The sequence below is a fragment of the Rhinatrema bivittatum genome, chromosome 13, assembly GCF_901001135.1.
Source record: "Rhinatrema bivittatum chromosome 13, aRhiBiv1.1, whole genome shotgun sequence".
In the NCBI taxonomy this organism is placed as follows: Eukaryota; Metazoa; Chordata; class Amphibia; order Gymnophiona; family Rhinatrematidae; genus Rhinatrema; species Rhinatrema bivittatum.
Window position 1 is genome coordinate 775870 of NC_042627.1, and position 72089 is coordinate 847958.

The window sequence follows — 72089 nt, forward strand, 5'->3', positions numbered from 1 at the left end:
ATACCTCTGTGGCTAGCTTTGGAGAATTATCCTTGTTTTATCAGGTCAGGGAACAGAGGTTTAAATACTACAGAGATTATTATTATGGGAAGTTAAGTCCTTCCAGTCTGGCCAAGGTCCATCCAGTTTCATGTACCAATTCTTATAATCTTAGCCAAAATGAGGTTAACCTCATCTCTCTACCCAGGCAACACATTTGATCGTAAGTAAAAAAAAAAAATAAATAAATACTTAAACAGGAAATATATTCAAGGTTCATTTTATTTTCTTTTTAAATTAAAGCAAGCATGCATTGGTGACAAAATATAATTCAGTAGATTGGCATTCAACATATTTAAGCAATCTATACCCCCATCTTGCCCCTTCAAATGATAATAAAAGACAAAAAAAAATGGCAGAAATCATCTGTTCACAACATGGCAAAGGCATTAGTTGCATAGTTACCAGCAGTACCCTGAAAAACGTTTTGCTGGTTCTCTGCATGTCTCCCTGAAGTGCACATGCAGTGTCTGCATCTGGAGGAATCAGGAAGGCTTCAGCTAGATCACTTGTTTTGTTGGCTATTTTAAAAGTTTCACAGTCCCAACAGTCCATTAGCATTGGATAATTTCTGCTCTGCATCGATGGGAAGCGTCTTGTAAAATCAGACACTAACTTTAGTGCATTCTTGCCAACTTTGTAAAGAAAGCTCTTCATGTTTCATTTACCTGGGAATTTACTATTGCTTAATGCAGCAAAAGGAGAAAATCAGTGCAAAAAATGAACCAACCCTGAGTAAATATAATGGTTTATTTGTGCAATGTTTGCTCAGCCTTTTCTGTGCTGGCAGGAAACGAGGACCTGGGATGTTGCTGTAGGGAGCATATGGAGGACTCGGTGCCAGGGGAAGCCCGAACCAGCCATAAATTCTGTGGGACCAAAGCTGAATTCTGTGAGTTGAATGTGACAAAGTGCAGATGAAAATCAACAAACACTGAATTGCTTTAAATAAAAAATAGCTCCTATTTTGCATGGTAACTTTTTGCTTTGTCCTGTTAGTATATCTTCCTTTCTTTTTTTGTCTACACTTTTGCTACTAATTCTATTGCAATACTAACTTGAAAACTCTTGGGCCCCTGGCTCTTATTTGCATGCATTGTGGAGAATTAATGAATGTTAAGGGCTGAAGTGTCCTACTATATTGGAAAGCAAATTCTGAGAGATCTGAGACTGCAACAGAAAGCAGGTAAGGTGTGTCACTGCAGTGAGTTCTCAGTACACATGGGGATTTCCCTTCAATATGTGGGGAAATGCTCTCACCCTGGCAGGATCACAAGACCAGCATTACACAAAGAAATGCAGGAAAAATCCTTTTCATGCTTTACAACTCACTATCATCTTAGGAATGGCAACGAAGTACTTGAAAGGTGTTGCTAATGAAGCAGATGCAGGGTGAGGAGGACAGTAGAAATGGGAAGAGAGGCTGCGTGTCTAAGAGCTGGATCCATTGGGAGATTAAGATGTAAAAGAAATCCATGCTAGAAAAAGAAACGGGAAGCCCTGAGGTCTTTCTTTAACAGCGTTTTTGTGCTGAGCATGTAATATGCAGTCCTTATGATAACAATGCACGTGTGCTACCCTCTTTAACAGATCCCCTTTAATAATGTATCTTTAGCTATGTCCTCAATTAGAAAACAATGTGTTGATGTGTAACCTATAGATAGACCTGAAAATGGAGCAATGATGTCAGGATTCCCAGGAGGAGCAGTGATTCCTGAGAGGAAGAGTGAAATTACCTACCCAGCTGCTGGCCCTCAGGCCGAGCTATCAGTCACTGTGTCGGGATTGCTCTCTATAGTACCGTAGCTTTCATGGTTCTCAACCAGGTGCCTTGGCTGTACCTCTTTGAAGCCCCGGTTCTTGTAGTGCCGGACACCATAGATCACTGCTATTATCACAGCTGCAAGCAGAGCTGTCACTGCAATGGTGATGCCTGCTACTGCACCTCCACTGGGCCCCCTTGAGAATTCTGGGTTGAGAAGCATGGATAGTTTCTCTTCATCCGTGGCATTTGCTAACTTCCAAAGGTTGGTGCCTTGCAGCTTCACCCAGGCTTTGCTGCCTTCAGCTCGCACCAGCACAGCCTGTGAAGTGCTGGAGTTGAAGGATGGAGTCCAGAGGAATGGTGGGAGGTTGATGGGAGGGAGACGTTGGGCAAATAATGTCCCTGCCTGCAAGCAGTACAGGACCTGGCAGCCATCACTTATGTAAGCTTTATGCTGGCTATATCCCGTTGGGCACTTCATGGGGTAGTCAGTGGGGTTCTGGTAAAAGAAATCCTGCAGGAGTCCTGGACTCTGTCCCTTTAGCAATCCGGTCAGGGGATTGCCAGATTCACAACTGAAGAAGCCTCCAAATGGCACAGAGAACTGGAACCCCATCTCATAGTCATCACTCACACATACTTTTAGATTCTCAAAGAGTGATAGTGGGTAGAAGTAGGAGGGACAGGCATTGGTGCCTGTAAGAGGGTTCACCTCACCGACGCTGTAAAGTCCGCCAAAGAGGAAGCCAGAATTCTGAGGCACTGGTGCCAAAGCTGCACACCAGTAGGCGTTGAAATGCACCTTGCTGGAGTAGTAGTTGATACCACATTCCGTGTGACAGCATTTAGCAACCAGCCAACATCTATGGCATGATTTATGGCATTCAGTTTTTGGTTTGGTCACTGACCGCTCCTCACCATGCATCAGGATAGGGATATAGTTGGGTGGGCAGGAGAAGTCACCTGTTAGTGGGTTCTTGGTGCGGTATGATTGGCAGAGCTCCTCAGTGTCCTCCCCAAATAACCCTTGGCATTCCTGGTAGATGCCTCCAAAAGTGAAGTTGGTGTTAGCATCCTGGCATGACCCATCATCCACATTTGCCTGAAAGTTGAAGTTTCGTGAATTGATGTTGACACAGCCTGGGTGTGTGTTGACGGCATAATACAGGCGGATGGCACGCTCCAATGTAGCTGCCACTCGTTTCACTGTGGGCTCGGGCAAATCTGATAGAGTTTCTACGTTTATGAAGAAGGGAAGAGGAAGACCAAACTTGTCAATGGACACCAGTCGGTTTGAGATACCCTCCTGCCACTTTTGGAGGGTGATGCCTGGATAGAAGGGTATACTACCATGGCTCTCAATCTTAGAATCCACTGTGTTCTCCATGTAGCTCTTGGCGACATCGTCCAGAACCTGGGTGCCACCACCAATGCCAACATTAATTTTGCTGAAGAAAGTAGCAGATGCTGCGGCAGTGACAGCTGCTTTGAGACTGATATGGTCCAGCATGAAGGTCTTTTTGATCTGATCCTCCTGCACCAAACTAGCCCCAGCTTCCAAGCTCGTCAGAACATGAGTCCCATAATTCAGGACAAGAAGTTCTGCCACATATTCTGCTTCCCTGCTCTGGTTGTTCTCCAGTTTATTGCCAATGTCGATTAGTTGTTTCTTGAAAGCTGAGTCAAAAGCAAAGTTGGGGGCAGCCTTAACAGAATAGATGTGATGGCGCACCTGCACGCGTGTGGTCACTGTCTGGTCGTAGACATTGTGCATTTTGGTCTCTTGACTGCTGCTGGAGAACTTTCCATTGACCAGCGAGAGGAAGGAAGCCTCAGCATTTATGGAGCGGGAGAAGCCATCGGTGTAGTTGAGCCAGCTTTCAATGAGCTCCGAGTTTATCTCCACGCTGCTTTGTTTGCGGGCAATGACATAGATGTCATTGGGGATGATGTAGTCCCCGTCTTCGGTGGTTCGACACAGGGAGTAGTTTACGCTCATCACAGTCCCCATCTCCACGTTGCGCAGGTTGTCCCAGCCACCTCCAGGCAGTACCTCCAGCACGTTTGCCCCCAGTGCCTTCTTACAGTCCTGGAAACCATAGCCCTGCACCTCAGAGGCAGCAGAATACAGAATCAGCAGAGCCACGAGCAGGAGTGGCATGGCTGAGTGAGTGCGTGGGGAAGGGAAGAGGCACACGGCAGCTCAGTAAAGGACCTTCTTCCCCTGGTTGCCTTCTGTGCCTTTTCTTTCTTTTGTATCTGCCTGGTTCCTGCCTTTCCTTTCCTTTCTGTCTGTACCGACCGACTTGGCTCTGTATCAGTGACTGAGCTTTGAGGAAGTAAAAGGCATGCAAATTAGCGGGAAAGAAAGGGGCACTTTGCCAGACTGCCACTGTCCTATCAGATTCTGCCATTGCTAGAATGGAAATTCCAAGGCACGGGGGAGGGATGGTGGTCAGAATAGGAGGAGGCGTGGAGTGGAGTCATCAACCCAACCTTTCACAAACTAATCCATAAGAGAAAACAAGGAAGCAGAACACAACTTCTTTTAATGAGTCTGCCCCAAACAGCAGGATCTGCTGATCAGTTTCACTGAGGAGACTGCAGAACAGCCCCCAAAACTTCCCCTTTTATGTTTAAAAAATGTGCGTGTGTGTGTCAGAGTTAGCGAGAAAGACAAAGGGTGCATGTATGTGCAGGTAAGATAAAGGGTGTGGGCATGTAAGAGACTGTGTGTGTGCGGTATGTAATGTAAACATGTGTGCATGTAAGGCAAAGGCTCTGTGTGTGTGCATACACGTATGTGTATGTATGTGTGCATGTGAGGCAAAGGCTCTGTGTGTGTGTGTGTGCATACACGTATGTGTATGTATGTTAGGGGAAGGTGTGTGCATGTAAGGCAAAGGCTCTGTGTGTGTGCATACACGTATGTGTATGTATGTGTGCATGTGAGGCAAAGGCTCTGTGTGTGTGTGTGTGCATACACGTATGTGTATGTATGTTAGGGGAAAGGTGTGTGCATGTGAGGCAAAGGCTCTGTGTGTGTGCATACACATATATGTATGTATGTGTGTGCATGTGAGGCAAAGGCTCTGTGTGTGTGTGTGTGCATACACGTATGTGTATGTATGTTAGGGGAAGGTGTGTGTATGTGCGCGTGTGCATGTAAGGCAAAGGCTCTGTGTGTGTGTGTATACGTGTGTGTATGTATGTTAGGGGAAGGTGTGTGTATGTATATAAAAATAGGCGCTGTGTGTGTGTGTATATATATACACACACTGTGTACACACTCTGTGTATGTGTATATATATACACACACACACAAGAAACAAGCTGTCTGGGCTGTCTATGTGTGTGTGTGTGTGTGTGTATATATATATATATATATATATATATATATAAGAAACAGTGTGTGTATGTGTGTGTAAATAAGAAACAGGCTTGTGTGTGTGTCTGTCTATATATAAGAAACAGTGTGTGTATGTGTGTGTAAATAAGAAACAGGCTTGTGTATGTGTGTATATATGAAATAGGCTGTGGGATTATGTATGTATATATATATTTAAGAAACAGGCTTGTGTGTGTCTATATATAAGAAACAGTGTGTGTATGGGTGTGTAAATAAGAAACAGGCTCTGTGTGTGGATCCATGAAAGCTGAAAACAACTAATTTGTGATTTTACGATTCTGTGAGTTTTCTGATTTGGTTTTAAATATGTGAAAGTCAGTGGTTTCTGAAATGCATTTACATATGAGTAAAAATGCTGGCTCCAAGGAAGGAGGATGCATGTTGAGTGGGAGGCCCAGCTCTGGATATTCAGTGTAACACATCCAGAGAGGTGCTCTGCAACATATACCCTTCTAACTTTAGCCAGGTGGTGCCGAATATCAGTGGGAATTGTTTGTTTCCACTCAGAGTAGAGAGGAATTTGTATATTTTCACTGATCCTGCGCAAGAGAATATAGCAGAGAAAGTGCAGCCTGTTTTAGAGCAGCAGACAGGTTGGTGTGAATGCTGGGACATCCCAATACGCACACAAAAAGGGAGTGAATTAGCAGAAGTTTGAAACTTGTAACCAGAAAAGCCAGCCTTCAAGGCTTCAACCTTGGCTACTGTCCATTCACACATCTTTCATAGACATTCATACTCCAATCATCTTTACAAAATCTGTCTAAAGTGGAGAGCATAATCACATTTATTACCTCATGCTTGAATTCAATATAGTCGAGTAGCATGCAGGACTTTCCCAAGGAAATGTAAATATCAGTAAGCGGTGGATATATTCATAGGTAGATGTGATTGTTGGGGCAGGGAGAGGGGGCTGATAAAGAAGTACATATTTTTCCAAAATTAAAGGCATCCTGTCCTAAGGATAGAGGCTAAAATCACAAAAAATATTTCAAGAATCATACATTCTCTCTAACATGCACATGTCGGTATAGAAAAGCAAAATAAATAAATAAAATATCTGTGCCTATAAGGCAAAGGCTATGTGTGTATAGAGGGCTAATGCTGTGTCTGCAGTGTGTGCATGTATGTAAGAGAGAGGCTGTGTCTGCAGTGTGTGCATGTATGTAAGAGAGGCTGTGTCTGCAGTGTGTGCATGTATGTAAAAGAGAGGCTGTGTCTGCAGTGTGTGCATGTATGTAAAAGAGAGGCTGTGTCTGCAGTGTGTGCATGTATGTAAGAGAGAGGCTGTGTCTGCAGTGTGTACATGTATGTAAGAGAGGCTGTGTCTGCAGTGTGTCCATGTATGTGAGAGGCTGTGTCTGCAGTGTGTCCATGTATGTGAGAGGCTGTGTCTGCAGTGTGTGCATGTATGTAAGAGAGAGGCTGTGTCTGCAGTGTGTGCATGTATGTAAGAGAGAGGCTGTGTCTGTAGTGTGTGCATGTATGTAAGAGAGAGGCTGTGTCTGCAGTGTGTGCATGTATGTAAGAGAGGCTGTGTCTGCAGTGTGTACATGTATGTAAGAGAGGCTGTGTCTGCAGTGTGTACATGTATGTGAGAGGCTGTGTCTGTAGTGTGTGCATGTATGTAAGAGAGAGGCTGTGTCTGTAGTGTGTGCATGTATGTAAGAGAGAGGCTGTGTCTGCAGTGTGTACATGTATGTGAGAGGCTGTGTCTGCAGTGTGTGCATGTATGTAAGAGAGGCTGTGTCTGCAGTGTGTGCATGTATGTGAGAGAGGCTGTGTCTGCAGTGTGTACATGTATGTGAGAGAGGCTGTGTCTGCAGTGTGTACATGTATGTGAGAGAGGCTGTGTCTGCAGTGTGTGCATGTGTGTGAGAGAGAGGCTGTGTCTGCAGTGTGTGCATGTATGTAAGAGAGAGGCTGTGTCTGCAGTGTGTACATGTATGTGAGAGAGGCTGTGTCTGCAGTGTGTGCATGTATGTTAGAGAGAGGCTGTGTCTGCAGTGTGTGCATGTATGTGAGAGAGGCTGTGTCTGCAGTGTGTGCATGTATGTAAGAGAGAGGCTGTGTCTGCAGTGTGTACATGTATGTAAGAGAGAGGCTGTGTGAGCGAGTGGAGGAGTAGGCTAGTGGTTAGAGCAGGGGGCTATGAACCTGGAGACCAGTGTATGAGTCCTGCTGTCCCTCCTTGTGACCTTGGGCAGTCACTTTACCCTCCATTGCCTCAGGTACAAACTTAGATCCTAAACCCTATGAGGACTTCCTTTTCTTCCACCAATCCCATGAAGGAAGGGTCCTGAGGTCAAACAATGGGAAATACCTACAGTACCTGAATGTAATCCACTTTGAAGTGCTGGGGAAAAAAAAGTGGAATATAAATATTCCAAGCCTTTGTGTGTGTGACCTTTGGAGTTACTTGCCCATAAACCAAGATTTGAATCTCTCTCCCTGCCAACTGCATGAATTTGTGCCCACAGCTTCGTGCATGCGTAGAAATTATCTGGATAGGAAAGGGCCTCGCTGCAGAGGCTCTGGAAGCAGAGCTAAACTTTAGTTGGTGTATAAATATATATCGAGAGCTTTCTGACTAAAGTTTTGGTTGTAAAAATAGCTCCTAAAATTATTTGCATGATGTTCTGCAAGTAAGTTTATGTGGGTAATTTCAGCCACTCATGTATCCAGGTAAGTCCTGCTGAATATTCAGGACATTATATGCATAACTTTACACAGATGACTTACCCCACTTCCTGGCTTTTTGAATATTGACCTCTGGGTGTTGTTTATGTAAGACGAGTGCATCCCAGAGCTGGCCAGTTCCCTGCATCCAGCAATAGGCTCCTGTTTTGGCGGGAATTTCCCACACTCCCAGTGAAACCCCAGTGAGCAGAGTTTTAAAGAAGCTTTAGAAATCGGGCTGACAGAGTCCCTCCTCTCTCCTGCAGAGACCTGGGCGGTGTCCCTGCCTCCTTTCCCATTCTGAATGGACGCCTTGGGGATGAGGTGGGACACAGCATAGACCCCCTTAGTGCTGCAAATGGAGCAAAGCTGTTGCTAGATTTGTGGACTTTTTGATCCCAATAGAGATTTTAGAAAGGTAAATGCAACAGAAAGATAACTTAGCCATTTAAATGAGTTTAGCTACAAATCCGGAGACTTTTTCACATTTCTGTAATCTCATAAGAACATAAGACTTGCCATATTGGGTCAGACCAAAGGTCCATCAAGCCCAGTGTCTGAACAGATTGGAAGCTTAACCCGAGCCCTGCACCTCTGGGCTTTCTGAGGACTTCCTTTTCTTCCACCAATCCCATGAAGGAAGGGTCCTGAGGGCAAACAATGGGAAATCGCTAGGAGGAGGGAGAACTCCAAGAAGGGAGGGGCTTTTGAGTGAGAAGGTGGAGCCAGGAGTGTCATGGAGGAGGAAGGAACAGCATAACATAAGATGTGCCATTCTGGGTCACACCAAGGGCCATCAAGCAAAGTGTCTTGTTTCCAAGTCACAAATACTTGGCAAGTACCCAAACATTAAATCGATCCCATGCCGGCAACAAGCACTGGCTATTCCCTATTGATTAATAGCAGTTTAGGGATTTTTCCTGCAGGAACTTATCCAAACCTTTTTTAAACCCAGCTATACTAACTGCCTTAACCACATCCTCTGGCAATGAATTCCAGAGCTTATTTGTGCATTGAGTGAAATAATTTTCTCCGATTTATTTTAAATTTGCTACTTGCTAACTTCATTGAGTGCCTCCTAGTCCTTGTATTATCTGAAAAAGTAAATAACTGATTCTCATATACCCATTCCAGTCCTTTCATGATTTTGTAGAGCTCTATCATATCCCTCCTCAGCCATCTCTCTCCAAGCTCAGCAGCCCTAACCTTTTTAGCCTTTCCTCATAAGGGAGCAGTTCCATGTCCTTTATAAATTCAGTCACTCTTCTCTGCACTTTCTCCAGTGCACCTAGGTCTTTTTTGAGATGCGGCGACCAGAATTGCAGGCAGTATTTAAGGTGCAGTCTCACCGTAGAGCGATACAGAAGCATTATGACATCCTCTGTTTTATTTGCCATTCCCTTCCTAATAATTCCAAACATTTCGTTTGTTTTTCTGACGGCCACAGCACACTGAGCCGACGATTTTAATGGAATATCCATTATCCACTGTGATGCCCAGATCTTTATCCTGGGTGGTAACTCCTAATATAGTAACATAGAAATGACAGCAGAAAAGGACAAAATGGTCCATTCAGTCTGCCCAGCAAGCTTCCTAATGTAGTGACTGCCACTCTGTGCACTTGTCCCCTAGCTTTATGATAAAAATTGCTGAGGCAGAAGCAGTCCTGTACTTTTTCACTTATGTCTGCATATCAGAACCCCAGACCATAAAAGTCTGGACACTCTTGGTTGTTGTCTGAATCCAATTCACTTTTTCCCCTGCCATCGTAGTGGGGCACAATGTTGCACCTGCATTAAAAGTATCAACACTTGGACTTCCGGCGATGATGTGTAGGAGGCGGAAGTGAAGGGAGAAAGCTCCGTGGCCCCGCTCCCACGAAACTGTAAATTTCGCCGTTCCTACCACTCGTTTCTGATGCCCCTACCTGGTGCCGGCTGCCGGAGGTGCTGCTGAGTCCCCGCCATTGCGAGAAATCCCGCGGGTAATGCGCAGGGCGGGTTACCCACTGCAAATCGGAGCGCCGACCCCATCGACCGCGTGCAGCCAAAATGGCCGTGGCAGCTCAGACAGGGGAGCCCTTGCTGGCCTCTGTCACGGAGGAGGCCCTGCAGAAAATTTCACAGAGAGTGACAGAGGCACTGGATGGACGTCTCTACAAGCCGCAGACTGCGATGGAGGACATCAAATTGGCGGTGGAAGGCCATGCCCAAGAGGTTAGACACCGAGGAAGGCATCATCTCTGATCTTGGGGACCTCTTAGCGACTTCAGAACGCCACGTGGCAGACCTTCAGGACCAGCAGCGCGAGCTCCTTGCCAAAATGGAGGAGCAGGAGGATAGAGACTGCCGGAATAACCTTAAGATCGTGGGCCTCCCTGAGGAGCTGAGGGACGGAGAGCTGAAGGACCTGGTAGAGCTATGGCTCCCACAGCAGGTGGGCCTCATCTTAACTGGCGAAAAGCTCCAATGTGAACAGGTGCATCGTGTGGGCCCGGCTCATGATGGCCTGGGGCGGCCGAGGCCTGTAATGGCTCGGATTCTCAACTGGGATCACAAGACACAATTGCTACAGGCGTACCGTCAGAAAAAGGAGGTGGAATATAAAGGTCACTGGCTGCTGCTGTTTAATGACTTCCCGGCCAGCACCGCAGCGCAGAGGAAGATAATGGCCCCCGCTTGTACAGCACTCCATAAGCGGGGCATCCAGTTTGCCTTGCTATACCCGGCGAAACTACGGGTCCAACACGACAACAAAACTATCTTCTTCACCTCAGAGGAGGCGGATGGCTTCTTGGCGACCCTTCCAAGGCTGGAAGGGGAGTGAAGAATATAGCCCTTCTGGGCGATGGTTCCTAGTTTACTACTTTACCAGTTTCCTCAGTTTCTGCAGTTGTGGGTACCTAGCCAAGAGTGACACCACCTTTCCACGCATACTGGTGTGGATTTGCCATATTCATGTACGAGCTGAGGAGGCCAGTACACGACACCCTTTTGGTACTTTGGCAAGGGTCCACTGGGGGCAGAAGGGTATGCTCCTGAGCGGCGCTCGGCCCTTGTTTAATGTTGGCCTCTCGCGCGCCTACCTCAGGAAGTTTTATGAGCAGGCCAGGAGGTCGCTGTCAGGGGGGGGCTTGCCTTTATTTACCCCGCATTTGCCCAGTATTCGAAATTCTGTCGGGCCATGGATGTTGCTTCCTGGGGCCTGCCCGCATGGGCTACCTGAGACTTTAGGGCAGTGGTCATGCCTGATCTAGAACCAAACATAGTGACGGATGAGGAGTGGGGCCAGAGGAGGGGGACTCTGGTTCCCAGAGAGCAGGACTGGATCTGCTCTGAGCCTCATGGAGCATTGGGGGGTGATCCTGTTGAGGGTACGATGTGTGTGGTTGCTTGGTGTGTTGTTGTGTGTGATAGTGGGGGGGGGGGTTGGGGGGAGGACCATTTCGGGTTGGTCTCAGGAGTTTTCAGTAATGCAAGGGGCACTGTATGTCATCTACCCCCCAGGGCCTAGGCTGGGAGGCCAAGGGGAGATTGTGGTTTGTGTAGCGCAGGGCCTTGATAGGTTCCGGTTCATGTCTCTAATGTTGCTCCTATATCATGGCCAACAATACAAGTGCAAGACTGAAGTAAGATCCTGGGAAAGTTTTCAAATTGGTTATTTATTTAATATTTTCATTGCGGCTACTCCTTGTTTTAGATACAGTCCTTAGATGAATCCCCCTAAGGACTGTATCTAAAACAAGGAGTAGCCGCAATGAAAATATTAAATAAATAACCAATTTGAAAACTTTCCCAGGATCTTACTTCATTCTTGCACTTGTATTGTTGGTCATAATTGAGAGTGCAAGGTCTACTTCGGTGTGTGTCGGATCAATTTCCTATATCATGGCACATGTTAAAATTATTACCATGAATGTGGATGGCATCCATTCCCCGGTAAAGCGGTCTAAATTATACACCATGTTTAAACGCATGAAAGCACAGGTGAGTAAAGAGATGGCGGAAACGCTGTTTCATGGGCTTCCTTGGCCTCGCCTTACACAAAAGCAGCTGGCTATAACAAATCAACCTATTACTAATCAGGAAATGTATGCCATTATTCAAAAACTTAAGCTAGGTAAAGCGGCTGGGTAGGATGGGTTTGCGTCCGAGTATTATAAAATTCTAGGTCTTGGAGATCCCACCCCCCTGCAATCCTACTCTGGGGACGTATTACAAACTAATACCCTACCAGCGGTTTCTAACCAATCTGTTATTGTGGTTCCCCCTAAACCGGGTAAGGGTCCACTGGAGGTGGGGTCCTATCACCCTATCTCGTTGCTTAATGTGGATATTAAAATCCTAGCCTCAGTCCTAGCTGCCAGGTTGTCCACTATCCTACCGTGCCTTATTCATGAGGATCAGTCTGGGTTCGTAATGGGACGTCGAGGGGTGCGGAATGTACCCCGATTGTGGGTGGCTCTGAGTTATCAGGCAGAAGCACTGATCCTAAGCCTAGACGCCGAGAATGCTTTCGATTCTCTCTCATGAGAGTATATGTTTTGGGTGCTACAGCAGGATGGTTTTTCAGGTGTCTATCTGCAATGGTTATGCACCCTTTACAGCAATCCCAGTGCTACCATTTTACTCAACGGAATGCCTACGAGGGCTTTTCCCATTCATTGTGGAGTCTGCCAGGGCTGCCCCCTTTCCCCCTTGCTGTTTGTCCTAGCCCTGGAGCCCCTGGCCATCTGCCTCTGACGGGAACGGGGTATTAGTGGAATTAGTGTGGATGGACACCCTCTCAAAATGGCTCTGTTCGCAGATGACCTTTTACTATTTGTTGGGCGGCCCAGAACTAGCGTGCCTGCTATTATCATTTTGTTTGACCACTTCCATATGAATGCTGGCCTCAAAATAAATTATGCTAAGTCGGAGGGCTTGGGTTTAAACACGCACCTTCCAGACACGTGGGCCCGGGTAAATTAAAGTATCTAGGAGTTTGGATCCCGCGGGACTTGAAGCTATTATTTATTTATAACTTTATAACTTATATACCTTAAATATTATATACCTTAAATATCTCTCCCTGTATTGCTAAATTCGTAATGGGACATCAAGTGTTATTTGTGCATTGCCATGAGTGATTTTTAATCAGTAAAACGATTGATAAATGCAAGCTGAAATTTATTTCACAGAGCTGGAATGAAACTCCTCTCTCTTTGCTGGTGGAAGGAGGAGCGGGGATTTGCCAGGGCTGCACTTTATTTGACACAGCCTGAAGGGGCTGCTTCCCGTCTAACATCCTTATATTGAAACTGGGCCCAGAGCCAAAGGCTGAGGCTGCAAGAACCGGGCTCTGACTCACGCAGGCATCTGACATCTGCAACCCCTCGTGACTCCATTCTGTAGTTCCTATTGCCCTCTCATAACCTTTCTCTTCCTGCACAGTTCAACCAGTGCCCCTCCCTCCTCTTCCTCTTTCAGAATATACCCCTCTATCTGTGCACTCACCCCCTCCTCTTCCAGAATATACCCCTCTGTCTGTGCACCTCACATCCCCTCCTCTTCCAGAATATACCCCTCTGTCTGTGCACCTCACACCCCCTCCTCTTCCAGAATATACCCCTCTGTCTGTGCACCTCACATCCCCTCCTCTTCCAGAATATACCCCTCTGTGTACCTCACACCCCCTCCTCTTCTAGAATATACCCCTCTGTCTGTGCACCTCACACCCCCTCCTCTTCCAGAATATACCCCTCTGTGTACCTCACACCCCCTCCTCTTCCAGAATATACCCCTCTGTCTGTGCCCCTCCCACCCCATCCTCTTTCAGAATATACCCCTCTGTCTGTGCCCCTCCCACCCCATCCTCTTCCAGAATATACCCCTCTGTCTGTGTACCTCACATCCCCTCCTCTTTCAGAATATACCCCTCTGTCTGTGCGCTCACCCCCTCCTCTTCCAGAATATACCCCTCTGTCTGTGCCCCTCCCATCCCCTCCTCTTCCAGAATATACCCCTCTGTCTGTGCCCCTCCCACCCCATCCTCTTTCAGAATATACCCCTCTGTCTGTGTACCTCACACCCCCTCCTCTTCAGAATATACCCCTCTGTCTGTGCCCCTCCCACCCCATCCTCTTCCAGAATATACCCCTCTGTCTGTGCCCCTCCCACCCCATCCTCTTCCAGAATATACCCCTCTGTCTGTGTACCTCACATCCCCTCCTCTTCCAGAATATACCCCTCTGTCTGTGCGCTCACCCCCTCCTCTTCCTCTTTCAGAATATACCCCTCTGTCTGTGCCCCTCCCACCCCATCCTCTTCCAGAATATACCCCTCTGTCTGTGTACCTCACATCCCCTCCTCTTTCAGAATATACCCCTCTGTCTGTGCGCTCACCCCCTCCTCTTCCAGAATATACCCCTCTGTCTGTGCCCCTCCCATCCCCTCCTCTTCCAGAATATACCCCTCTGTCTGTGCCCCTCCCACCCCATCCTCTTTCAGAATATACCCCTCTGTCTGTGTACCTCACACCCCCTCCTCTTCAGAATATACCCCTCTGTCTGTGCCCCTCCCACCCCATCCTCTTCCAGAATATACCCCTCTGTCTGTGCCCCTCCCACCCCATCCTCTTCCAGAATATACCCCTCTGTCTGTGTACCTCACATCCCCTCCTCTTCCAGAATATACCCCTCTGTCTGTGCGCTCACCCCCTCCTCTTCCTCTTTCAGAATATACCCCTCTGTCTGTGCGCTCACCCCCTCCTCTTCCAGAATATACCCATCTGTCTGTGCCCCTCCCTCCTCTTCCTCTTACAGAATACACCACTCTGCCAGTGCACCTCACACCAGCCCACATTCTGGAATTGGCAATGTAAACATAGAAACATAGAAATGATGGCAGAAGAAGACCAAATGGCCCATCAAGTCTGCCCAGCAAGCTACGCACTTATCCTTTTTTTTTTTGGCTTCCAGTACCCTCCAGCCCTAATTCCCCTCCACCCAATTTAGAGAGCAGCTTTGAATCTGCATCCAAGTGACAGCCAAACAATTGCCAGTGGTGCTAAATTTCAATAGGCATCAGAGAATTATTGCCCTTTAGCCTCTGTTCTCTTCAGACACAGGAAGAACTTGATCAAAAGTATGCAAAGCACCTGCAAGCTGGCTCTTGTGATCACAGGCCATGCAGTGGCTATGCCCTTTGTAAGTATTTCCCTGCATGTAGGAGGAGGGGGCATGGCCACAGAGGGGCTTGTGATCGCACATGCAGGAATATTTTCTCATTGATGGTTTTCTGCTGGCATTTTTCCTGGTTTCTCACTGTGAGTGGATTTTCTTCGAGTGCATGTGTGATGAGGTCCATATTCAAAAGCATTTAGCTACATAACTCAGAAGTTATCCTGCTAAATAATATTTGGGAACTTATTCAGCTAAACTAAAGCTGGATAGTAAGTTATCCATCTAGAGTTTAGCCTCATAAGTTAGGGGTGTTCCCAGGCTGAAATGGGAGGAAAGAGTTATCTGCCTAACTTTCATATTCAGAGTTAGACAGATCACTTAACAGCTAATTTTGTTCAGCCCATAGACCTGTGCTAAAATTAGTCAGGTATACTTATCCAGCTAACTTTAAGAAAGCCAGATATATTCAGCGGCAGGGCTACACCTCTGGATATATAGGCTAAGTTAGCCACATAAGTTTAACCTGCTAACTAGCCTACAGCAGCGAATATGGACCGTGGAGTTTTTATCCAACTTGCATCTAGTTCCAGCTGGATGAAGAAGTAATCAGGGGAGCTCTGGATGCTGCAGTACTGTAGCAGGCTGCAAGGTTGCATTTCTGTGGCTTGCATTTAGTTCTGGTTGAAGAAATAATTAAGGGAGCTCAGGATGGTGTAGTATTTTAGCAATTGCTTGGCTGCATTTCTGTGGCTTGCATTTAGTTTTGGCTGTATGAAGAACATAAGAACACGCCATACTGGGTCAGACCAAGGGTCCATCAAGCCCAGCATCCTGCTTCCAACAGTGGCCAATCCAGGCCATAAGAACCTGGCCAAGAAGTAACTCAGGGAGCTCAGGATGCTGTATTATTTTAGCAGGCTGCATGGTTGCATTTCTGTGGCTTGTATTTAGTTCTGGCCGGATGGAGAAGTAACTCAGGGAGCTGCATGGTTGCATTTCTGTGGCTTGTATTTAGTTCTGGCCGGATGGAGAAGTAACTCAGGGAGCTGCATGGTTACATTCTGTGGTTCGATTAGCTGGGAAAATGGATTGCAGTTAATTTCCCTTTTGTGTGGTTTACTTTATGGACCTGATATTGAAACTCATCCAACTAAATGGCGGCTGCTGAGTATCTGGCTACGATCAGCAGCCACGACTTAGCCGGATAAGTAGATATCCAGATACGTTATGAGCGGTCAGTGAGTAGATTGGGTGGTGCTACTTAACTGGATAAGTATAGGAAATCCTAACTTATGCAGCTGTATGAATATCAATAGTTATCCGATGAAGAGAACTGGATAAGTTAGACCTGCCATACAGTAGGTCTAACTTAGGGGGTTATGGGATGTTTCGCATGTGATAGCAAAAAAAGGGGCGGAGTCAGGGCAGCGTCTGCCCCGGAAGAGGAGGAGTCGGGGCGAACACCCCGAGGACATCGCGGATAGCGAAAAGGTAAGAACCCTTTTGGCTGCCCATTTCGCGCCCAATAGCATCGCCTTTTATGATGGCGCTTTCGCAGGCCCGCCCCCCCTACCCCCCCGTTAGCACGTGATTCAGGGAGCCCTGCGACATTGGTAAATCTAGGCCTTAGTTGGATATATTAAGCAGCGCTGCTGTACTGCTGAATATCCCATGTAAGATAGCCGGATAAGTTTTATCTTACACAGACATTTTGTTTTAAATATTGACCTGTAAATGTTTAAAGAATCCATTGTGGCATCACTTGCTGTGTTTTCCTGTAAAGGTAAGTTACTGGGTGTTCTGATCACTGCTGACTGCTCCCCTCTGGCCTGGTATTTTGTGCGTATGAGGTTTGCCGCTGGTGTTGCGTTCAGGCTTGGGGCATAATTCTGATTGCGTTTGTTTTCCTGTAAAGGTAAGTTATTGGGTGCTCTGATCACTGCTGACTGCTCCCCTCTGGCCTGGTATTTTGTGCATATGAGGTTTGCTGCTGGTGTTGCGTTCAGGCTTGGGGCATAATTCTGATTGCGTTTGTTTTCCTGTAAAGGTAAGTTATTGGGTGTTCTGATCACTGCTGACTGCTCCCCTCTGGCCTGGTATTTTGTGCGTATGATGTTTGCCGCTGGTGTTGCGTTCAGGCTTGGGGCATAATTCTGATTGCGTTTGTTTTCCTGTAAAGGTAAGTTATTGGGTGTTCTGATCACTGCTGACTGCTCCCCTCTGGCCTGGTATTTGTGCGTATGAGGTTTGCCGCTGGTGTTGCGTTCAGTCTTGGGGCAGAATTGTGACTGCGTTCGTGCTGCAGGCTTGATTAGAAGATCTCAGGGCTGAGAGGATGTGCAATGCGGGAATGGATTCCACACTCCTCTGATGATTTCTCCAACTACTTCTTTTGGTTTCTTTTCTGGTTAGGGGAGTGGAGGGGAACTCTCTTGCCCTTCCCCCAAACCCTCTGATTGCTGGGAAAGGGTTGGGAGCCTACGTGTGCCCAACTCTTAAATCCAGTTCTTCCTTCATGTGGTTTTATGATTGCGTTTATTATCTAAACATCATTGAATTCATTATTAACATCAGGCACATGATCTGAGGCAGGGAAATCCTGGGCTGTGTTTTATCAGCTACTTCCTCATTTCCAAGGTCCCTTGGTTACAAAAACAAGTGACGGGTTAGCTCAGTATTAAAGAACATTTCCTAGGGCTGTAAAGCTCAGGGGTTAACAGGAAATCCCTATGCTAATTCTAGCCGTTTTGTGTTAAAATCTCTGCTTCATAGGGTTTTGCTGTTATGTGACTAATTCTTTATTTTCTAAGGACAGGGTTTCTGTTTTTAAGCTTGGTTTATTTTTTTTTTACTGGCTGTTGTGAGAGGCCAGAGGGCTACAAAAGCATTTGTACCATTCCCTAGGGCAGGGCCCTGCATCTGTAGGGTCCTTTCTTGTTGGTGGTAGATGGCCCCAGGAGACGTTCCCGTGAGAAGAGCACCACACAGCTCACAGTCTGAGATGAGCATTGCCACAGCTAGGCGAGGAGATCCTGAGAGAGAGATCATTAGTGGGCAGTGAGGAGGAGTAAGGAGGGGGGGGGGTTATTGAGAAGAAAGTAGGAAGTGGATATGGTGAGAGCTCTTTGTAGAAGAGGTATAAGTGATCCCAAGGTGACCATCTTTTCTCATTGGAGGTACTTGTTGAGGGCCCGTAAGTCTAGAATAGGACAGACACCTCCCGATTTTTTGGGGATTAAGAAGTACCGGGAATAGAACCCTAGGCCTTGCTGAGAGTATGGAATGGGTTCTATCGCTCTTGACTGGAGAAGGAGAGAAACCTCTTGCTCCAGAAGAATGTTCTCCACGTTTGTAGAGGTGGGGAGTCTGGTGGTAGGGCGAGAAAGTTCAGATGGTAACCCTGAGCAATGATTGCTAATACCCATTGATCAGATGTGATTGTATGCCACATGTTGTGGAAGTGGCACAATCGACCTCCTACTGGAATGTTCGACAGAGGGATCCGGCTGCTGCTTTCTAAATGGAAGTCAAAAACCTGAAGCAGGTCCCGGTTGAGGGAGCTGCTTGTGGTTTTTGTTTTCGGGCTTGACGAGACTGTGGATGGTGGCGGATAAGACTTCTTAGAGTCCTTTCTGTAAGGCTTTTTGGAGGAGAAGTCAGAAGGCATCAAAGAGAGCTGTCTTAGGGTCTCATGATGGTCTTTTAATTCTGCCACCGTCCGTTGAATCTGTTCGACAAACAGATTATCTCCGATACAAGGCAGGTCGGATAACCGGTCTTGTACTTCTGGGCGAAGGTCAGAAGACTTGAGCCAGGCCCACCCCCTCGCCGAAATGGCAGCTGCAGACACTCTGGTAGAGGTGTAAAAAATGTCATAAGATGTTCTAATCTCATGCTTGCCTGCCTCAAAACCCTTGTTGACTAGGGCTTGTAATTGTTCTTGAAATTGCTGAGGCAGGGAGTCTGAGAAATCCGGTATCTGCTTAAAAATGATCCTGTTATATTGGGTCATATAAAGCTGGTAGGCTGCAATTTGGAAGATGAGCATGGCCCCTTGAAATACTCAGCAACCAATGTTATCTAGGAACTTCTGTTCCTTTCCAGGAGGAACAGATGAGTGAGGTTTTGACCTCTTTGCCCTTTTTTGAGCAGACTCTACAACAACCGAGTGGTGATCAAGCTGAGATTTTTGAAAACCTGGGGCTGATTGTACCAAATAGGTAGTGTCAGCTTTTCTATGTACTGGAGCAACTGATCCAGGATGTTCCCAGTTCTTCTTAAGAAGATCAAGAAGGACCTGATAAATGGGAATAGAGGTGATTACCTTGGGGGCATCCAGGAATTGGAGCAATTCCATCATCTGGTGCCTATCATCCTGTTCAGTCTGCAATTGGAAGGGAACCAATTCAGACATTTCCTTCACAAAATTTATAAAGGAGAGGTCTTCTGGAGGAGAACGCTTCCTACTACAGCAGAAAACCATCAATGAGAAAATATTCCTGCATGTGCGATCACGAGCCCCTCTGTGGCCATGCCCCCTCCTCCTACATGCAGGGAAATACTTACAAAGGGCATAGCCACTGCATGGCCTGTGATCACAAGAGCCAGCTTGCAGGTGCTTTGCATACTTTTGATCAAGTTCTTCCTGTGTCTGAAGAGAACAGAGGCTAAAGGGCAATAATTCTCTGATGCCTATTGAAATTTAGCACCACTGGCAATTGACCTTAACCTTAGATCTGAGTACACCCTGTCTGCTGCCTGCCCTGACCTCTGGCCTGTCCCTGTATATCCTGTCTACTGCCTGTCCCGACCTCTGGCCTGTCTCCGGTATATCCTGTCTGCTGCCTGTCCCGACCTCTGGCCTGTCCCTGTATATCCTGTCTACTGCCTGTCCCGACCTCTGGCCTATCTCTGGTATATCCTGTCTACTGCCTGCCCTGACCTCTGGCCTGTCCCTGTATATCCTGTCTACTGCCTGCCCTGACCTCCAGCCTGTCCCTGTATATCTTGTCTGCTGCCTGCCCTGACCTCTGGCCTGTCTCCGGTATCTTCTATCTGCCGCCAGCCCTGACCCCAGTCTTGGACTCCTATCTGGTTGACTGCCCCAGGGACCCACCTAAGTCATTTCAGCCATCAGAACCCAAGGGATGAACCTGGGGGGAGGTGGCTGGTATAGGTGAAGCTGTAGTTGGTCCCCCCGCAGGTCGCCCACCAACTGTCCGCATGGGTCTAACGGGTTCACTTGCTGGGCTGCACCAACCACGCCTTGGCACTAAGGGCCCAGAGATACTGAGTTGATAACAGACAGCAACTCACTCTGCTAGAGGCTCTCTCCACGTAAGTATTTACCTTATGCTTCTTCTCACTTGTAACCACTGGAGATACTTCCACCCATTTATAAGATTCTTGTTCTTCTTTCGTGTTACATATAATTTCAATTTATAATACAAGACATTATGATATCAATCCAAAAAAATTATCAGACCAATCAAACATGTCTCTGAATTTCAAACAAAATGTTAAACTATTTTATTTATATTTCTTTTCTGAATTTGAATGTTAAAAGATGAAAGAAATACTGAATAGTTGAATGGAAAATGAAAGAGTGATTGATTAAAACATTACCTAATTTAATATTTAAGAGATGAAATGAATGGTGACAGATTGTCAACATTGCGAACTGAAGATCTCGTACAGGACAGGGTACTTCCTTCATACAACAGATGTGCTTTCCAGGACTACTCCCGTGGATAAATGGGTTTAATTCCTAAGCACATTCAATCTTTGGCTTCTCTGCTGAGAGTCAGACTGAGATCATTCACTAGCTCCTGGAACCAAGCTTTTAGATCTATACCATAAAGCTAGAGCTAAAAATTCTGTCCCTTCTGTAATTTCGGCAGTTATTACGCTCCCTCAAGAGACATACATTTTATATGAGAAAGGAAATGCTTTGAAGAGTTTAACATGACCTTCTAAATTCATTGCTATTTTTTTTCTAGCAATGTGACCTGTTTTTTTTACCAGCTTATACTGCTATTAATAACACTGCTGCGATTCCCAAAAGCTCTCAGTTTTTGTCTTACTTTCCTCAAAGATTCTTTTACCTCTTTGTTTCTTAGACTATAGATGATTGGGTTTAACATTGGCGTAATAACCGAGTAGAAGACGGACACTGCTTTGTTCAGATCTATGGAGTCACTTGACGCTGGCCTCACATACATGAAGATTACTGTTCCATAAAATATGGTGACAACAATGAAATGCGAGGCGCAGGTAGAAAATGCTTTCTGTTTCCCTGAGGCAGAGGGGATCCTCAGAATGGTGGAGATGATAAAAATGTAAGACACCATCACTAGGAGAATGGAGCTAAGAACCACAATTGTTGACAACAAAAAGACAATCAGATCAATAGCAAATGTATCAGCAGATGATAACTTTATAAGTGGAGCTACATCACAAAAGAAATGATTGACTTTATTGGAGCTATGGAAGGGTAACCCTGAAATAACAGATGTGGGTGTGATTGGGACAAGAGCACCACAAAGCCAAGAAGAAAGAACTAGCAACAAGCAAACCCTGTGACTCATTATTACACTGTAGCGCAGTGGGTTACAGATGGCCAAATATCTATCAAAAGCCATTAATGCAAGCAGGAAGAACTCAGTGGTGCCAAAAAAGAAAAAAAAATACATCTGGATTAGACATGCATGGAAAGAAATGGTTCTGTTCCCTGTAGATAAGTCTGACAGCATTTTAGGAACAGTGACCGTTGTATAACAGATTTCCAGGAACGAGAAGTTACTGAGGAAAAAGTACATAGGAGTGTGAAGATGAGAGTCAGCTCTGGAGACAGCAATGATCAGCAGGTTTCCAAGAATGGTAAATGTGTAGATCATCAAAAATGCCAGAAAGAGGACAATCTGCAGATCTTCATGACTAGAAAATCCCAATAAAATAAAGATCACATTGCTTTGATTTCTTGAGGCTCTATCTTCATAGTGTTGCATCTACGATTAGAAATGTATGATAAAGTTCATTCCAAAAATGTTTAAAAGAAACCCCTATTGAAGAGTAAGATTTCCTAGTCTGAATTAATCACAGTCAGCAATGACTTGCTAAGATTGTGGTTGGTTACTCATTCAAGACTAAAAATGTTTGGATGAAAAATTATTATTATTTCATAGAATGCTAATAGTGTACTGAGCATAGAGGTCCGTGCCCTGAAATTCACCCAGAAGTCATATTTTATCAGGAGTCATATACAAATGATCCTACTAGAAAACCTCCTGTACATAAATTTGTAATTCCCTTTGAGTTTGGATTTAAAAAGGTGAGAAAAAAACCTTACACACTATGGAGAACAATGCAGAAAAGGAGCTATTTCTCATTGAAGTGCAGTTATCTTAATTGCAAAAAAATGGCCCACGAATGCAGTTTTGTGTGTATTTTAGTGCTGTGAACATAGCTAATGAGATATTTTCATTGCAGCAACTCATTAACTTTCAATTTGAATGAAATTTTACAAGTGTAAATGTACATATGAAATTTCATTGCATAGCAAACCCCCAAAATTTGCAAAGTTCACTTTGAACATAAAGAGGGACACTTGGGAGTGAGAGAGGATGCCAGTATCATTGCATAGCGTTCCTGATCTAGCCTGTGGGGATCGGGAGAGAGAGGCGAGTTTCATCAAGCCTACCAGTTACACCTGGTTCCTGGGCCTGCCTGTGACATCACTTCCTGGATTCCCCGCCATTAACGATCAAGTACAGTGGCACTGAATCAGGAGTGAGAAAGGATGCAGTGTCATCGCGTAGTGTTCCTGATCTAGCCTGTGGGGAGTGGGAGAGAGAGGTGAGTTTCATCAAGCCTACCAGTTGCACCTGGTTCCTGGGCCTGCCTGTGACATCACTTCCAGGGTTCCTTGCTATTAAAAATTAAGTACAGCACTGCGCCACTGCTGAATCACCTAAGCTATGCACCAACATGGTGCAGAAATGCTTGCTGTCCTATTCCTATCTAATCTGGGGAAGATAGATAAGAAAATGAAAGGTTCAGTCTGTGCTCTCCCAACTGGGTTGACTCCTCTTTCCTCTTTAACCCAACTGACTATAGTCTTGTTTTCTTTACAGAGGGTACAACTTGGGAGTACAGAGCTTGGAAGCGATGTGCATCCTGTTCTTTTGGAATCGTTGGTCTCCCTGAGCCCAGGAGCTCTCTCATCACCCCTTTGTCTGAACTAGGGGGAGAAGGTAGGATTGGTACATCCACCCATCAGTCTCCCAAAGATGGGATAGTTCCAGCAATTGAAGCTGTTGCTGGTAGTACAGCTTCAAATCAAAGGGAGTATGTTTGTTCTAGCAAGCTTGAAGTTATTACTCTTGAAGTCCTTTGGAATGCCATCTCCAAAATGGAGTGATCCCTTACTAATAGAATGGACTCAATGCTTGTGAATTTTGGGTCTACATCTGCTGTGGTTAATGAACATACACAACTAATTACTACTTTGTCTGATAAGATTAATACTATGGAAGAGAAATTTTCAACACAACGTTAAGAACATAAAGCTTGCCATACTGGGTCAGACCAAGGGCCCAACAAGCCCGGTATCCTGTTTCCAACAGTGGCCAATCTAGGTCACAAATACCTGGCAGGATCCTGAGGGGTAGATAGATTCCAAGCTGCTTGTCCCAGGAATAAGCAGTGGATTTCTGCAACTCTACCTTAATAATTGTTAATGGACTTTTCCTCCAGGAACTTGTCCAAACCTTTTTAAAATACAACTATACTAATTGCTTTCACCACATCCTCTGGCAATGAATTCCAGAGCTTAATTATGCATTGAGTAAAAAAACATTTTCTCTTATTAGTTTTAAATGTATTAGCCAGTAACTTCATTGTGTGTCCCCTAATTTTGTATTTTTTAAAATAATAAACAACTGATTAACATTTTTTCATTCCACTCATTATTTTACAGACCTCTATCATATCTCCCCTCAGCTGTCACTTCTTAAACCTCTTTAGCCTTTCTTCAGAGGGGAATTGTTCCATCCCCTTTATCATCTTGGTCATCTTTCTCTGTACCTTTTTTTAATTCTGCTATATCTTTCTAGAGATATGGTGACTAGAATGGAACAGAATACTCAAGATGAGGTTGCACCATGAGGCCATGCAGAGACATTGTGATATTATCTGTTTTATTCTCCATTCCTTCCTAATAATCCCTAGTAATATATTTACTTTCTTGGCTGCTGCTGCACACTGAGCAGAAGATTTCAACATATTTTCAGTGAAGACACCTAGATCCTTTTCCTGAGTGGTGACTCTTAATGTGGAACCTTACAGTTTTTAGCTACAATTTGGATTACTCTTCTCTAAGTTTATCACTTTGCACTTGTCTACATTAAATTTCATTTGCCATTTGCATGCCCAGTCTCCCAGTTTTGCAATGTTCTCTTGCAATTTCTCATAATCCTCTTGTGATTTGACAACTTTGAATAATTTTGTGTCATCAGCAAATTTGATCACCTCACTTACTGTTCTCATTTCCAGATCATTTATAAATATATTAAAAAGTATTGTTCCAAGACACTCCACTATTCAACTTTTTCCATTGGAAAAATTACCATTTAGCCCTATTCTCTGTTTTCCATCCTTTAACCAGTTGGCAATCCACAAAAGGACACTGCCACCTGTCCCATGACTTTCTAATTTCCTAAGAACTCTCTCATGAGGGACTTTGTCAAATGCTTTCTGGAAATCCAGATATACAATTTCAACTGGCTCACCTTTATCCTCATGTTTATTTACCCTCTTAAAAATGTAGCAAATTTGTGAAGTAAGATTTCCCTTGGCAAAATCCATGTTGGCTTTGTCACTTTAAACTATGCTTAGCTATATGTTCAGCAATTTTATTCTTTATGATACTTTCTACCATTTTGCCTGGCACAGATGTCAGACTCACTGGTTTGTAATTTCCTAGATCACCCTTGATCCCTTTTTAAAAATTGGTGTTACAATGGCAACCTTCCAATCTTCAGGTACCATAGCAGGTCCACAATTTCATTTTTTAGTTCTTTCAGCACTCTGGAAAGTTTACCATCTGGTCCAGGTGAGTTACTATTCCTTAGTTTGTCAATTTGCCCTAGTACATCTTCCAGGTTCACTGATATTTGTTTCAGTTCCTCTGAATAATCACCTTAAACATGTTTAAACCGCTCTTAAACATAAGAGTGGTTTAAACATTGTAATGAAGCATTGTTAAATAATAACGATAGCACTACCATGAGCATGTATGCATTAAGAATTTCATGAAGTGTAGGTTTTTTTGGTTATTAATAATTAACAGTGATTAATGTATAAAGTACTATATTTTAGGGAGAGATTGAGTTTAGCAGCAGAATAGTGGTAAGGGCTACAAATATTCATGTGTGGAGATTTATATATGTTGAAGAGTTCTATGAGAGAAGTGCTCTAATACTCTCAAAGGGGAATATTTAATATGAGCAATTTTATATAAAAAATTAATATTGGAAAGGAAAGGTTGTTTTAATAGCTTTGAAATAAACACGTTGTTTTTATATTATTGAAAGATTTGATGTATGATTTTTTCTGTAAGTCAAAAGTGCTTTTTTCTTTTCTCCAAAATTTGTTTTGGAGGTAATTTTGTGTAATACAATAAGCACAAGTTAAGACAAATACATTGCCAGTTTTTTGGATATATACATTTATTTATTTATTATATATCATTTTCTGCATATTGAGAGCACTCCATGTAAATCTTGTGAAACCCCATATATCACCTATAACTCAAACTTCTTTTGCAAAGGTCAAATTGCTTGGTCACTTAAAACCATTTCTCAACCATAGCAACTTCCGTACAGTCTTACAAGCATTCTTATTTCATCTCTTGATTACTGTAACTCTGTTTTTATTGGTATACTTCAAAGTATATTTTGCTTATTATACATTTTTCAAAATATGGCAGCTAGAATGCTGACAGGAGCTAGAGTCAAGGTCTACCTTACTCCAGTACCTTTTCCCTAAATTGGTTGCCTCTGCAATGACAGATTCATCATAAAATGGCTTCCATTATTCATTGCTTAACATATCTTCCCTATGGATAACATCCACTCTCCAAATCCACACTTCTTGTTACATACTCTGTTCATCCACTCAGTTTCTGTTAGACATACCTGGCCCACGTCATGCCTGTTTAGACTTAATCAGGGAAAGGGCATTAGCAATAGTGGGACCTACCTTGTGGAACAATTCACCACTATATATATATATATCAAAGACCCAAAGGAATTCAGGAAAAGCCTTAAAATATTTTTATTTAGAGACACATTTAAGGATTTCCAGGAACAATTAAAGGCCTAAGTGGTTTTCTCTGCTCCACAGATCTGTATGTCATCTATGTGGTTAATAAGCAATTTTTAAAATTGATTTTATTATTTATTTATTTATTTATTTATTTAAAAACTCTTTTAGACCGTCATTAATTTAGATAACCATCACAACGGTTTACAGAAAGGCACGATAAAGAAAATTATGAGTGGTATAGATTTACAAATTAAACATGTGCCATCATAGTACAGTAACATTTTAGTACAATAAACTATGTGTTTAAGTTAATCCTATCTGTTTGTTAGGAAATTGTTAAGCGGTTCGAATTTAACATTAATATGCATTTGTAGGTTAAAAACAACAACTGCTTGCTTGGTGCGTCCTTATCAATCAACTGTTTTTCTCCTTCTCTTTATCTTTATAAAAAGCTTGTTTAAAGAGCCAGGTTTTCAGGTTAGTTTTGAATATTTTCAAATTTCTCTGCAGCCTTATTTCGAGTGGCATAGTGTTCCATAGCACAGGAGCAGCCAGTGACAGTGCTCTTTCCCTTACTTGAGTGAGGCGTTCTGACTTAACAGAGGGGACAGTTAGTAGAGCCTTATTAGCAGATCTCAGGTTTCTGTGCGGGACATGTACGCGCAGTGCAGTGTTAAGCCAGTCTGCTTTTTCATCATGGATTAGCTTATGAATTATACATAGTGCCTTATATTGTATTCTTTGTTCAATTGGAAGCCAGTGTAATTCGGCAAGTGTTCCTGTAATGTGGTCACTCTTTTTTTTGCCAGTCAAAATTCTAGCAGCAGAATTTTGCAATATTTGCAGTGGCCTAATCGTAGATTGTGGTAGTCCTAATAGCAGAGAGTTACAATAGTCTGTGCTTGCAAATATCATTGCCTGTAGAACTGTGCGAAAATTGTTTAGCATTAGCAGGGGTTTTAATCTTCTCAGGGTCATTAGTTTACCATATCCTTCTTTTACTTTCTGTGAGATGTGCTGTTTCATGTTTAGCTCAGGGTCAATTATTACCCTAGATTCCGTACTTTTATTGCTAACTCAACGGCTTGATTATTTTTTATTGTGATTGTAGGTTGTATAGGGTGTATATTTTTTTGCTTAAGGTGTAGGAATTCAGTTTTGTCGATGTTAATTACTAGTTTCATCTGGTTTAGGAGCTGTTTGATTATTTCAAGATACATATTGGCTAGTTTCATTGTTTCTTCAATGGTGTTTACAATGGGTAACAGTAGTTGTATATTGTCTGCATATATGTAATATATGATTCCAAGTCCTGCTAGTAGGTGACATACTGGGAGGAGATAAATGTTAAAGAGTGTTGCAGACAGAGCTGATCCCTGTGGGACACCTGTTAGCAGTGTGACTTTGTCTGAAAGTGTATTTTTGATTTGTACTTGGAAACATCTATTGTTTAAGTATGACTCAAACCAGTTTATTGTTTTGTTAGTGAGTCCTATTTCTTTCAGTCTGATTAGTATTTTGTGATTTACTTATTTTATTTATTATTTATTTTAAGTCTTTTCTATACCGTCGTTTGGTGGGGACCATCACAACGGTTTACATTAAGGCACATAAAAGTAATGATACTACAATTTGCCTGTTTACATAGGTGCCATAAGGTTCGGTAACACAGTTTACATAGTTTACATAGGTTTACAAAGTGACATTCATAGCTATGACTCAGCAAACACACAATGATTGGTTACAGAGGTAGTATTCCTATACATGTATTAATATCTATGTTATGAATTTTCTCTTTCATATGAATAACATCTCTTGCTGGATTTATTTTCATGTTTTGTTTATTATCTTTTGTCTTTCTTGTCTTTGTGGTTCTCTATTTTCAGGTGTATTAGGTTAATTTATACGTGTTTCTGAATAGCCATGTTTTTAGTTCACATTTTAATCTCTATCAGGTAAAATATGTAATGTCTCAGGCAGAGAATTCCATAGCTTTGGGCACACTACAGAGAACATATGATCTCTTATTTACGTCAGATGTGTGCTCTTTATTGATGGAATTGTCAATAGTCCTTTATTTTGGGATCTCAATGTTTGCTGAGGTGTGTAGGGTTGTAATGTCACTCCTAATAAGCTGGAGGTATTGTAATGAATGATGTTGAAAATTATTGTTAGTACTTTATAATAAATTCTGGATTGTACTGCTAAGCAATGCGGTGAGATCAGCAAGGGTATAATGTGGATCCTAGTAGGAGTCTTGCTGTGACAATTCTGTAGTAGTTGTAGTGGTTTTAAGTGACTTGCTGGAAGACCTGGTAGTAAGGGAATAGCCACTGCTATTAATTGCATCAGTAGCATGGGATCTTTTTGGTGTTTGGGTAATTGCCAGGTTCTTATGGCCTGGATTGGCCACTGTTGGAAACAGGATGCTGGGTTTGATGGACCCTTGGTCTGACCCAGCATGGTAATTTCTTATGTTCTTAAGGAGTTGCACTAGTTTAGGTTTTAGATCTATGGGATCCATATTCAACAGCATTTAGCAGAATAACTTGTGAATTATCTGGCTAAATGCTGACTTTGGAATATGTATGTCACTAATGTGGATAACACAGGCGCATTCCAGGACAATATTCAGCTGGATTTCTGATAATGGCATAGGACAGTCCTAAAGTTAGCTAAAGACTTATCCAGCTACTTTTTAGATAGTCAGTTATATTCAATGTGCCTCTGAATATTCCACCAAAGTTAGCCAGATAAGTTTATCTGAACAGCGACTGAAAATGGACTCCAATAGGTTCAATGTTCTCTGTCTCCATTACTTCTTAATATAATCTACCTTGAGACCATCCAGTGAAAAAGGCAGAATATCAAATGAATGCTCATAAATAAGCAAATAAACAAAATGACTGCAGTTTAAGAATGAAGGTAGATTTTATATAGTGCGTGCATACACCTCTTATGAAAATACTTGTGTGTGAACTTTTAAACATTAGTTTGCCAACATCTTCATCAGTTTATCTAATCTCTCCACTCTGAACCCGCCATCACCACTTAACTCAGACTTCTCATTCAAAAACTGTAGATGAAATGTAAGTGCGATTTCAGTTCTGTGATTCAAACAACATACAGACAAGTTTGGTGATATATATATATATATTAATAACTCACATGCAAACCTCCAAACCCTATCCGAAACATCCTTAAACCCCCCTTTTTTCTTCTTTAACATTTATGTATGACACTGCTAGTAAACACATTACTTCCCATTTTTACAAAAAGTACTTACACACATAGATGGTAATATTTAAACATGCATGTGGGCGCACATGTGCACCCAGGGACATGTTCATTTTATAACATATGCATGTTATAAAACAGCCTAAATGCACATACATGTGCATGCAATTTTAAGTGGACTCGTGCCTATCTGTGCAAATGCCACTTCTACCATGTAAGTGGGGTCTTTTAAAAGACATATGAATCAATGCCATTACCAGTTTTACCAATTCATTCCCAGTTCACCAGGTAGAGAATAAGAATTTCAAACTCCACTAATTTAATAGCCTCCCTTCTTCCCTGTTAGATCTGACCCTTAAAACCCCACTGATATGTTTAGTTTTTTTGTTTTATGACTTATACTCCATCAATAGTAGAATTCAAGTTACGCGGCCGGGGAACCTGGCACATGGCTGTGCATGAAAGTATTTATGCGCAAGGTAAAATCCAGGCGTGCCCATGCCCTGCCCAGACTACACCCAATGCCCCGTCCCTTTATCAGAACTGTTCATTTGTGCACATAGTGGCAAGTACATGCATACGCAGGCAGCTTTTAAAATCCACTCGGCGCACACCAGCCCAACTTGTGGGTATATTTCCCAGTTTTGGTGTGTGCCAGCCTATTAAAATTCACCTTTTAGTGGGTAATGTCCCAAAGAATGTATATGTATAAATGTAAATATTATTGTAGCAATTTTCAAAAGCCATTGACCCATGTAAAGTGCACTTACGTGGATAAATCCTATGGACAATTCAATGGGATATATTGTAGCAATTTTCAAAAGCCCACTTACTCGGGTAAAGATCATTTACATATGTAAAACTCATTTTTAAGTGTGTAAATGTATCTGAAAATCAGGCCCAAAAATTCCAACTTTATGCATTAAAATCTTTAGAAAATTAACCCCATAATCTATTATATTGTTATTTCTTAATATCTCATATTATTTTATTGTTTTGATTTACCTTCAATGGAACTCAGTGCACTTGTATCTAAAGTCTCGACTCTTGAACAGATATGCCTAGAGAGAACAGTAATTTAAGTCCTTTCAGGAGCACTAAAGGGACCACATCCCAAGTGACTTGAATGCTTTCCATCGTGTATCTGACCTAAGAGAGCAATTATTTTAGAGTGCACGTGATTATATTAAAAAAAAAAAAAAGGGATCACGTGATGTGCTGAGCCGTGAGGACGCACGGACCTCAGGCTCGCAGGCCCACCCCACCAATCGCGGCCCATCATAGCGCGAAAATTGACTTCCAGGCAATTTTTTGAGTTCCTCGGGCGAAAGGTGCATGTCCTCAATTCGCACCTGGTGCAAAACTTCGCCGGCCATGACTTCCAAGGGAGGGAGGAAGGAGAAGGAAAAACCACGGGCTCTGGAACCAAAGATGGCGGACAATGGCGGGGGTGAGTCGGCATCGGATCCTCCCCCTTCTCTCACCCTGGTGGATATCAAGGCAGCAATAAAAGAAGCCTTAGACGAAAAATGGTCGCAACTCCACGATGAGCTGGGAGAGGTCCGGGATTCCATTGCAGCCCTGCACCCCCGCCTTGACCAAATTGAATCTCGAGTATCGGGGATTGAGGATGGCTCGGTGAAAATGGCGGGCGATGCGGCGAATCAACATAAACTTATCGCCGCGTTATCTCAGAAGGTAGAGGACCTTGAAAATAGGGCCCGTAGGGATAACCTCAGGTTCCTGGGTTTTTCCGAAGACATCGCCGAAAAAACTTTTTGTTCCTTGTTAGAAACCTGGCTTCCGGAAGTTCTCGAGCTTCCTTCTCTTACTGGAAAATTGGTAGTGGAGAGGGCCCATCGCCTGGGGTCTCGGCCGGCAAATCAGGGCCGCCCCAGGCTCATCATCGCTAAGATTTTGAATTCGGCGCACAAGGCCGAAATTTGGCGGGCCTCTCGCAGCAAAGCTAACCTTACTTACCAGGGACAGACAATTCGAATCTTTCAAGACTTCTCTACGGCGGTGTCAGAGGCTCGGCGGCGTTTTTCGCCGCTGTGCACGACCTTGCATAATCGAGGGCTCAAGTTCTCTCTACTATATCCAGCCCGCCTGCGTTTCTGGCATGGGGAAACAATCCACACGTTCGACTCACCGGACCAAGCTCAACAATATATAGATAAAATGGCCTAACCGGGGGTGGTGAGCCTCTGGCGAGTATTTACCTTGATTCCCTTGGGGGAGTTACATGGGCTGGGGGCTGGCGGTAGCCTGATTGTTTCCCCACAGTTGTTTGTTCTTGCCTCCCGTTGATTTGGGGGTTTTTATTTTTTTTTGTTCTGGCGATGCGAGATTTTTTATTTTTTTCTTTTCTTCAATTTTACTTGCTCTTTGGGCGCAGGGTCTTGGCTTTCTGACCGTTCCGGCCTTCCCTGGACTTTAACTGACAGCTACGTCTTTTTTACACATTAATGGGAATGACCCAGATGTCCGGACATTTTTATTTTTCTTTTGATCTCATGGACATACCACGGACCGTTGGCTGATTTTTTTTACTCCTCTCATTCAGGTGGTTCAATGCTCGCGGGGTCTTGCAAACCCTTGCGTTTTTTTTTCTTTCTCCCTATCTAATGCATCGCGGATGCCTATATGTCTCTAGTGTTCCTGTCTGGGTTCACATGAGAGGCGGGAGGAGGGGGGAGGGGAACGTGTTGGGTTACTGCGTTGTTAATTGTCTTTCAGCTGGTTGCTGCTCTGTTACTCTAGTATTGTTACTAAACATTAGGGGTGGACCTGTTCATATCGTTACGGATCTCATAGCCTTCACTTTGAAGGCGCATTTTGGGGGATGGAGGGGGGTGGGGATTGGGATCCTTCTAGATTTGGAGGAGAGCAGGAGGTTGGGTTGGGATGGTAGGGGGGTTAGGGGAAGGGAGGGCGGGGGGAAGGGGTGTGGGGGGGAAGGGGTTGGGGGGGGTATGGGAGACATACGGGACTTGCTCTTGATAGCACACAGTGCTGGTGGTAGTGCGGTGTGGGGCGGACGGTGGCAGGCGACCTTTGCCTTTTGGATGACAGGGGGGGCCTCAGCTGGGAGGGCCTACCCCTTAGTTTCCCTTAACACTGTAGGTACTTATATCAGCTTTGAGGTAACTCATGAGTAACTCCACCAAATTAATATCTTGGAATGTTTGTGGCCTCCACACACCTATTAAGCGTACGAAGGTACTCTCATTATTGAACAGGCAGTCGGCCGGGGTGGCCTTCCTACAGGAGACTCATCTTACGGACAACGAACATTTGAAGCTCCGCCGGGCATGGGTGGGGGAGGTGCGGTATGCTTCTGCCTCCTCTAAATCCGCAGGGGTAGCCATTCTATTTCATAAACAAATCCCCGTTATCGTAAGCAAGGAAATCAAAGATCCTCAAGGGCGATTTCTTATTTTGGTAACTGAACTGTTTCACACCAAGGTGGTTTTTTGCAATTTATATGCACCAAATATTTATGATCCCCGCTTTTACCGTACTCTGTTTAAACACTTATTGCCGTTTTTATCTGATACCTTGATTGTAGGGGGGGACTTTAACACGGTTCGTGACCCTCAGTTGGACGCCTCACAGGGTCGGGGCTGGGATGCGGGAGCGGGGCGGGGTCCGACTATGTTGGAATCACATTTACATCTGCTTGATGTTTGGCGCACTTTACACCCCATGGAACGTGACTTCACTCATCTTTCTAGAGCTCATGCTTCCTTTGCCAGGATTGATTATTTTATGTTGAGCACGCACGCGTTTCATCGAGCTCTGGCGGCGGGCATTGAGAGCATAGTGGTCTCTGACCACGCCCCAGTGTGGATGGAGTTGCAGCTGGCGGCTCCGACAACCTCAGTAAGACACTGGCGCTATCCTTATTACCTTGCCCAAGACGAGAAATTTAAAGATTTTCTCTTATCAAAATGGAATGACTATGTGGCACACAACCAAGCCCACCTCTCACAACCGCTTCTATTTTGGCATACAGCTAAAGCGGTAATGCGTGGTGAAATTATTTCTTATACGGCCCAACGGCGGAAAACGATAGATCGTCGTATCCTTACCCTGAGTCAACAGGCTCGTCAGGCTCGGATCTTTATGATTCACTCACGGTCGGCCACGGCCCGGACTGATTATTTGGCTAAACAACACGCTCTTAATGCTCTGCTGCACCAGAGGGCGAGAAAAAGCTACCAATATTATCAATTTAAACTGTATCAGTACAGTAACAAGGCGGGTAAATTGATGTCTAATCTTATCAAATCCTCACGGACTAGCCGATACATCCCAGCCTTGACTGTAGCTCCGGGGACGGTGGTACGGGACACCCCTGCTATTTTACGTAGTTTTCGGGCTTATTATTCCTCACTCTATACCTCAGGGGGGGGGGATTCTGGGGCTTGTCATCGGTTCTGTAGGGACCTCCCCATCCCCCAGCTGACCACGGCGGATAACGATAAGCTTAATGTCCCGATTACACAGGCCGAAGTGTCGGCAGCAATTATCTCTTCTAAAACTTTTAAGGCTCCGGGTCCCGATGGTTTCACCTCGGAATTCTTTAAACTTCTTCGAGACTCGGTGTCCCAACCCTTAGCGAGGGCTTTTGCGGAACTCGTGTCTAACGGGTTCTTCTCCGCTTATGATAATCTGGCACACATCATATTAATCCCTAAACCCGGAAAGGATCCCCTACATGCTGACTCCTATCGCCCCATATCTTTGCTTAACTTTGAGCACAAACTGCTAGCAAAGATTTTAGCGGAGAGACTGGCAAATTGTTTACCACATTTAATTGGTGATCAGCAGGCTGGCTTCGTACGTCAACGCTACGCACTGTCCAATATTCGAAAAATTTTAGCAGCGATGACCTTGAGTCAACGTATGTCCCTCCCTTATCTCGCTATCAGTTTTGATGCCGCAAAGGCCTTTGATAGAGTGGAGTGGAATTATTTATTTACCGTACTACAACGTATGGGATTTGATGGGTTTTTTTTGCAAGCGATAAGGCTTCTATACGCTGACCCCCGGGCTTGCATAGTGGCCAATGGCGCTCAGTCGGAGGAATTTGCAGTGACACGGGGCACGAGACAGGGGTGTCCACTCTCCCCACTTCTCTTTATTTTACAACTGGAACCCTTATTGCATGCCATTGGACAGACCCCGGAGATCCGTGGTATTTATATGGAATCTGGGTTCTTTAAATCTGTGGCGTTTGCGGACGACCTGCTCCTATTTATTACCAAGCCTGCTCTATCTTTACCACCATTGTTGCGCTTAATTGGGACGTTTGGGACCTTTTCGGGTTTTCAGCTTAATGAAGCTAAGTCTTATGCCCTGGCGTATCCCCCCGACCTGCGAACTAACTGGGTAGGCATTTTTCCACTCCAGTGGGCGGGAGACAGTCTTCGTTACCTGGGAGTTGATTTACCTTCGGACCCGGAGATGGTTTACCAGGTTAATGTTCCCCGTCTGCTCCGACACACTCGGCATACCCTTTTTACGTGGAAGGCACTTCCTCTCACGTTGACGGGGCGGGTGGCACTTTTTAAGATGATCCTGCTCCCTAAATGGCTTTACCTGATGCAAAACCTTCCCATTTTATTACACCGACGGGATATAGCACGGGTGGAGGGGGAGCTGCGGAGATTTTTGTGGAGTGGTGGTCGATCTAGACTACCTCTTCGCTGGTTACAAAATCCGTGGAAGGGGGGTGGTCTAGGGGTCCCTAATCTTGCTCATTATAATCTTGCCTGTAACATGCGACTTATTCGCAACTGGCTACAGGGCTCCTCACACTATGCTCCACTATCGCTGGAGCGGACTCTTTTATATCCGCTGGCTCCCTCTTACGCTCTCCAGGGCAGAGCGCGTGACCTCCCTTGGTCTACCCGAAACTCGGCCATCACCAGGCCCATACGGCAGTCCTGGAAACGTCTTGTAAAACTCCTACATACCCCAACTGTGTGTGCCTATTTATTACCTATTCGGGGGAATGCTGAATTTCAGCCGGGCATCCAATCTGTTATGTTCCGGGAATGGGAGACGCGGGGGGTGGAGTACTTAGGTCATATGTGGTCCGTGGAGGGAGAGGTACTACAGTTCACTGACTTCCAAAAACTCTATGGTTTAGGCTCCAGGCATACATTTCCTTACTTGCAAGTTCACCACTATCTTAAATCACTGCCATCAGAAACCAAGGATCTTTCCAGGTACCAGGCCCTGGATGCGGTGTTCCATTTTGGAGCTGTTAAGACTCCGTCTTTATCTCAGTATTATAAGCTCTTACAAAAAGATACCCAGGTAGACGTCAGCTCATCTCTTGTTGCTCGTTGGACTAAAGATGGCGTGTTTCTTGTCACCAGCTTTATTTTACATGTCTGTTTTGGGCGTATAGCCAGGATCTCTACCAACATGTACTACAGGGAGATGCAATACAAGTTTTTAACCCGGGCGTTTACCTCTCCACAGAGGGCACACCAATTGTCAGTTGCCGCTACGCCGTTTTGTGTCCGCTGCCCTGGACAGGTGGGTACTTTATCCCACATGTTTTGGACATGCCCAAGCATCCTTAACTTCTGGCGTAGGGTAGCAGCTTACTTAACGGACCTTCTCGATGTGTCACTGCCCGTTTCCCCTATGTGGTTTTTATTCGGGTGCATCTCCCCGCTTCGTGTTAGAGATCCTGGCTCACGCCAGCTAATCCAGAAGGCGAGTTTGGTGGGGAAGAAAACGATTCTTCTCGTTTGGAGGTCTTCGGATGTTCCCTCGATTTGGACCTGGAGAAATCAACTACACAGCATGATGACCATGGAAAGCATGGCAGCACGAGGCTCACCAAGTCGCCGACGCCGCTTCGCTTCCATCTGGGGCACATATCTTCAGACCTTATCTCCCCGTGTACGGAGTTTGTTTTTGAATGACTGATCTCCTGTTCATGCTGGCTAACTGACATTCTTGTGTGGAGTCTCCGTCGGTCTGCCCTTCATTGCAAGTCTCCTACATTATTCCTGTTTCTTGTATGGACAAAAAGAAAGGGGGGGGGGGGGGTGTTGTGGGAGGGGAATTGTGGATATGTTGTTGGGTCCGAGGGTAGAGGGAGAGATATGAGTCAACTCTCTCTTGTATTGCTTGTTCTTCTTTGCTATTATAAAACCCAATAAAAATGTTTACATAAAAAAAAAAAAAAAAAAAAAAAAAAAAAGAGTGTATGTATGGTGTATGGGTAACAAGGTTAACTGAGAAATCTCAAACTACATGATTTAAAGTAATTACAGAGCTAACACCATTCTTCCTACTGTTGCGTCTGAGGTGGACCCTTGGGCTGAGGTGGGGTTAATGCAACCCGTAGGTAGGGACATACAGGTCCCCACTGTCGGCAGGTGGAGTGGGCTGAAGCTGGAGGCCGCTGGAGCTTCACCTATACCAGCCCTCGTTCCCCTCGGGTTGAGCCTTTGGGTACCAGGGCCAGCAGGACTTAGGTGGGCTTCGAGGTAGTAACGAGAGGTAGTTCAACCCAGAGACAGCAGCTGGTAGATGGCGTAGTCCTACCCTGGACTGGATTCGGTACAGGAACTCGGGCACCAAAGGAACAAGAGGTAACTGGAGGCACTCAAGCAAAGAAAGGCCGGAGCCTTGTAAGTCCATATCCAGGGGATAGGCGAGAGGAGGCATCACTGACAGGCTAGGATCAGAGCCTGTGGCAAGCGAAGGTCATGGCAAGCAATGTCGAACTCTGGACATGGAGAGGTCTGTAGCGTTGTCAATCAAGACAATGGTCAGGGCACGGAGAAGGCAGGTGTAGTCAAGCAAGGCAATAGTCAAGGCATGGAGAAGGTAGGCATAGTCAAACGTAGCTGAGGTCCTGGCCTGGAGACAGACTGAAGAGTAGTCAGGCGTCACCAAGGTCTGGGGTCAGAGATAGGCTGAAGAGTATTCAGGAATAGCAGAGGTCCAGGGCTGGAGATGAGCTGAAGAGTAGTCAGGTGTAGCAGAGGTCCAGGGTTGGAGATTGACTACTCTTCAGCCTAACAAAGCAGAGTCGAAATCCAAAGAATCAGTCCAACACATAAACAAGACAGGAACCAGGTACCATAGGAATAAGGAACACGAAGTAGAGAGGATTCTCTATCAGCAATGAGTACGAGGAGACCTGTTGCAAAAGCAACGCTATGGAGCAAGGCCTGAGCTTAAATACGCTGAAGAGTCTGACGTCAGCATCCGGGGATGCGGCCAGGTTCCTGCTGTGGGCCCTTTAAAAGAACTAGCACTGGGGACCAAGGCAGAGCCAGAGGCACCGGAGGTGACCTAAGGCCGGAGCTGGTGGCCCACCACCGCCAGTGAAGAGGAATCAGGAGCTGGAGTCAGTATGAGAAGGTGAGAGGGCCGCACCGTGGGTCTTTCACGCGCAGCACGCGTAACTCCTACTGACAGAATATTCTCAAATATTGGAAAAAATAAAAATTGAAACAACTGTTTCAACCGGTCATTCATCTGACACGCAGAGACCCAAACACAAAGATGAACATTCAAAGTGCCAGTGAGTGGCAAAGCGAACTGATTAATTTTATCTGGCTAACTTATACAAACATAAGAACATTCCATACTGAGTCACACCAAGGGTCCATCAAGCCCAGTATCCAATTTCCAACAGTGGCCAATACAAACCACAAGTACCTGGCAAGTACCCCAACACAAAATGGCCCTCAGGGTCAATCTGAATCTGTTCCATTTAAAAGTAAACATTCTTATGGACTAAGATTGCTACATCATATCTTTTAGTGGCGCTTTGTGCTGAGAATACTTGTGAAACCCATTGACATCAAAGCTTCAGATGTTCCTTTTCTAAAATGTGTCTCTTGTAAAAATGAACTACCTCCTCCTCCCACCGCTGACCCCCCATCCAGAACCGGGCTGGGTCACCCTTGCACCTGGCCTGGTCAGTGCCAGAAATGTGAAGGTGTACCCGGTCCCAATTTAAGGTATTGGGGGGGTTATGGAAGCGGGTTTAGGGGTGGGGGAGTCCTGAACATTTTTTTGGGAGGTGCCAGGAGAGTGGGGGAGTTGGGGGATTGCCTTCTGGGGATGGGGGGCAGGGAACTGCCACCAGGGGGCAGGAGTATTGATGTAGGCACTTTGGTGGGGTGGGTATGAGAAGGGGTACTGGGGCCCTTAAAGTAATTACTTGTTGAAGGGGGGGGGGTCCATCATTATGCTTGCATACTTTTTTTCACATTGCAAGAGGGATGTAGGCTGCAGCTCAAAGTTCTTTAGATCTACACGATAGATACTCAGACACTCACAGCGGATATTTAGTAATTTTCCAAGACCATGTTGGATACCCCACATGCTAGAAGATGCTACTCTCCCAGTGTAACTTTTTATTACTGATGTGGTAAAAAACATGGTTATTTCATGCCCCCATAGAAACAGTGAGTACTTGCTTTGTCTTCTGGTTGAACGATAGGCAACAGAGCATAATGGTAAATGGCTTGTACCCTTTCCTTGGAGTTTTACGTGGAAAGCAGTAGCACTGTCTTTGGACTAGCTCTGTTAATTATTTTCATAAGAACAAAAGAACATAAGAACATGCCATACTGGGTCAGACCAAGGGTCCATCAAGCCCAGCATCCTGTTTCCAACAGTGGCCAATCCAGGCCATAAGAACCTGACAAGTACCCAAAAACTAAGTCTATTCCATGTTACAGTTGCTTGTAATAGCAGTGGCTATTTTCTAAATCAACTTGATTAATAGCAGGTAATGGACTTCTCCTCCAAGAACTTATCCAATCCTTTTTTAAACACCTCTATCATATTCCCCCTCAGCCGTCTCTTCTCCAAGCTGAAAAGTCCTAACCTCTTTAGTCTTTCCTCATAGGGGAGCTGTTCCATTCCCCTTATAATTTTGGTAGCCCTTCTCTGTACCTTCTCCATCGCTATTATATCTTTTTTGAGATGCGGTGACCAGAATTGTACACAGTATTCAAGGTGCGGTCTCACCATGGAGTGATACAGAGGCATTATGACATTTTCCATTTTATTCACCATTCCCTTTCTAATAATTCCTAAAATTCTGTTTGCTTTTTTGACTGCCGCAGCACACTGAACCGACGATTTCAATGTGTTATCCACTATGACGCCTAGATCTTTCTTGGGTGGTAGCTCCGAATATGGAACCTGACATTGTGTAACTATAGCATGGGTTATTTTTCCCTATATGCATCACCTTGCACTTATCCACATTAAATTTCATCTGCCATTTCCATGCCCAATTTTCCAGTCTCACAAGGTCTTCCTGCAATTTATCACAATCTGCTTGTGATTTAACTAGTCTGAACAGTTTTGTATCATCTGCAAATTTGATTACCTCACTTGTCATATTTCTTTCCAGTCTTCAGGTACAATGAATGATTTTAATAATAGGTTACAAATTTTTACTAATAGGTCTAAAATTTCATTTTTTAGTTCCTTCAGAACCCTGGGGTGTATACCATCCGGTCCAGGTGATTTACTACTCTTCAGTTTGTCAATCAGGCCTACCACATCTTCTAGGTTCACCGTGATTTCGTTCAGTCCATCTGAATCATTACCCATGAAAACCTTCTCTAGTACGGGTACCTCCCCAAAATCCTCTTCAGTAAACACCGAAGCAAAGAAATAATTTAATCTTTCCGTGATGGCCTTATCTTCTCTAAGTGCCCCTTTAACCCCTCGATCATCTAACGGTCCAACTGACTCCCTCACAGGCTTTCTGCTTCAGATATATTTTTAAAAGTATTTACTGCGAGATTTTTTTAAAAAAATCCAAAAATGCTATCTTATGCAATCTACCACAGTCCTTCTTTCTTTGCTCCGTGCTTGTCGAACCTCCATATAATACTGATCCATTTTTGGATTTAAAAAAAAAAAAGAAAAGAAAAAGAAAAAAAGGGGGAGACGATCCCTGAAGAAGGCAATTTTTGCCGAAACTTGTACAAGTAGGACGAACGGTTGAACACTTTAAGGACAATTTAACCAGTTACCAACTTGGATTCTTTAAATGCAATTACACTACATGACTCAAAAGCCAGTTAAAATAACTCTATTTTAATTGAGCCCCACTAAGAAAGGATGATGTTTCTTAGCTTGACTGACTTATAAACATAATTCAGGTCCTGATTCCTGGGAAATACAATTAATACTAACACAGCTAGCACACTCCTTTTTAACTGCCAGGACCTCTAACTACCTCTGTGAACTTCTTACCCTAAATACAGGAAAAAACATTTAACAGCTAAGCAACTTATTCTCTTCTAAACTTCCTCTCTATAAATTAAGTAGTAATCCAGCAATCAGAAAAGCAATGTAAAAAATCTCTTTTTTAAAAATGAAAACTGAAATGTAATAAAGAAGAAATATCCCTTTTCAAAATAAGGTCCTAGTACTTAAATCAAAAACCAGAAAAAGCCTCTGTTTCTTAAGCATGCTTCTAAAAATGAAATGAGGATCTATGGGTTTTTGGGTTTTTTTGCTTTCCTTAGCCTTGGCCAAAAATATTTGTTGAATAGTTAAGGAAGTGAGATATTAATCTATTGTGACTCACATCCAGTGGATACCTATGCTTTGAGTGTTTTTGAGTTGATTTGTGTCTGGAGATTTTTTTTGGAGCAAATTTTCAGACCACCCTTCTTGCTTATGAGAGAGGAGTGAAGAAAAAGAAGATTTTTTTCATTTTTTGCACTAATTTTGGATCATTCTGTTCAAAGGATCCCAGTGACAGTAATGAGATGAGAAAGTGAAAGAAAATCATTTGGAGGAGATACTTCAAGTTTCTCACATAAGATTTTACCCAGAAGAAACAGGAAAGGTTGGAAAAATCTTGACTTGGATCTGTGTCCAGGATAGTTTCATGAGGAAATAGGAAACCCATCTCATTTCTACCCTAATATCTTAATCACAGGAAGAAAGGAGACTTATAGAGACAATATCAGGAGGACACAGATACATTTTTAGACTTAATTTGAGTAATTTTGGATGTAACAAGAAGAAAATGTGATTGCTACCAATTGTTTACACAGAATAAACTGCAGAGCAAACATTTAATTTTGGAATCACCTTCTCAAGTGTGCAGGCTAGTTATTTGTACAGGGAATTGTAGAGGTTGTGAGACTGAGCATACACCAAGAGAAAGAGATGTTTTTACTGTACCTTGAGTCCTGGAGGTATATTGTCTCCCCTATTTAAAGAATCCACACCAGGGTTTGGAGAGACTATATCCAGACTAAGCCCTAGAATGGCGAATATGGAATATGGACCTCCCCCCTTTCATAACAAGTTGGTGTAGGCAGCAAATTTAAATTTTCATTTCATTTTTTGGATTTTGTTTCACTTTATATGTATTTCTTTCAATGTTCTCATTATGTTTTAATGCACCCAGTTTCTTGTTTGTGTACACAAAAATTTTGTGTGCCCTTATTTTAGTGCATAATCACACAAAAACATTTGCACTCACTACAATTAAATGACTTGAAAATGCACATCTCTTCATCCCTTGGCCTGGATTGGCCACTTTTGTAGAAAAGATATTCGGATTGATGAACCATTGGACTGACCCAGCATGGTACTTCTTATGTTCTTAAAACCAGAATGATAGTTTTCACTGGAGGAAGGCTTTGACAAATGCTCTCACTTTTTGTCCTTTTTTCCTTAATCTCTAAGCCAGGCTGGAAGTAGATACTGAGGATTCTGGCTGCTGAGAAGTTCTTGCCCTCCTGAGTACCAATCAGACACAAAACACAACCTGCAAGTTATTATTTGAGAATCTCAGGTGTGGAGGGAAATGTGGCATCATCTGGTCCCAGGATGCTGCACGTTGAATCTCAAATATTTCAGGATTTATAAAGCAAACATCAAGCCATGAATACCATAAAAGTGCTGATAGTCGAGCTCCTTTAACTCAATTTTCAGAAGAAGAAAAGGATTTGCATTTTTCAATCACATCTAAGACTCTAGGAAGGTATGTCCTGTACTGACATGTGTGTATGTATAGCCCTCAACATTTAGAACTGTGAAAGACATTTGTTCAATGCCCTATAATATTCTCTTTAAAATGTGATAGTGATAACTTACACTGGAGATCCTCATTTTTTAAAAGTTAAAATGTCATCCATAAATTCAAAGGAAGAATGATTATGACTGAATTTTGTTGAAGTCTATGCTTTGTGGGTCAAGTCATTTCTTAAGCTATGTAAGCCAGACAGAAGTGATCAACTTCATTCGCATGCTAGGATATATTTCTAAGTGTGAAATATCTGGAAAAGATGAATCGATTCATATTCATGCTATTTACATCTTCCTCTCCTTGTTTCTGTGTTGCTTGCAGACCTGGATTCAGATGTGTGATGTCCATCTTGCTCAGCTCTTTTCCCTGTTATCGATATTTGTGTCTCTTCCACTAGAGCACGCTGTAGACCCGTGCAATGAAGAATCAAACTGCAGTTACAGAATTCCTTCTCCTGGGCCTCTCTAACCTTTCCTACCTAAAGATTCCTCTTTTTGTGCTGTTTCTCCTGATCTACTGTACCACCTTGGTTGGAAACTTTCTCATAATATCACTCATATGGACCGATTCTCACCTACACACGCCCATGTACTTTTTCCTCAGTAACTTGTCCTGTTTGGACTGCGGTTGCTCTACTGTCATCGTTCCCAAGATGTTGTCAGATTTCCTGGTAAAGAGAAAGACTATCTCCTTCACTGGCTGCTTTACCCAGCTCTATCTGTTTGTGGTATTTGCATGCACAGAAATGCTCCTGCTTACTGTGATGGCTTACGACCGGTATGTGGCTATCTGTTACCCTTTGCACTATACCAGCATCATGAGCAAGAGGATCTGTGTGAGACTGGCAGCTGGGTCTTGGCTTAGTGGTCTCTTATATGGCTTGTTACATACATTTTTAACATCAAGATTATCATTCTGTGAATCCAATGTTATTAACCATTTTTTCTGTGATATTCCTCCATTGCTTATGCTTTCCTGCTCTGAGATAGTCATTAATTTGGTAGCTATTTTTGTATCCGCTGTATTCCTTGTGATAGGTGCATTTTCAGTCGCTATTCTCTCTTATATTCAGATTATCAGAAGTATCCTAAAGATCCGTTCCACCAAGGGGCAGTGCAAAGCTTTCTCCACTTGCAGTTCCCATCTTACTGTCGTCACCATATTCTACGCTGCTTTTGCATTTACCTACATGCGACCTACGTCAAGTTACTCTTTAAGTAAGGACAGAGTTGTCTCTGTGATTTATACAGCTCTAACTCCTATGTTAAACCCCCTTATCTATAGCCTGAGAAATAAAGAAGTAAAGACAGCACTGATAAAAATCATACAAAGAAAAATATATTTTATAAATTTATAAAAGAAATGTAGTCTATAGATACCATCATTGTCAGAAGTAAAGAAGCAGTCATTATTTTTACACCAAATTTTGACCTCCTATATCATTTTCCTTCCTCATTGGGTTCTCACCTCATACTCTTCCTAAAGAAGTTGTACAGGATGGGAATTATATAGCTGTGTGTGTGTCGCTATATGTGCTTGATAATGCTGGGTGTGAACATTCCCCGTCTACATTCCTTACTCAGCATGTACTTCAGCTTTTGGTTGCCTTAAATTGTGGTTTTGTTTTTAGTTTTGTTGTGCATGCACACCTGTGATATTTTTCCCTGTTTCACATATTTAAAGTGCTGAACACATAGATAGGATTATAAAATTCAAAATGGTAATTTTATAGCAGCCCATGTAGGGCTGATGTCCACATGTGGAAAGTAAGTCCACTCTGAAAATGAAGAGGGCCCGCTCAGCCTAGTCACACACATTTGTACCTAATCAAGCAAACAACGCTTGCTGCCCCAAGGAATGCACTTAAGGACGTGGGAAATTGTTTCTGCGTGAACTTTTATACATATCAACCTATTTAAACATAAGAACATGCCATACTGGGTCAGACCAACAGTGGCCAATCCAGGCCATAAGAACCTGGCAAGTACCCAAAAACTAAGTCTATTCCATGTAACCATTGCTAATGGCAGTGGCTATTCTCTAAGTGAACCTAATAGCAGGTAATGGACTTCTCCTCCAAGAACTTATCCAATCCTTTTTTAAACCCAGCTACACTAACTGCACTAACCACATCCTCTGGCAACAAATTTAAGTTTTAAGCACAGCAGTGGTTTTGAAAATTACCGCTAATAAGCGGTAAGTAAAAATAAAAAATGAGAGAGTGCCAGGTGGTTGAGTGTCTAATCCTAAACACTCTAACATTTTATGTGAGGACAACAGAGATGTAGAGAATGTTTGGGGATTAGCTAAGTGCAAATTGCTATATTATTGTTGCATGTCTTGTGTAATGTGTTATCTGTGCAAATAATTAGAGATGGGTGTGGTTTACAAAAATAATAAACATAATTATTCATTGTACTGTGTTCCACTTAGTGTATATGTGTGTCAAGGATGGATACAATCTTTAACATATGGGGAGGAGCTGTCTGTCAGGACTGAGTGCTGGGAAGAACAGGCCTAGTGGTTAAAGCAATGGACTGAAATGAGTCATCAGATCCTGTTTCTTCCACAGATATTCCTTGTCACCCTGGGCAGGTCACTATCTCCTGTCGCCTCCAGTACTCAATTAGGAGGCAGTTTTCAAAACCTTACTTGAGGGTATTTTTATGTATTTTATGTATTTAGTTAAAAGAATATACCACACTGTGAAGTTCATGGTGGGGTACAATAAACATAGAACAAATATTAGACATAAAAATAACAACAAAATCATATTAAAAAGCTAAACCAATTGTGCCATTCTAATACTATTATGACATCCAGTGTTAGCTACTTTAAAGTGATGGATGACCCACGTTTTGCTCAGTGTAAGTCCTGTGCCAGGGTTATTAGCAGAGGCAAGCAAATGGGACATCTATCTAATTTTGGCATGATGCATCATATGAAGAGGCAACACCCAACAACAGTACTGCCATCTGGGGATGGTAGCAGTACCAGTCAGGGGACCCCTTTTTCCAGGCAGCGTAAAGTGGCTGGAAAAGAGCAGAGTCATCCCACACCCTCATCCCCTTCTAGCAGTCAGGTGGCAGGCCAGCACCCCCCTGCCATGTGGCAGAAGCGACAACCCACCATGGAGGAAATGGGGTGGTGTGTGGTAACGCTATCCCAGGGTAGGAGACAAGCAGCCTCAAAAGTTGTAACCAGGAACATTGGGGAAATGATTGCCCTTGATGACCAGCCCTTGCAGATAGTGGAGAATGTGGGTTTCAAGCGTTTTCTGAAGGTCTTAGTTCCAAATTATAAAGTCCCCTCCAGAACCACATTTAGCAGAAAGGTCATCCCCAGCCTGTACAAGCAGTGTGCAGTCGCATGCAAGCACTCCTGGCAAAGGCACAGGGGAGAGTGCATTTCACCTGCGATATCTGGACAGCCATGAATGCTGCACACTCTTACCTCTCCCTGACAGCACACTGGTGGGACCTGGCTGAGGCAGGGGCAGGCAGCAGCTCTATTACTGAACAAGTATCAGGGTGGAGGTGGGCTTTACTGCACACCCACCTGATGGATAAGGCCCATACCTCAGCCAATATTTTAGCATGCATCAGACAGATGCTAGCGGGCTGGCAACTACACCAGCGAGACAGGAATCCTCAGGCAGGGTTCTTTGTCACAGACAATGGTGCAAACATGGTAAAGGCAATAACCGATGGGTGGTTTAAGAACATCCGATGTTTTGCACACACTCTGCACCTGGCAGTGAAGTCAGCTCTGCGGTTGGAGTCCAATCACCAAGAGAATGAATACCTGCATATGTATACACAAGTGCAGGAACATAGCATTGCACTTCCCCAGAAGTGTGAAGGGGGGGCAGGTTCTCCGACAAAAGCAGACTGATTTGGAGATGCCTCACAAGCATCTCATTCAAGACATTGCCACCCGGTGGAATTCCACCTTTATGATGATGGAGAGGTTAGTGGAGCAGCAGATACCCCTTCATGAACTTTCTGCGGCAATGGACATAGGTGTGCATAGTCCCCTAGGGCATCATGATTGGTTAGTCATGAGTCAGCTGGTAAAAATCCTGCAGCCCTTCAAGGATGTCAAAGAGGAGCTGAGTTCCAGAAGTGCCACCTTGGCTGATATCATCCCTATAGTTAATTTCCTGGATGAACAATTGGAGGCCTTTAAACAGGAAGAGGGAATGACAGCTGAGGTGCTGCAATGTCTGGACGTTTTGCAGCAGGTGAAAGAGAGATTAAGGCCTTTAACAGAAGACCGCACATACTTGCTCACCACAGTCTGTGATCCCCATGTGAAAGGGAAACTCGCCCTACAGTATGAGTGTCTCTTATTGGTGAAGGACCTGCTGTTAGTAAAAGTCCGTGAACAGGAGCGCCATAGGCAGAGACAGATTAGGCATGAAGCAAAGGTGGAAACAGCGGGCACTTCAGAGAGTTGTGATAGCCCAAGCAGGAGCAGCACTCTGTCAGGAACAGCTAATACTGCCGCCTCCTCCACTTCAGAACACGAAAGGCATGTTGCCCATAAAGATTCATCTGTTGTGCGACGGGCTAGAGAGAAAGCACCTGGCATGAGTGACTCTCAGCCCACCCAAGCAAAGGAGACACCAGCACAGTTGTCAGTGAAATGGTTTCTCGCAGAGCCGACAGAGAACATGCAGACAGATTCGCTGGCATATTGGGCACACAAGTCCACTGTCTGGTCACACCTAATCAAAGTGGCTCAGCGATATCTGTCATGTCCACCAACCAGTGTGCCCAGTGAACGTGTCTTTTCAATGACAGGGGATATCATGAGCCCTCACTGCTCAAGGCTGGCACCAGAGTTGATGGAAATGCTAGTGTTTTTGAAAGTAAACCAGCCTTTGCTTGGGTTTCCAAATTTTCCCTGTGAATGGCAAGATGAATAAAAGCAATTGAAAGCCTTGCAGCAGCTTAAACTGCCTCCTATGTTCCAGATAATATAAGCACTGCAGCACATGTACCTGACCTGAAACGCTGTGCCTGTCCGTCCACTGTCCAGGCCGTATGTCCCTACAAGGGCCTGACCTCAAATGCTGTGCCTGACTATCCACTGTCCAGGCCGTACATCCCTACAAGGGTCTGACCTCAAACGCTGTGCCTGTCCATTCACTGTCTAGGCCATATGTCCCTACAAGGGCCTGACCGTCCACTCTCCAGGCCGTACGTCCCTACAAGGGCCAGACCTGAAACACTGTGCCTATCCGTCCACTGTCCAGGCCGTACGTCCCTACACGGGCATGACCTCTACCACTGTGCCTGTCCGTCCACATTTGGAATGTAAGAACATAAAAAGCTGACTTAAGAGGTTTGGACCTTGCATATTTCATATGCTCAATATTTTTCATGACCTTGCCAACAATAATGTTTCAAGTACTATTGAAAGCTGGTGGTAGTTGCACTCTAGTTCATCCTCTGAGTTCCCATAGTTTACAGAGGCACTGTGTAAATCACAAAGTCAACATAGGTTGATATTGTAGATTTTGACTTGAGTAGCGGTTTTCTTATTTCTGAGAGCTCTTCATGTTCCTTTGTCATCAGCTGAAGTGCATAAGTACAGTTAATAGCTTCTGGGTATTCAAAAATAATCTCCAGCACAGTTCTTGCTTCACAAATGGCAGTCTCTATTGCTCTAAAAGCATCCTCTGTTGAATTATCTTTCAGAAATGAAAAAGTTGCCACTTTCTTCTGGCAGTGAACCAGTTCAGGAAGAAGTGACATGTCAAACCACAACATACCTGCACAAAGAAAATCCTCTATTGCTGTGACTGTCCATCCAGGCCTTATGTCCCTAGGTGGGCTTGACCTCTGTCCTCGATTGCTGTGCCTGTTCGTCCAGGCCTTATGTCCATACGTGGGCTTGACCTCTGTCCTCTATTGTGTTCCTGTTCATCCAGGCCTTATGTCCCTATGTGGGATTGACTCTGTCCTGTATTGCTGTGCCTGTTCATCCAGGCCTTATGTCCCTAGGTGGGCTTGACCTCTGTCCTCTATTGCTGTGCCTGTTTGTCCATGCCTAATGTCCCTAAGTTTTCATTTTTGTCAAGTTTTTGGCTAAATAATTGTGGAAAATTATAAAAATAAAGAATTAAAAAAAAAAGATACCAAATAATTAGCTCCAGTCATCAGGTATTCAAAAATTCACCCAACATGGACCATGTTTCAGCAGTCAAGCCTTCATCAGCGGTAGGCTTTGAATCAATCAGATCTAGACACCACCTTTTCTTCACATACACACACCCTAGAAATACAATTTTTTTTTTTTACAATAACTACTACACAAATAACAGTTCATACAAATAGCACCATACACAACCCCTAAACATTTATAAATTGTGCCCTATACCTTGGAACCACCACCCCAAATCTTATCTTCATTAGGTGTGCTGTTCTAAAAATGGCACAACAACACTGACGACTCCAGCCCCTCATTTCCTAAAATTAAATACCCACGTCACCGACATAACCGGAAGTGTAGCGCGTCACTGCTGTCAATCAAAATATCAACTATGTAAAAAAAAAAACCATTATAAAGAAAACACAAAAGTTTAAAGGTCAAAAAACAGACCAGTCTATTTTTGTATTCAACCCTCTGGGTGCAACAGTATCAAAATAATGGATCCACTTTTGTTCTCGTAATAAGTAGTTATCAAAATCACCTTCACGTGAAAAATGTTTAGGTTGTTCTATTACCGTAAAGACTAAATCCAGGAAACAATGCTGTTTTCTGAGGCAATGTTGAACCAGAGGAGCTGAAGCTGATTTTTCATAATCGCACTGCAATGTTCGATCAAACGCGTGCATAAACATTGCTTTGTTTTGCCTATAAATAAAAGTTTGCCAGGTTTTTGAATACAACAGGCAGCGCGCTGCGAGCATTTTTCAAGATGAACTTGTATATTTAAATAGAAGATCAAGTGCTAGTGACGGTGGAGAGCTGAGATGCACAGTGGTTAAGTGGCTTCCCCTGACGAAGACGTGATTCGAAACTGGGCCTTGTTGGGGCAAACATGCCATTGCTGAATGGAAGTCTCAGTGTCTAAGTTAAGTAACGTTTAGAAAAAATGCCTTTGTTGAAGTGATGTCTCTGCGGTTATTGATTTTTAAGTGATATATTGGTGAACTGTTCCTATTCTTGCTGTGAACTTTTCACAATTTTTTCATAAAATAGAAAATTCACTATAAAACTTTTTTTTGGTATAAAAAATTATAAAAGTTATATAGGGTGGACGGTGGTGTTCATGATTAAAAATAACAAGGACCCCCTGATGGTGCCCTGAAATTTTATGAAACATCACCTTCGTCTCGTAAACATTTTTCTGGTGTGAAAAGTGGGTTAGAAGTTGATGGGTATATTACTGACCATTTTGTTGGCAGTTTTTTGAAAGAGGTTAAGGATAAATAAACAACAAAAAAGAACATATAAGAAATTATTTGGTGTGGGTTGTGTATTGTGATTGGATTGAATTATCTCCATTGATGTGGGTTGGTAGTGGTTATGTATAAATAAAAGTAGGCAAGGATACCAAATCCCATATATTACCCCTACAGAAGAACAATCTGTAAGTGCTCGCAGGTGGAAACTACCACCTCTAAAATAAGGAAGAGCTTCTCCAGAAAAAGACTGCTCACAAATGAAGCATTTATTACAAGGATAATGCCCAACCTTACATGAATCAGGTCCGCAATCACTACTCACCTCATCTTCAAAATTAGAGTGGACAATCATGTCCCTGATATTTTTACCCCATTTCAGTGCAAACCGAGGAGCTTCTGAAAAAACATCAAGTAGCCCCAAAATATGCCAACGCTTTTTTATACCACACTGTACACGATAAATAAATGGGGAACACGGTAACACACACATTGATCTGGAACCCTGATTTCCTTGAGTAAACAACAAATCTTGGTTTACCCAATAAGCAAACTTATAAGCTCTTCTCGTCTTTTATGTGGTTTAGGGTAAGGAAGACATATGAGGAGATAGGTTAGTTTGTTAATAAAGACATAAGGTTTTTGCAATTAGTAAATGAGTAATAAAGAAATTAGTAAAAATATTTTATGAGGGAGACAGTAGATGATTATAACTGTAGAACCGGTGGGGCTGACACTGCCTGAGGCCGATTGTGGGTGAGAGACAGTGGATTAAAAATAGGCACTTTACCCTGATACTGTCTTTTCTCAATAAAAGTATTTGTTTTGGTTTTTTTTTAATTTTACATTTTTCTTAATTTCTTTGGGAGAATTACTGTTTCCCTCTCCATTTTTTCTAATATTAGTTATATTTGGGAGGAGTTGCTTCTGTGGTTGTTTATTTATTTTCCTTTTAAACAAGAGGTTCGATTGAAAGTTTGGACCTACATATTCCACCCAGGAACAGAAGTAACTATATTAAAATAAAATGACTCTGAGAGGTGAATAAAAGTTGTATTTGGACGAATTCATGTTTGCAAACGGTGGTTTATGGAGAGAATGAATAACATTTAAGGAGCATCTATAGTAGCTTCTTCACCTGTGTACCCTGAATTTTTTGTAAGGCTGATGAATGTTATTTCTTTGCTGAGTCTTGAATATTTGCTTTTAAAACAACTGTACTATTTTATTTTATATTTGTTTCCCAGAGACCAAGAAGATTTGGTTATAATCAAGTCCATGATGATGAAATAAATAAAACAATTTCCATTAAATTTCAGTGACAGTAATAAAATCACTATGCAGTTTAGAACTGCAATATGTCTACAAATTTGAACAACTTTATTGATGAATATACCAAAAAGGTTACAAATATGAATATTTTTTACTCTCAATACCACAAACTGAATTTTTTTTTTGTAAAAGAAACAAATACATATTTATTAGAGATTTAGTTTTCTCTTTAATTTCCAGAAAGCTTCTTTGACCTCCTTGTTCCTCAGACTGTATATAATGGGGTTTAGTACTGGGGATACAACTGCATATAATACAGAAATGATTTTGTCTTGATCCAATAAATCCTGTGAAGAGGGGCGAATGTAAGTGTATATAACACTCCCATAAGACAACATTACAACAGTGAGGTGGGTCACACATGTCGAGAAGGCTTTTCGTTTTTTGTCAGCAGAGCGAATTTTTACTATGGTCGAGATTATATAAACATAAGAGACAGTTATTAATAGAAAACATAATATCCCAAAAAAGATATCACAAGCAATTAATACAATATGATTGAGATAGGTATCTGAACAGGAAAGCTTTAATATTGGTGGAACCTCACAAAGGAAATGATTGATTACATTAGGCCCACAGTACGATAACTTTAATATTAAACTAGTATGTATTGTTGAATTGACTAAGCCTAACACCCATATAGAGGCTGCCAGGCATAGGCAGACCTTCTTGCTCATTATAGTTTTGTAATGCATGGGATTACATATTGCAACATAACGGTCACACGCCATCACTGTGAGAAGCAGAAGTTCAGTGCCCACAGCTGATACAAACAAAAACAACTGTGAAATGCATCCTTGGAAGGAAATCACTTTCCTTTCTGATAGAAGCATCTCAAGCATCTTGGGGATCGCTGTAGATGTACAAAAAATGTCTAAGATGGAAAGATTGATGAGGAAGAAGTACATAGGGGTGTGAAGATGATGGTCAGTAGCTACAACTGTAATGATGAAGACATTTCCTATGAGAGCTTGGACATACATCAGTAGAAATATGATAAATAATAGTATCTGTATTTGTGGATGGCTGGAGAGTCCCAAAAGGATGATTTCTTTCAATAATGTCTGATTCATTGCTTTCCGTTTTAAGAGATGACTTATCTGTGGAAATAGTTAAAATGAGAAACTTGCAGAAAATATTGCACAATAGAGTTTACAGCTCTTTGTATTATTTGCACAGCAATACTCCAACATATAATGTCATGAATTAATTTATGCTAAGCTGTCTAGGTTGTCCCACATCATTTTACAACATACTACCAAAACATCTGGTAACATTTCAAAGAAAACAGTAAGCTATTTTTCTTTCTAAAATACCCATTAGCAACACCAGTTCCCTTTATTTGATGTCTTCAGAGTACAAGAAAAAACTGTGCAAAAAGTGCTGTGAGACATTTGTTCACTCATTTAATTTAATCGTTACACATAAAAGTCCTGCATTGCTCTTTGTACAAGCTTTTGTATGCACATTTGTTTTCTGTAGATTTTTCCATTCCTTCACTGACAGTTAAAAGTGAATTTTTATTTTTGATCATCATGGGTTTGATTGATCTCAAATTTTCTTGTTTTCTGGTGAGCAAATAACTGAAAAAAGCATCACTGTTGTTGCAGACAAACTGGGGTAGATTTTTAAAAAGTACGTGAGCGTGTATTTTGTTCGCGCACCCGGCGTAAACAAGAGTACGCCGGGATTTAATAGATACACCGGTAGCCGCGCGTATTTTTTTAAAATCCGGGGTCGGCGCACAAGGCTCCAAGGCTGTTCCAAAATCGGAGCGGCCTTGGAGGGAACTTTCCTTCCACCTACCCCCATCTTCCCCTCCCTTCCCCTACCTAACCCACCCCCCTGGCCCTAACTAATCCCACCCTTACCTTTATTTAAAAAGTTACGCCTGCTAGGGCAGGCATAACTTGCGTGCGCTGGGCCGGCTGCCGGAGCGCCGTGTTCCGATCCGGGGGCTGGTCCGGAGGCTGCGGCCACGCCCCCGGGCCGGAACCATGTCCGTGGCCCCGCCCCGGAATGCCCCCGATGACTCGCCGGCCGCGACACGCGTGCCCCCGACACCCCCCCCCAGGAAAAGTAAAACGTCATGGGATAGGTAGCGATGTCCTTTCGTGGATTGCAAACTGGCTAAAAGACAGGAAACAGAGAGTAGGATTAAATGGGCAATTTTCTCAGTGGAAGGGAGTGGGCAGTGGAGTGCCTCAGGGATCTGTATTGGGACCCTTACTTTTCAATATATTTATAAATGATCTGGAAAGGAATACGATGATAATCTGCAGATGACACAAAATTGTTCAGAGTAGATAAATCACAAACAGATTGTGATAAATTGCAGGAAGACCTTGTGAGACTGGAAAACTGGGCATCCAAATGGCAGATGAAATTTAATGTGGATAAGTGCAAGGTGATGCATATAGGGAAAAATAACCCATGCTATAGTTATACAATGTTAGGTTTCATATTAGGAGCTACCACCCAAGAAAGAGATCTAGGCATCATAGTGGATAACACATTGAAATCGTCGGCTCAGTGGGCTGCAGCCGTCAAAAAAGCAAACAGAATGTTGGGAATTATTAGAAAGGGAATGGTGAATAAAATGGAAAATGTCATAATGCCTCTATCGCTCTGTGGTGAGACCGCACCTTGAATACTGTGTACAATTCTGGACGCCGCATCTCAAAAAAGATATAATTGTGATGGAGAAGGTACAGAGAAGGACTACCAAAATGATAAGGGGAATGGAACAGCTCCCCTATGAGGAAAGACTAAAGAGGTTAGGACTTTTCAGCTTGGAGAAGAGACAACTGAGGGGGGATATGATAGAGGTGTTTAAAATCATGAGAGGTCTTGAATTGGTAAATGTGAATTGGTTATTTACTCTTTCAGATAATAGAAATACTAGGGGGCATTCCATGAAGTTAGCATGGGGCACATTTAAAACAAATCTGAGAAAGTTCTTTTTCACTCAACGCACAATTAAACTCTGGAATTTGTTGCCAGGGAATGTGGTTAGTGCAGTTAGGGGCAGATTTTTAAAATTACGCGCGGGGGTACATTTGTGCGCGCTACCCAGCACGCACAAATGTACACCCGATTTCATAACATGAAGCAAAAACTTATAATAAATGTTTTTCTGGTATTTTCAAAGTAAAAAGCCTGTGAGAGAGTCATTTGGACCAATACATGATTAAGGTGTAAAAGGGGCACATAGGGATGACAAAGCTATAGCAGAGAGACTAAATGAATTCTTTGTTTCAGTCTTCACTGAGGAACATGAAAGAGATGTACCCATTTCAGAAATGATATTGTAAGGTCATGATTCGGCAAAAATGAAACAAATCTTAGTGTACTTGGAAGATGTAATAGGACAAATTGACAATCTAAAGAGTAGCAAATGACTTGGACCAGATGGTATTGTAAACCTCTGTCCTGTGGAGTGTGACTGTTGTTGTGGCCGAGGTTGGTGTTAAAAAAGTGTAGTTATGTTACCAGGGCAGCAAGCTCTCAGGTGTTGTCCACAGGGTGAAGTTTAATGTCCTCATCCCAATTAGGTCTCCCACGGGGATAGGAATCCACAATCCATCCAGAAAATTCCTCCAAGTTAGAAAAGGGAGGCAAGGATATGTAAATACAACAGATACAATTTACTTCACAGTAGTATGCAAATGAACAGTTTATTTTTATTAAAGTTATATAATTATTCTTTCTTATTGTGAAATACATTTTTCTAATAATTTTAATTATACTATAATATTCTTTCTAAATTGTCTTTCTTTACGTAGGTATTACTTATTCTACTTTCACACAGACCTTCTAGACCTATGTAAGCTTATCAAAAAGACAATACTACTAGATAAGTGCTTATGTCCATCTTTATTAAAATATCTTTACTTTTTGCTTAATAATGTTTTTCCTTAAAGAATTGAGTCTTTATGCACATTTTATGTCTTTCAGGTCAAAAAGAGCTTTCTTATATTCCTGCTCAGGTAAATATGACTTTTATATTTTATGTTAATGTGTTTCCTTTCTGTTTTCTTCCTTCTATGTGTGTTTCCTTTATTTGATCTTTTCTGTATCTTTTGTCTCTTCTATTCCTGATTATTTGTTTGACTTTGGAATACTTTAAGAGCAGATATAGCTACTTTGGTAAGTTCAGTGTACACTTAGCTTTATGCTTCCTGAGACCGTTGCATGACAGGTTGAAAGTCTTTGTAGGCTCTGCTGTTCTTCTTGTTTTTTCCTTCTGGCTCGTCTGATCTTCTTCCTAGTAGCCTAGCTTATACAAAACCAGGAAGAAAGGCTTCCTCTCTATACTGAGCTTTTTCCACAGACTAATTATGTATTGTGTTCCCTAATTATGTAAGGTTCCTCAACAGCTTAGTGAACTGTGTTATATAGCTTTATTAAAAATAAATAATAATCAATGTACCCTATTCTGTAAAAAGGAGCAGCATCTGTATTCATTCACACCATCATATGCTACGCACTGAAACCTTACTTCACTTATAACTTACAGAGTTGGTATTACTTTGCTACTTAATGATTACACTGCTCACAGATGAGTACTTCTCTGTTGCCTTAAACATGGATTTTGTTATTTTTTTTAACTTGTATGAATGGTGTATGGTTTTGTATTTTTATGTTATTAGATGAACTGTGAATTATGAATTGTTCCTGTAATTTTTTCTATGTGTATCTTATTAGCGAAGAAAATTATGAGATTTTTGTATTTTGGATAAATAAAAGTGAAGGTCATAAATAGTTTTTATATATCACTTTATTATTTTGAGATTAAATTTCAATTTGGCAACTCTGTTTGTCATGAAGGGATGTGTGATGAAAGTTATTATCACTTTCTTTTATTTCTATTCAGCTTTTATTTATCAGCTAATCATTAGTTAAAACTCTTTTGCAGAGCTGACTCTGAGATAATTGGGCCATGACAGTTCATTTGTTCCTTCAACAAATCTTTATTTGCCCACTGTGTGTGAGTTTTCTTTCAGGCATATGTTCCAGTCCTATACCTGTAAAACTAAGCTGCTCAAAACCAAGCAGTGCAGCATTAACTTTATCAGTAACTCTGTTCCATTCTTCCCCTTACCTTTACAGACACCTTTTATTTATGATGGATTTTACCATTTTGCATGGGAACTATGTACTTCCACTTACACCAGCCTCTCCCATCTGGCCTTCTCCAGCCGCCCACTCCTACCCGAGATTGGGCGGCTGAGGACCCGGGGTAATCATCTTGTCTCTTAACTTTGGGCACCCTATTTACGGTATACATTCCAGAATGCTGAAAGAAATGAAATTGCAGACATGATATTAATAATTTGTAAACAATTGTAATAACTGTCTGTGGTATCTAAAGACTGGAGGGTTGCCAATGTATTATCAATTTTTTAAAAAGGATCAAGGGGTGATCCAGGAAACTACAGACCAGTGAGTCTGATGTTTGTGCCATGCAAAATGGTAGAAACTATCATAAAGAGCAAAATTGCAGAACATATGGATAGGCATAGTTTAATGAGACAACACCAACATGGATTTAGCCAAGGGAAGTCTTGCCTCACCAATCTGCTACATTTTTTTGAGTGCGTAAATAAACATGTGGATAAAGGCGAGCCAATTGATATAGTGTTTCTGGATTTCCAGAAGGCATTAGACAATGTCTCATGAGTGATTTCTTAAGAAATTAAAAAGTTATGGGATAGAGTATCTTGTCCTATTGTGGATTGGGGATTGGCTAAAAGATAGAAAACAGAGAATAGGTCTAAATAATAAATTTTCCCAATGGAGAAAGGTGAATAGTAGAATGTTCCAGAGATCTGTACTAGGACCACTGCTATTTAATATGGGAACGAGTGAGGTGATCAGATTTGCCAACGACACAAAATTACTCAAAGATGTTAAATCACAAAAGGATTTTGAGAAATTACAACAGAACCTTGCAAAACTGAGAGACTGGGCTTGCAAATGGCAACTGAAAATTAATGTGGACAAACGCAAAGTGACAGACCTAGGGACGAGTAACCCGAATTATGGCTACACAATGCAAGGTTCTACATTAGGAATCACTATTCAGGGAAAGGATCGAGGCATCATTTCTGGTAATATGTTTCAATCTTCTGCTTGGTGTGTAGCAGCAGTCAAGGAAGCAAACAGCATGCTCGGGATAATTAGGAAAGGAATGGAGAATAAAACAGAGCATATCATAATGCCTCTGTATCGCTCCATGATGAGACCTCATCTTGAGTATGGTGTGCAGTTCTGGTCACCACATCTCAAAAAAGATAAAGCAGAATTAGAAAAGGTACAGAGAAGGGTGACCAAAATGATAACGGGGATGGAACACTTCTCCTATGAGGAAAGGCTGAAGAGGTTAGGACTTTCAGTTATGAAGAAAAGGCTAAAGGGAGATTTGATGGTGTTCTGTAAAATAATGAGTGGAGTGAAACAAGTAAACATGAATTGGTTGTTTACACTTGCAAAGAGTACAAAGACTATGGGACCCCAATGAAGTTACTATGTTGTGCGTTTAAAATTGATAAGAGAAAATAGTTTTTACTCAACATATAATGAAATTCTTTGCAGAGGATGTGGTGAAAGCTGTTAGCGTAGCTGCATTTAAGAAAGGTTTGGACAAGTGGATGATAGATCAAGAAAAGGATCTATGACTGGACCCTTAATATAAAACTTTCACATCCCTACATAAACTCTTCCTCCTCATTTTCCACGCATATTTTGTACTTACAAAGTACATGGAGAAAGCTCTGTCTGTGGCAGTGGCTCCTGGAAACCTTTGAAAGAGAAATTCTGCAGGGCATTTTCCTTGCTGGCTCATGGGCACCAAATACCTACTCTTTGGAGATTTTTTAAATTTATTTCTAATTTGTTCCAGAAAAAAAATAGACCAACAAACCTGCAAGATCTCTCTTCCTGGTGAACATTGCCCTCTGTGACAGTGTTCTTCAAATCCATTTTCAGTGCTTTACCCACGGAAATGGACTTTTATTTATTTAAAAAGATATCGTCTGCCTGTAGTGTACAAAACATGCTAAGCGAATTACAGGCATGACATACAATCAGAGAAATAAAACATCAAAACAGATGCATACAATATACATATTTGGCTATATGAGCACTGCATTTAGTCCCGTTCACATCCAAAAGCCTTTATTTGTTTACAAAGAACAATATCCTCAATAGCTTGCAATGAATCTGGAAGGGCATTCCAGTGGGAGCAGTGGGGAAAAAAGGCAGCCATCGTGTCTTGAGCAAATGCAGAGCCTTAACAGGGCAAGTTATGAACAATAAACAGTCACTAGATGGTAAAACACAAGAAGGGATATTTATTGTTTAATAAAATCATTAAGATAATCAGGCCCCTCTTGTTTTAGATTTTTAAAAACCAACAAAGTATTCTAAATTTTATCCATTGCTGTATGGGTAACCAATGTAATCCTCTTAGCACAGGAGTAATGCGATCTCTCCTGTGCTCTTTTCTGAGACCAAATGGGTAGCCAAATTCTGCAAGACCTGAGCTTTATTAAAACAGGAACAAAGAATTACAGAACTCTCAGACGTAAGAGTAAAACTTTGGATCACCATCTGAATATCATTCGCTTGCAAAATATACTTTAAATGCTGGCCCAATATGAGGTTTTCAGGATATATGTAATGAATATGCATGTGCTACATTTCCATAAAATAAAGGCAAATCTATCTCATGCATAATTATTAGATGTCTGAAAACCCAACCAGTTAGGAGTCCTTGGGGTTCAGTCCTGCTTACCCTGCCATAGACACAAAATTCTTCAGTACCACTGATCCAATTCCTTCTTTCCAGACATGGAGAAGGGATTAATCATGCAGACCACATGGGCAAGCTATCAGCTCAAATGAATTACCCTAATGTTATCATCATACCACCTCCTCCTCCTCCTGTCAGTCAGAGATCTTAAAGTCATGTTCACTCTATGTCACGTCTTGTTTTTTTGATTGGAACATATCATATATGGTATTTTCTATTAACCGAAAACAGGGCAGGAATTCTCATATGAATGGAAATTTGATGGTTTGTATCCCTCATGGAGCACAGTTGCCCACCCCTAGTCTATGGGACAAAAAGCTTAGTACCTATGGTTTTTAGTAAGTTTTTCTGAACATAAAAGGAGAAGGGATAGCAACTCTAATATCTGCAAAGGAAGACCATGCAGGGCAGTGGCACGTCTCTCTGTATGAAGAAGATCAGAAATGGTTGTGCTAATTTGCAGAGAAGAAAAGACAAACATAGATTATGAAAACCAGAAGGAAATGAGAAGAAGGCAAAGAAAGGGTGATATGGGCCAGAGAATGGGACAACTAAGCTCTGGAATTTATTGCCAGAGGATGTGGCTAAGGCAGGGAGCATAGCTGGGTTTAAAAATGGTTTGGATGAAAATTCCATAACTCGTTACTAAGCAGGTAGACTTGGGGTAAGCCACTGCTAATCTCTGAGAGTTAGAAGCATGGGATCGAGTTACTACTTGGGATCCTGCCAAGTACTTGTGTCCTGCATTGGCCACAGTTGGACACAGGATACTGGATTTGATGGTTCACGGACTAAGTCCCAGAGACCTTGGCTACAAGATTTAATATTGTGTAGATTAACTTATCCAGCTAACTTTGGAGGGATATTCAGCGATTCAGCCGCACTACTGAATATACCCAACTATGGTACATGTAGCTGGATAAACGTAGGATACTAAATGGCACAACCAGAGTTAATCTGATACGTAATCCGGCTAACTCAGGCTATTAAAAATTGCTCCACTGTGTCCAGTGAAAGAGATAATCAAAGCTATCATGCAAAGAGAGGGAACTCGGAGGAAAACTCACAAAGAGGAAGAAAGGCAAAAAAATGTAGTTTTGTCCACCCAGACACAATGTGCAGTAAGATTGAAATATCTATTTTATGAGATCCTACAGCAGGTAGCAAGGAACTATAAGTCTGTACAGCAGAAGATATAAAACAGAGAAATAAAGCCAGCCAGAAGGTTGAAGGTTGCAGACGTATTTTTGAAATAAGGAATCCACGAAAAAGTGAACCTACCTCTGATCAAATCCCCCTTGTCGGAGCTGAATCCAGTTGGCTGATGGCTGCATAAAGGCACAAATATTAAATCTTGTGGGTAAGGCCTGTGGGACCAGGTCCCTGAACCATCTTAAAATGAAGACTCTATGGAAGTAATTATTCATGTTTTGTATGGATACAGATTGGAGTGTGTATGTAACATTGTCCATGCCTTGCACAGCTATGAAGTATACAAAGTTCATGATTTAGTACACGCCTCAGACTCTGTAATAAGGATCGTGCACCTACATGAAAGGGGCCAGTTTCCCAGCTGCCTGCCTACATGCAAAATCCATGCCTCCTTTCTACCTGTCAATCCTCTACCTTATTTTCCAAGAGAATTCCTGTTTTCTTTCTGTTTGAAAATTGTCCACACACTTTGCCCCTGCTTCCTCTAATGGCAGTTTAATTTTTGCTGGAAAACAGATGCTTAAAGCTGGATTTTGAGAAGAATTTACATGCGTAAACCCAGTTTTATGTGCGGAAATGGACTTCTGAAAATTACCCCGGGGTTTGTACGCACAAAAGCGATTTCACGTGTTCCTGATCATGTACTGAATAAGTTGGGGCAGGGTAAGCATTTCTATGCATAATTTTCATTTTAAGCCCAGCAAACCATTAAATCAAAAGATAACTCCAGCTACTAGGACACTACCCACCTCTGCTCTCCAGTTGTTACCACATCACGGCAAAATTATTTAGTAGAATATTTGTTACCTTATCATCTATGGGTGTGCAGATGAAAATTATTTGCTGTTCAAATAGTTCAGCCCCAAATACTAGAAAACAAAACTCAAGGAAAGTGCCGGCACCTGCAGAAAAGTCATTAAATCAAAGGGCACCTCCCACCTCTGCCAAACCCAGCGCTTACCCCCTCAAGTCCAACCTCCCCTGCCCTCCAAACCAACAAAGCCAAAGGCCTCCCTGGACCCCATGAACACTCTGGATCCCCCCCCCCCCCCCATCCTAGTCCTTACCTCAGGGCTGGGTGCACAGGTTTTCAGGTGCAAAGAGCAATCCATAGGCACTCATGGCCCCTCTGCTCCAAATTACCACCAATTAACCCAAAGCTGGCACCATTATGGCCATTTTAGAAAACCAGAACAGCAGGTCAGGATGGGGGTTACTTTAAGGATGGGGTTCAGGGTTTCTGGTGGGTGTGGGGACCTTTGTGTAGGGAGCCAGATGGGGAAAAATATAAGAACATAAGAAAATGCCATGCTGGGTCAGACCAAGGGTCCATCAAGCCCAGCATCCTGTTTCCAACAGTGGCCAATCCAGGCCATAAGAACCTGGAAAGTACCCAAACACTAAGAAGATCCCATGCTACTGATGCAATTAATAGCAGTGGCTATTCCCTAAGTAAACTTGATTAATAGCCATTAATGGACTTCTCCTCCAAGAACTTATCCAATCCTTTTTTAAACCAAGCTACACTAACTGCACTAACCACATCCTCTGGCAACAAATTCCAGAGCTTAATTGTGCGTTGAGTAAAAAAGAATTTTCTCCGATTAGTCTTAAATGTGCTACTTGCTAACTTCATGGAGGTACCCCTAGTCCTTCCATTATCTGAAAGTGTAAATAACCGAGTCACATCTACTCATTCAAGAACGCTCATGATTTTAAACACCTCTATCATATCCCCCCTTAGCCATCTCTTCTCCAAGCTGAACAGCGCTAACCTCTTTCACTTGGTTGCAGGGCAGGGATGGCTGACAGCCATGAGGAGGCTGGAGGATGTGCTCACCACTCTGTGAAGAGTCAGGCCAGTGGCAGAATCAACTGAGAGCTCTGATCTCTCCCATGGCACCAGAGGAAAGTTAGGTTACTGCACCTGTCATCGTGGGAGAATTAAAAGCTGCCATGGGTGACTTTAAAATAGCAGTGATAGCTCTGGGGATACTGTCACTGCTGGGAGAAGGCATGGCACAGCGTCTGCGGGTCCTGGGAAAGCCCACAGATGCTAAGAGGAAATTAAGCTGTACTGCCTGGAGAGCCTGTAATATCAAGTCTGATACCAGGGTCAGCTGTGACGGTAATAAAAAGCTGAAAATAAGCAATATTTAGGGGCGGATTTTCAGAGCCCTGCTCGCGTAAATCCGCCCAAAACCGGGCGGATTTACGCGAGCAGGGCCCTGCGCGCCGGGAAGCCTATTTTACATAGGCCTCCCGGCGCGTGCAGAGCCCCGGGACTTGCGTAAGTCCCGGGGTTCTCGGAGGGGGGCGTGTCGGGGGCGGGCCCGGTCGTCGCGGCGTTTCGGGGGCGTGTCGGCAGCGTTTTGGGGGCGGGTACGGGGGCGTGGCTATGGCCCGGGGGCGTGGCCGCGCCCTCCGTACCCGCCCCCAGGTCGCGGCCCGGCGCACAGGAGGCCCGCTGGCGCGCGGGGATTTACGCCTCCCTCTGGGAGGCGTAAATCCCCCGACAAAGGTAAGGGGGGGGTTTAGACAGGGCCGGGCGGGTGGGTTAGGTAGGGGAAGGGAGGGGAAGGTGAGGGGAGGGCAAAGGAAAGTTCCCTCCGAGGCCGCTCCGATTTCGGAGCGGCCTTGGAGGGAACGGGGTAGGCTGGGCGGCTCGGCGCGCGCCGGCTATACAAAATCCATAGCCTTGCGCGCGCCGATCCAGGATTTTAGTGGATACGCGCGGCTCCGCGCGTATCCACTAAAATCCAGCCTACTTTTGTTTGCGCCTGGAGCGCAAACAAAAGTAGGCTATTTGCGCGCCTTTTAAAATCCGCCCCTAAGTGAACAAAAATTAAATAAACCCCCAAATCAAGGTCAAAGATGCCTGGGGAGGGTCCCATTACAATTCCAGAGCAATGATTTATAAATGGTGACCGAGGCTACACAGGGGTTAAAACCATCAAAAACAGCCCAACTGGAGAGAAAGAGACCCCTAACTTGAGCTTTATTTAAATGAAGAAATTTCAAGAAACCTGATTATATCAAATCGCCTGTCCACTGCATTTTTGGGAAAATTCAGTTGAGTGGAAAGTGAAATGTAAAGAGAAACTTCATAGAAACCTTGAAAAGTAGTTGTTTAAAGTGATAAGAGCAAAAACATTATGTCAAAATAATTAATTGATCAAATTTAATTTAGATCCATTCAATTGTTAGAAATGGCTCAGGATTTGCTTTTGCTTAACTTCTTAGATTCTGGCTTGGCAGCAGTGCAAGTTATTTAGAGATCCCACATAAGAAACTGAAATACAGAATCCGGCGTAGGAACATTCATTGACTTTATGTAAGATTACTCAGTGGCTGAAAGATGCTAAGAATCCTGTTCCCTGATGGTTATGCAAGGCAGGGGGATAAGGGTTGGGTTTTTTCAGTTCTAAATACCACCCTATTTTCTTTTGCATCATCAGCAGAGGATGAATACCACTTGCTCAGAAAAACGTTTCAGTTGTATGGTTTTTGGGCAGAGAAGCAGCTGGCACAGCACAGGAACAGGAATGAATTCTTTAGCTCTTTCACAGGGTCTGTTCTGGTGCCTCTAGAGAGTAGAAGCTACAGAGAGAAAAAGTATTCATGGCCTTGAATGGAAGCGATGTGCGTATGGAAGGGACAAGAAACCTGTATTATCCCTGACAGTAAGAGGCAGGAGCTGTAGTTACTGCTAAATGTGCAACTGAAGACCTGGGTTTGTTGATTCAGGAAAGGATTTTGTGGATAACATTGTGAAGGAATTTGAAAGCAAATATTCAATTTGGTTTAATATTTTCATTTCCTCTGACCAATGTCTATCAATTAGGGGTGTGCATTCGTTCCCTACGAATTGGCAATCTGCATCGTAAAGGGCCATATTCGTTGTATTCGAGGGGGAAGTGAAACGTATCACGATTCCCCACGAATACAACGAATCTTCGCCAAATTATTCGGCCGTCTAAAGGAGTGAATTTAAACAAACCCCCCACCCTCCTGACCCCCCCCCAAGACTTACCAAAACTCCCTGGTGGTCCGGGGGGGGGGGGGGTCTGGGAGCCATCCCATGCACTCACACCCTCGGCTGCTGCTATTCAAAATGGCGCCGATAGCCTTTGACCTACTATGTCACAGGGGCTACCGGTGCCATTGGTCAGCCCCTGTCACATGGTAGGAGCAATGGCTGGCCGGGAGGGTCAGTGGGCTGGGGCTGGTGGCTGCTTAGAGGAAAATTAAAGAAAAATAAAAATAAAATCTAGGTAGTTTTTCTTTCTTTTCATTTTCCAATCAAAATGAATCGAAATAGGAAATCTCAATGGAAGCACATCTCTAGCATTAATTTGCAAGCAACATGAAAAACACAGTGAAACAGTGAGGCCAATATTCACACTTCTTAGCTGGATAAGTGGGGAATTATCCAGTTAAGTGGTAGCAGCTGAATATCCGTTCCCATTCCGTGACCACCAGTTAGCTGGATAAGACTTATCCAGGAATATTCAGTGGCATAGCCGTGCTGCTTAATATTCCATCAAGCCGATGCAATAAGATGTGCACAAAGAGCGTGCATTCAAAGTGGGTGCAATGCACACACACATCCACCTCTCCTGGGCACACAATGCTATATTCTAATGAGCTGCTGCGTTAAAAAGCATCAGACACCCGGGGAAGCTGTGCCTGTGCGCGTGTTTTGCATCGGCATGGGAAGCTGTGCCTGTGCGCATGGGAAGCTGTGCCTGTGCGCATGGGAAGCTGTGCCTGTGCGCATGGGAAGCTGTGCCTGTGCGCGTGTTTTGCATCGGCATGGGAAGCTGTGCCTGTGCGCATGGGAAGCTGTGCCTGTGCGCATGGGAAGCTGTGCCTGTGCGCATGGGAAGCTGTGCCTGTGCGCGTGTTTTGCATCGGCATGGGAAGCTGTGCCTGTGCGCATGGGAAGCTGTGCCTGTGCGCATGGGAAGCTGTGCCTGTGCGCGTGTTTTGCATTGGCATGGGAAGCTGTGCCTGTGCGCATGGGAAGCTGTGCCTGTGCTTCCTCTCAGCCACCTCTTTTGCTCCTTTGACAGCTGATTGGGATACTGGAGGTAGTGCTGCCAGCATGCAGAACGTCCCAATGCACTGCTGCGCATGCTGAGTAAGAATAACTTTAAAAGACCCTCTTAATAACTTCGATCTCCTAGAACAGTGGTTCTCAACCTTTTTTCTGTCGGGACACACCTGACAGATGGTTCTCACATGCGTGACACACTGACCCATGATCGTCACGGGGCTAAATGTAAAAGTACAGTTTGCATCCATGGGAACCCCCCTGACCCACAATAATGGATGTAAAGCAGAATTATGACATTCCCCGTACAACTCACCCTACAAAAAAGATGTTCTGGTTCTTGTGTCATCTCAGTAACAGCAACTCAAACTCCTTCTACTTCCAGGCTCAATAGCCCTACTTATGAAAAGACAGCAGTTTACCACCAATGCATGTCCTCTTGAGAAAACACAACAAATAAGACAGATACAAATGCTTACATGCTAGCAAAATATCTCATCTCAGTAACAGACACAGAACCGACCTAACATACTCCCAGGATCTGTAGTAATGCACATAAACTAATCCGCACACAGTTACACCTGTATTATGGAATACACTCAAACAGGAGCAACCCTATCTACAAAAATGCAACACTACAAATATTAAATCAGGCCCTAAACAGTAACACCAATACACCTCTTGTTAGGAAAACAGAACTAGCAAGCAGCTATAGATCCCCACACAGAAATAATTGTAAAACTATACTAATAAGCAGAATAAATGTTTCACAACAACTATGAACAGAATAACATCCAATAATTAAAAACTCATAAAAACTATTAAAAATTCTCCAAACACCAATAAAATATTTAAAAAAAAGCAGACACATCACATAATATTAAATAATTAAAATGGCAGTCAATCAAGAAAAATAAACTTAAAAAGCCACCTTTACTTACCCCCTCCAGCAGCTCTCCTACTCCTCTTCCATGCAGGCCATAGCACATAGCAGAAGCAGCAGTAGAGGCTAAGCTCTATACTCATGGTCCTCTTCCTTAAGGCCCATGTCTCTCACACACACACACACCATACCAGTCATGCCCCCATGACCAGTTTCTGTCTCTCACACACCAATCATCTCCCAAACAGTCTTTGACAAATACACCAGTCACCTTCCTGAACAGTTTCTCTCATGCCATACACACACACAGGCTTCCCACTCCCATGCTTGTTCTCTCCACATGCACAGGCTTCTCATTCCCATAATCACTTTCTTTCTCTCACACACACACACACACACACACACACACACCAGTCACCTGATCTCTCTCATGCATACACACACACAGGCTTCCCACTCCCATGTTCTTTCAGTTATACAGGCTTCTCACTCCCATGCTGTGTCTCACACACACCCAGGTTTCTCACTCCCATGCTCACTCTTCACATGCACAGGTTTCTCATTCCCATAATCACTTTCTTTCTCTCACACACACACACACACACACACCAGTCACCTGATCTCTCTCATGCATACAGACACAGGCTTCCCACTTCCATGTTCTGTCTTACATATACAGGCTTCTCCCTCCCATGCTGTGTCTCACACACCCCCAGGTTCTCACTCCCATGCTCACTCTCTTCACATGCACAGACTTCTCATTCCCATAATCACTTTCTCTCTGTTACACACACACACATACACCAGTCTCTCTCTCATTTCCATGCTCGCTCTCCAGGTGCACAGGCTTCTCATTCCCTGAATCACATTCTCTCTCTCTCACATTCACACCAGTCACACCGTCACCTTACCAACCAGTCTCTCTCTCATACATGCACACACACACAGGCTTCCCACTCCCATGCTCTCTCTCACATAATCAGGCTTCTCACTCCTATGCTTTCTTTCACATACACCCCCACAACAGCAGGCTTCGTACTCCCATTCTTTCTCACATACCCAGAGTTCTCACTTCCATGCTTTTTCTCTCTCTCTCACACACACATCCCTGACTGTCTCACACTCTCACATACACATCAGTCATCTCCCTGACTAATGTCTCACATACACATCAGTCATCTCCCTGACTAATGTCTCACATACACATCAGTCATCTCACTTTCATTGTCTCTCTCACACACACACACACACACACACACACACACACACACACACACACACACACACATCAGCTCTCTGACCAGTTTCTCTCACTTACCCACAGGCAGGCTGCTTCTCTCTCTTTCTCTCACTCACTTCCTCCCCCCACCCCTCCCCAAATGGCAGCTGCAGCAGCCTTCTCCTCCTCCAGCCCCTGCAGGCCAAGAAGGAAGACTCCCCTCGGCCGCGGGAGGCTCCTGCTGTTGTCTCCTTTCCGGCTGCTTCGATTGCTCGGGGGCCGATGCTGCTTTATCACGCGGCAGGGCAGTTCCTCCTTCCCGCGCACCGCGCACCACTTCCTGTTCCGGGTCACGGGGGGGGCGCGCGCGGCTGCCACTGCCACTGCCACTGCTTCTTTTACCACCGCTGCCGTTCCCGCTGGGCTTGAACGTGCTGACAGCCCAGCGGGAACGGCAGCAGGGAAGGAAGAGCAGCGGGAGAGCCCGGGAGCACGCGACGCACCGGTGGGTGTCGCGACACACGATAGATGCCGAGAACTCTGATGCTGTTGCACTGCACTGCTGAGCAACCTCTAGCCCGACTTGCAAGAAAATGAGGGAGGCCACCCAGCAGTGTGCTGGTTACTTACAGGGGCACTGGGAGTCCACCCAGCAGTGTGCTGGTTACTTACAGGGGCACTGGGAGGCCACCCAGCACTGTGCTGGTTACTTACAGGGGCACTGGGAGGCCACCCAGCACTGTGCTGGTTACTTACAGGGGCACTGGGAGGCCACCCAGCAGTGTGCTGGTTACTTACAGGGGCACTGGGAGGCCACCCAGCACTGTGCTGGTTACTTACAGGGGCACTGGGAGGCCACCCAGCACTGTGCTGGTTACTTACAGGGGCACTGGGAGGCCACCCAGCACTGTGCTGGTTACTTACGGGAGCACTGGGAGGCCACCCAGCAGTGTGCTGGTTACTTACAGGGGCACTGGGAGGCCACCCAGCACTGTACTGGTTACTTACAGGGGCACTGGGAGGCCACCCAGCAGCGTGCTGGTTACTTACAGGGGCACTGGGAGGCCACCCAACAGTGTGCTGGTTACTTACAGGGGCACTGGGAGGCCACCCAGCAGCGTGCTGGTTACTTACAGGGGCACTGGGAGGCCACCCAGCACTGTGCTGGTTACTTACAGGGGCACTGGGAGGCCACCCAGCAGTGTGCTGGTTACTTACAGGAGCACTGGGAGGCCACCCAGCAGCGTGCTGGTTACTTACAGGGGCACTGGGAGGCCACCCAGCAGCGTGCTGGTTACTTACAGGGGCACCGGGAGGCCACCCAGCACTGTGCTGATTACTTACAGGGGCACTGGGGTTTCATTAAGGCACTTTCTCACCTTCTCTGTTACTGTGGATGGGAAATATCGCCGACCTAAATCGCACCACCCGGCAATCCAGAAAGACATCTGTGTTACTAATCTGCTACAGGGGGTCTTTTCCCCAGGAGATTCTGTCTACTAATATCAGTCCAGCGCAATCTTCCTCATGCGCACCTGACAGGGAAGCAGCAGGGGGGCCTGGACTCTGGTTTGGCACCAGGGAGAGAAGCAGCAGCAGCGCTGGGATCAGCTCCTGGCAGCCTCCTGTGTAGGAGGAACCACAGAAAAATGTGTTTTTTCATGAGCCCTTGACGCGTGGCAAAACTTAACGCCAGCTCTGGGTTGGCATTAATTCTTGCATGTCGAATGCACGGTTAAGTTTTGCATCGGGTGAAATAGCTAATAGCCTCATTTACATGCTATTTGTATGTGATGAGCACTATTAGTTACGAGCATGTTTGCACATGTGGTTTGGATGCTTTAATCCCCTTTTTACAGCGGGGGTTAGCCTAGCGTGTCCAACCTCGGGCTAACCGGTGCGCTAGGTTGAGCCCACGATATTGAATCGGCCTACATGTGTGTTACCTGAATAAGTCTTATTTGTCTGGCATAGCTGGATATTTCTGAATATCTATTCCGATTTTCTTTATATTTTGGAATGCAGCCCCCAACTCATTTTACTACCAACACCAAACTCCCAAACCTCTGGTGCTTCTGAAATTTTAAAAATTGCCTCCCTGCGTTTCCTCATCTCCCCACGCTGCATCTTACCTCATTTATGGGTCTCTAGAAACTGAAATCAGAGGAGCAATTCCACTCCTGCCCCACTTTTCATAAAGGCACCAGCTGGAATGGAAGCTGCTGCCTTCACAAATAAAACATATGTGAACCTGCCCATATAGACAGCTTGCTTTTGTGGTTTTTAAAATAGCACCTACCAACGTCCAAAGTAATTTGACTGTAGCAGGTTATCGCATTCATTGGCAATCATAAGATCATAAGAACATGCCATACTGGGTCAGACCAAGGGTCCATCAAGCCCAGCATCCTGTGTCCAACAGTGGTCAATCCAGGCCATAAGAACCTGGCAAGTACCCAAAAACTAAGTCTATTGCATGTTACCATTGCTAATGGCAGTGGCTATTCTCTAAGTGAACTTAATAGCAGGTAATGGACTTCTCCTCCAATAACTTATCCAATCTTTTTTTAAACACAGCTACACTAACTGCACTAACCACATTCTCTGGCAACAAATTCCAGAGTTTAATTGTGCGTTGAGTGAAAAAGAACTTTCACCGATTAGTTTTAAATGTGCCCCATGCTAACTTCATGGAGTGCCCCCTAGTCTTTCTACTCTCCGAAAGAGGAAATAACCGATTCACATTTACCTGTTCTAGACCTCTCATGATTTTAAACACCTCTATCATGTCCCCCCTCAGCCCTCCCTTCTCCAAGCTGAAAAGTCCTAACCTCTTTAGTCTTTCCTCATAGGGGAGTTGTTCCATTCCCCTTATCATTTTGGTAGCCCTTCTCTGTACCTTCTCCATCGCAATTATATCTTTTTTGAGATGCGGCGACCAGAATTGTACACAGTATTCAAGGTGCGGTCTCACCATGGAGTGATACAGAGGCATTATGACATTTTCCATTTTATTCACCATTCCCTTTCTAATAATTCCTAACATTCTGTTTGCTTTTTTGACTGCCGCAGCACACTGAGCCGACGATTTAAATGTGTTATCCACTATGACGCCTAGATCTCTTTCTTGGGTGGTAGCTCCTAATATGGAACCCAACATTGTGTAATTATAGCATGGGTTATTTTTCCCTATATGCATCACCTTGCACTTATCCACATTAAATTTCATCTGCCATTTCGATGCCCAATTTTCCAGTCTCAGAAGTCTTCCTGCAATTTATCACAATCTGCTTGTGATTTTACTCTGAACAATTTTGTATCATCTGCAAATTTGATTACCTCACTCGTCATATTTCTTTCCAGATCATTTATAAATATATTGAAAAGTAAGGGTCCCAATACAGATCCCTGAGGCACTCCACTGTCCACTCCCTTCCACTGAGAAAATTGCCCATTTAATCCTACTCTCTGTTTCCTGTCTTTTAGCCAGTTTGTAATCCATGAAAGGACATCACCACCTATCCCATGACTTTTTACTTTTCCTAGAAGCCGCTCATGAGGAACTTTGTCAAATGCCTTCTGAAAATCCAAGTACACCACATCTACCGGTTCACCTTTATCCACATGTTTATTAACTCCTTCAAAAAAGTGAAGCAGATTTGTGAGGCAAACGAGCCTGACCACGCCCGGATTGACCTCCGTCAAGGATTGCATTCGCTCACCGAATTCACCATAGAATTCAAGATACTGGGGTGGCAAGAGGACTGCCTACGGGCTATCTATTTGGATGGCTTGTCTCCTACCCTCAAGGACGAGCTGGTTGCTCGTGTTATTCCCACATCGCTGGATGACCTGATTTCCCTGGTTGGCAGGATTGATTGCCTACGTCAGTGACATCAGGAGATAAAGGTCTCCCGGCCTCCTGCCTTACGCCCAGCTCGCGCTATCAGTCCGCAGTTAAAGGCCTTGCTGGCACCTCCTCCATCACAAGAGGAGCTGATGCAGATCAATCGCGGGTGCTTGTCTCCTGAAGAGCACCTTCGACATAAAATTAGGCTCTCTTAAATGTAGGGGCAGATTTTCAAAGAGGATTTACACACGTAGGGGGAGTACGCGTGCCGGGCCTATTTTCAAAAGGCCCGGCGGCGTGCATAAAGCCCCAGGACACATGAAAGTCCTGGGGCTTGAAAAAAGGGGTGGGGTGGGGCGAGGGCAGTCTGGAGCGGGGCAGAGGTGGGGCAGGGTCGGGGTCAGCGGCTCCTGGCACAGCGGTCATTTGCCGCTGTGTCAGAGATCGTGTACCGGCAATCGGCCGGGGCGCGCAACTTGCGCCTGCCTTGAAGCAGGCGCAAAAGGTAAAATAAAGATCAAGGGGGTTAGAGTAGAGCTGGGGGGGGGAAAGGTTGGGGGAAGGGGTGGGAAGGTCTGGCTAGGGGGAAGGGAACGGAGGAAGCCAGTGCGGCTCGATGCTCGC

At 43.7% G+C, this 72089-nt stretch overlaps 4 protein-coding genes across 4 annotated transcripts; 1 reads left to right on the forward strand and 3 right to left on the reverse strand.

Moving 5' to 3' along the window:
• Nucleotides 1-243: 243 nt before the first annotated feature.
• On the reverse strand, nucleotides 244-4119 carry LOC115074683 (macrophage-expressed gene 1 protein-like). Its single transcript, XM_029574374.1, has one exon. It carries the CDS (start codon nucleotides 3963-3965, stop codon nucleotides 1794-1796), a length of 2172 nt encoding a protein of 723 aa, XP_029430234.1. The 5' UTR covers nucleotides 3966-4119; the 3' UTR covers nucleotides 244-1793.
• A 16952-nt stretch (nucleotides 4120-21071) lies between these two features.
• LOC115075249 (olfactory receptor 6F1-like) lies at nucleotides 21072-22061 on the reverse strand. Its single transcript, XM_029575542.1, has one exon. The coding sequence runs from the start codon at nucleotides 22059-22061 to the stop codon at nucleotides 21072-21074; it is 990 nt and encodes a 329-aa protein (XP_029431402.1).
• Nucleotides 22062-23186: 1125 nt separating this feature from the next.
• LOC115074831 (olfactory receptor 1019-like) lies at nucleotides 23187-44371 on the forward strand. The gene is made up of 3 exons (XM_029574722.1): nucleotides 23187-23306; nucleotides 42344-42637; nucleotides 43004-44371. The coding sequence occupies exon 3, from the start codon at nucleotides 43101-43103 to the stop codon at nucleotides 44037-44039; it is 939 nt and encodes a 312-aa protein (XP_029430582.1). The 5' UTR covers nucleotides 23187-23306; nucleotides 42344-42637; nucleotides 43004-43100; the 3' UTR covers nucleotides 44040-44371.
• Nucleotides 44372-51578: 7207 nt separating this feature from the next.
• LOC115075250 (olfactory receptor 13A1-like) lies at nucleotides 51579-52502 on the reverse strand. Its single transcript, XM_029575543.1, has one exon. It carries the CDS (start codon nucleotides 52500-52502, stop codon nucleotides 51579-51581), a length of 924 nt encoding a protein of 307 aa, XP_029431403.1.
• Between the last annotated feature and the right edge of the window lie 19587 nt (nucleotides 52503-72089).

Coding starts and splice junctions, on each gene's coding strand:
- LOC115074683 (XM_029574374.1), bottom strand. CDS start 3,965: ATGCCACTCCTGCTCGTGGCTCTGCTGATTCTGTATTCTGCTGCCTCT.
- LOC115075249 (XM_029575542.1), bottom strand. CDS start 22,061: ATGCAACACTATGAAGATAGAGCCTCAAGAAATCAAAGCAATGTGATC.
- LOC115074831 (XM_029574722.1), top strand. CDS start 43,101: ATGAAGAATCAAACTGCAGTTACAGAATTCCTTCTCCTGGGCCTCTCT.
- LOC115075250 (XM_029575543.1), bottom strand. CDS start 52,502: ATGAATCAGACATTATTGAAAGAAATCATCCTTTTGGGACTCTCCAGC.